Source organism: Pseudophryne corroboree, chromosome 9 (genome assembly GCF_028390025.1).
Source record: "Pseudophryne corroboree isolate aPseCor3 chromosome 9, aPseCor3.hap2, whole genome shotgun sequence".
In the NCBI taxonomy this organism is placed as follows: Eukaryota; Metazoa; Chordata; class Amphibia; order Anura; family Myobatrachidae; genus Pseudophryne; species Pseudophryne corroboree.
In genome coordinates, this window is record NC_086452.1 from 457,072,132 (window position 1) to 457,144,220 (window position 72,089).

At 47.5% G+C, this 72,089-nt stretch overlaps 1 long non-coding RNA gene across 1 annotated transcript; it reads left to right on the forward strand.

Annotated features, from left to right (window-relative positions):
• Positions 1-3,203: 3,203 nt before the first annotated feature.
• Positions 3,204-56,070, forward strand: LOC134957138 (uncharacterized). The gene is made up of 3 exons (XR_010186491.1): positions 3,204-3,282; positions 49,034-49,155; positions 53,882-56,070. It is a non-coding gene; the product is annotated as an uncharacterized LOC134957138 (long non-coding RNA).
• Positions 56,071-72,089: the final 16,019 nt, after the last annotated feature.

Genomic DNA, 72,089 nt, shown 5'->3' on the forward strand with positions numbered 1-72,089 from the left:
CTCATTCCGAGTTGATCGGTCGCAAGGCGAATTTAGCAGAGTTACACACGCTAAGCCGCCGCCTACTGGGAGTGAATCTTAGCTTCTTAAAATTGCGACCGATGTATTCGCAATATTGCGATTACTAACTACTTAGCAGTTTCAGAGTAGCTTCAGACTTACTCTGCCTGTGCGATCAGTTCAGTGCTTGTCGTTCCTGTTTGACGTCACAAACACACCCAGCGTTCGCCCAGGCACTCCCACCGTTTCTCCGGCCACTCCTGCGTTTTTTCCGGAAACGGTAGCGTTTTCAGCCACACGCCCCTGAAACGCCGTGTTTCCGCCCAGTAACACCCATTTCCTGTCAATCACATTACGATCGCCGGAGCGATGAAAAAGCCGTGAGTAAAATTACTTTCTACATAGCAAAGTTACTTGGCGCAGTCGCAGTGCGAACATTGCGCATGCGTACTAAGCGGATTTTCATTGCGATGCGATGAAAAATACCGAGCGAACAACTCGGAATGAGGGCCAATGTGATTTGCAATGTGATTTGCGTTTGCCCCTGCTGACTGCTCCATATCCCCCTGATATACCCTGACTGCTCCCTATGTCCATGATACACCCTGACTGCCCCTATTTCCCTGTTCCTTATGCCCCTGATATACCCTTAATTTCTCCCTATGACCTAGACTGCTCCCTATGCCCCTGATGCATCCCTGACTGCTCCCTATGTCCCTGATGCACCCCTGACTGCTCCCTATGTCCCTGATGCACCCCTGACTGCTCCCTATGTCCCTGATGCACCCCTGACTGCTCCCTATGTCCCTGATACACGCCGGACTGCTCCCTATTCCCCTGACTGCTCCTTATGCCCCTGATACACCACTGACTTGTCCTTATTCACCTGACTGCTCCCTATTCCCCTGACTGCTCCTTATGCCCCTGATACACCCTAACTGCTCCCTATGTCCCTGATACACCCCTAACTGCTCCCTATGTCCCTGACTGCTCCCTATGTCCCTGATGCACCCCTGACTGCTCCCTATGTCCCTGATGCACCCCTGACTGCGCACTATGTCCCTGATATACCCCTGACTGCTCCCTATGTCCCTGATATACCCCTGACTGCTCCCTATTCCCCTGACTGCTCCTTATGCCCCTGATGCACCCCTGACTGCTCCCTATGTCCCCGATGCACCCCTAACTGCTCCCTATGTCCCTGATATACCCCTGACTGCTCCCTATGTCCCTGATACACCCCTGACTGCTCCCTATGTCCCTGATACACCCTGACTGCTCCCTATGTCCCTGACACATGCCAGACTGCTCCCTATGTTCCTGATACACTCCTGACTTCTACCTATGCCCCTGGTACACCCCTGACTGCTCCTTATGTTCCTGATACACTCCTGACTTCTACCTATGCCCCTGATACACCCCTGACTGCTCCTTATATTCCTGATACACTCCTGACTTCTACCTATGCCCCTGATACACCCCTGACTGCTCCTTATGTTCCTGATACACCCCTGACTGCTACCTATGTTCCTGATACACCCCTGACTGCTCCTTATGTTCCTGATACACCCCTGACTGCTACCTATGTTCCCGATACACCCCTGACTGCTCCTTATGTTCCTGATACACCCCTGACTGCTCCCTATGTTCCCGATACACCCCTGACTGCTCCTTATGTTCCTGATACACCCCTGACTGCTCCCTATGTCCCTGATACACGCTGGGCTGCTCCCTATGTCCCTGATACACCCCTGACTGCTCCCTTGGGGATCCATTTATCCATAATCATATTTGCAATATAACCTGAGCACGATATTAGCACCCAGGATCGCATTGCAGAATGCGATCATATCAGGTGTATGTATCACTTGGCACAGGCAGGTACAGGGGCTCCAAAAGTAGCCTGTCCCTGCAAAGCACCAAGTGTGGTGCTGGGCTGCTGCACATGCGCTGACAAGGTGACCGCCATGCACAGTAGCCATTTCTGGCAGAGGGATTCTGGGAAACCCTGCCAGAACTACATCCCACAAAGTGTAGTCCATAGGCTACAACGGGCTACCGCAATGAAAAGAGTGGTAAATCTGTCAGCATCGCATCCCCCAAAGAAACCTACAGTATAGGGGATGCGTCTGCGAGTGGCAGTGGAGGGATTGCAACAGTAATATCCCTAATACCCTAATCCCATCCCCGAAACTAACCATAATACCCAAACCACTAAATTATCAGGCGGTGGCTGTGAATCTTGTAAGAGATGCCGTGTCCGAACATTTTCTCCTGAGTGGCTCCGTATTTAGCTGAGTAGTGTGTGTGTGTGGGGGGGGGGGGGGGGGGGGGGAGGGTTGCTGTTGATTTGCCTAGGGTGCTGATAAACCTTGCACCGGCCCTGCATACTTACCTACTCTCCCGCATCCTGCGGGAGGCTCCCGGATCACGGTACATTACCCCGCTGCCCCGGAAAGCTAATTTAAAACCCCGGATTCCCCTGCCCCGCCGCAATGGGGTCTCACCTTATTGCGCAGTGCACCGTGGCCTGGATCTTGGTTTAGTCTCTAGATGCAGTTACTGCCGCCGGCCACCAGGGGGAGAGCAAGTGACAGAGAGGTGTTTATTATAGAACTCCTGTAATGTGATCGGCACCCCCCAGCAGTGAGGACTGTGCTATTACCGTCCCGTCCTCCATATGTCCCTGATCTGTGTTGCTCCTCAGGGGCTGTGGCGGATGCTTTGAATTTGCATCAGGTAGAGCTGATTATTTTACTTATCAGCTTTGTGTGTACTATGTCTGGGAAACTGGGTTTGGGAGTGGGGGTTATGCTGGGCACTTATGAGTATGAGGGAGTGTATGCTGGACACTGTGGGATATGGGGGCTGTAGATACTGTATGCGTGTGGGAGGTATGCTGGACACTGTGTGGGCATTGGGGCCGAATGCTGGGCACTGTGGGTATGGGGTGATGTATGTTGGGCACTGTGTTGGTATGGAGTGGTATATGATTGGGCACTGTGGTTTTGAGGGGTGCATGCTGGGCACTGTGTGGGTATGAGGGACACTGTGTGGGTATGGAGAATGCATGCTGGGCACTGTGTGGGTATGAGGGACACTGCGTGGGTATGGGGAATGCATGCTGGGCACTGTGTGGGTATGAGGGACACTGCGTGGGTATGGGTAATGCATGCTGGGCACTGTGTGGGTATGGGGAATGCATTACCGTCCCGTCCTCCATATGTCCCTGATCTGTGTTGCTCCTCAGGGGCTGTGGCGGATGCTTTGAATTTGCATCAGGTAGAGCTGATTATTTTACTTATCAGCTTTGTGTGTACTATGTCTGGGAAACTGGGTTTGGGAGTGGGGGGTTATGCTGGGCACTTATGAGTATGAGGGAGTGTATGCTGGACACTGTGGGATATGGGGGCTGTAGATACTGTATGCGTGTGGGAGGTATGCTGGACACTGTGTGGGCATTGGGGCCGAATGCTGGGCACTGTGGGTATGGGGTGATGTATGTTGGGCACTGTGTTGGTATGGAGTGGTATATGATTGGGCACTGTGGTTTTGAGGGGTGCATGCTGGGCACTGTGTGGGTATGAGGGACACTGTGTGGGTATGGAGAATGCATGCTGGGCACTGTGTGGGTATGAGGGACACTGCGTGGGTATGGGGAATGCATGCTGGGCACTGTGTGGGTATGAGGGACACTGCGTGGGTATGGGTAATGCATGCTGGGCACTGCGTGGGTATGGGGAATGCATGCTGGGCACTGTGTGGGTATGAGGGACACTGCGTGGGTATGGAGAATGCATGCTGGGCACTGTGTGGGTATGAGGGACACTGCGTGGGTATGGGGAATGCATGCTGGGCACTGTGTGGGTATGAGGGACACTGCGTGGGTATGGGGAATGCATGCTGGGCACTGTGTGGGTATGAGGGACACTGCGTGGGTATGGGGAATGCATGCTGGGCACTGTGTGGGTATGAGGGACACTGCGTGGGTATGGGGAATGCATGCTGGGCACTGTGTGGGTACGAGGGACACTGCGTGGGTATGGGGAATGCATGCTGGGCACTGTGTGGGTACGAGGGACACTGCGTGGGTATGGGGAATGCATGCTGGGCACTGTGTGGGTATGAGGGACACTGCGTGGGTATGAGGGACACTGCGTGGGTATGGGGAATGCATGCTGGGCACTGTGTGGGTATGAGGGACACTGCGTGGGTATGGGGAATGCATGCTGGGCACTGTGTGGGTACGAGGGACACTGCGTGGGTATGGGGAATGCATGCTGGGCACTGTGTGGGTATGAGGGACACTGCGTGGGTATGAGGGACACTGCGTGGGTATGGGGAATGCATGCTGGGCACTGTGTGGGTATGAGGGACACTGCGTGGGTATGGGGAATGCATGCTGGGCACTGTGTGGGTATGAGGGACACTGCGTGGGTATGGGGAATGCATGCTGGGCACTGTGGGTATGAGGGACACTGCGTGGGTATGGGGAATGCATGCTGGGCACTGTGTGGGTACGAGGGACACTGCGTGGGTATGGGGAATGCATGCTGGGCACTGTGTGGGTATGAGGGACACTGCGTGGGTATGAGGGACACTGCGTGGGTATGGGGAATGCATGCTGGGCACTGTGTGGGTATGAGGGACACTGCGTGGGTATGGGGAAACCACGTATTAAAATATCCGATCCAATTTGTCTCTATAATTATGCGGTTGCTAATGTAATTTATTGCCAATATATCTAGCAAGTGGCAGCAGCCACGTCTACATCTTAGTACTATAGTTTTCACCTGCCACTGCAGTACAACCTCGAGTGGCAATAGATACGCCCTTGGGTGGAGTTAGACTCATCCCTTTGGGCAGAGCATGAACCCCCCCCCCCCACCTTCCTCAATGGAGCGCCGCGCAACTCTTCTAACTTCATATATTCTCCCTGAAACTAGTTTTCAAAAGTAGGCAAGTATGCCCTGCATGTAAAGTATGGGAGGGTGCAAATTTATATTTTGCAGTAGGGCGCCGAACACCCTAGCACCGGCCCTGTGTGTAGCTATCCTAAGATAGAAAAGCAAATTTATCGTATGGCATCGATGTAAAATAATGTTTTGGATCCACTCTCCAGGCATAACCAATCAATGGCTGAGGTAGAAATAGCTCCAGCTTTCCAGATTTACAGTAATTAGACAGACATCTTTATTAGCAATTGGTAATTAGAACCACTCCTTGTATCATCATTAGAACTTGCCTTAGCACTCAGCAGATGCAGGGCTGTTTACCTTCTATAAAATCCTGAATAAACAGCCCGGGAAGCACCTGGAACTGAGCTCTCCTCTCTGCTCCTGAGATAATTTATTGCCTCATATTATCACCACTTACAAACCATCTGCACTCAGCACTTCCCGCAGCTACAGAGATAATGCAGCGCTCCAATCTGTAAAGCCTGGGAAATGCTGGACGATATTAGAAAGTGATTAGCCCAAGATGATATTTATAGGCACATGGGGAACGTAGAAGGCAATACTATGGCTCCCTAGACCTTCTGACAAAAAGTAAGCAAAAAAAAAAAGCAAGTAACTTAACATCTGGAATAAACCATGCAGTAATGTAAGGGGTTTTGGCAGAATAAAGGTAAATTGCATTAGTCAGCTATGGGTTCTGTGTGGGGCAGGAGGGATCCGCCCACACAGGTAAGGAAAGGCAGGTGTGTGAACACCTAATGGCTGCAGAGTGGAGTCAGTCTGGGGAAGACTGCTGCAGTCATGTCAGGCTGTGGCCAAGTGAGTTTGGGAAAGCCAGTCAGTCTGCAGTGGGACCGAAGAAGAGCTCAGTGTGCTAGGAAGCCATTAGGGACCAGGAGGTCAGTGTCTAAAACTGTAGGAGACAGGAAAGACCACCAAACGCTAAGACCGTGGCAGCCAAGCCAAGCCAGGCTGAAGCCTGGGGATATACCTGCAAGCAGCAGATAAGACTTTGGGGGCGGGATGTACTAAAGCAAAAATGCGGTAAAACCCCCGAAAACTGTGTTTTCGGCGTCCAGGGTATCGCCATCTCTGGATGGCAATACCCTATAGAAGCCTATGGGCTTCTTTTTTTTCGCTAACCGCCGCAACCCACCGACACCGCCGCAGGTGCCGACCCCCTTCCCCCCCCCGGCTTACCTTCCTCCAGGCTGCCCTGGACCCGGAAGGTAGTCTCCTCCTCCCCCTAGCAACGCAGCCGGAGGTACTTCCGGCTGCAGGGGGGAGGAGGAGGCGCCGGGGGCAGCCTGTTGCTGCTTTCCAGGCGTCTAGCCAGTGTGGGGACCCCTGGGAGGTGACGGAGACCCCCCGCAGACCACCTAACAGGTATCGCGGGGGGCCTCCGTCACCGCATCGCGATGTTGATCGCATATGTTAGTACATATGCGATCAACATCGCTGCGGTAACCGTTAATACATCCCGCCCTGAGACTTTGTGATGCAGACTAGCTGCCCAAGTATACTGTATGAGGAGCAGTGGTGCAAGTAGAAAAAATGTCTTATAGGTACTGTGTGCGTGTGCCAAAAAATGGGTGTGGCCAAATGCAATATGGGGCGTGGCCAATGGAAATGGGGGCGTGATGCCCCACAGTGCCAGATACACATTGCCCCACAGTGCCAGATACACATTGCCCCACAATGCCAGATACACAAATGCCCCAGAGTGCCAGATATACATTGCCCCACAGTGCCAGATACACAAATGCCCCAGAGTGCCAGATATACATTGCCCCACAGTGCCAGATACACATTGTCCCACAGTGCCAGATACACAAATGCCCCAGAGTGCCAGATATACATTGCCCCACAGTGCCAGATATACATTGCCCCACAATGCCAGATACACAAATGCCCCGAGTGCCAAATACACAAATGCCCCCACAGTGCCAGATATGCATTGCCCCTTAATGCCAGATACAGAAATGCCCCCACAGTGCCAGATATGCCCCTAGTGCCAGATATGCCGCCAGTGCCAGATACAGAAATGCCCCCAGTGCCAGATACACATGTCCCCACAGTGCCAGATGTGCCGCCAGTGCCAGATACAGAAATGCCCCCAGTGCCAGATACACATGTCCCCACAGTGCCAGATATGCCCCCAGTGCCAGATATGCTCCCAGTGCCAGATACAGAGATGCCCCAGTGCCAGATATGCCCCCAGTGCCAGATACAGAAATGCCCCCAGTGCCAGATACACATGACCCCGCAGTGCCAGATATGCCCCCAGTGCCAGGTACACATGTCCTCCTGCCCCTCAGTCTCCGGCGGCGTGTGTGGGCATCTACCTTCAATTAGGCGCTGATCCGTGAGCCAATCAAAGCTCGCTGTCCGGCAGCCAATCAGGAGCCTTGGCTGCCGGTCCGCAAGCTCTGATTGGCTCACGGCCGGCGCCGAATTGAAGGTAGACACTGAGGGGTAGGAGAGGCGCACGCTGCGCTCTCCTCCCCTCACCGCAGCAGCGCGGTGAGCAGCAGCGGAGGGAGGGAGCTGCGGCACTGCGGCTAAATTCTTAAGGGTACGCCGTACCCGTGCGTACCCGCCAACTTGCACCGCTGATGAGGAGCAAACAAGTCAGTTAGTGCCCTTAATGGGGGCTAGGCTGTTTGTTTTTTTCATTTCATTTATTCTGCCAGTAATGTATTACTTTCATTTGTTTACCTGAAAAGCTGTGTTTGGATCCTGATTAAGCACCTACACGCAATTTAGACACTCATCCTCACACCCTATACAATTACTGGACCAATTTGCCAATAATTGGGTGATTAGCCTGATTTATCGTACAGTGTGTATGAACAATCGTTTAGGCGTTTCACCAATAAAGCAGAAAAATCATGGTCACAAGCACGCACCTTCAATTATCCAATTGGTGATCCAAGATGAAAAAATCTCCCGAAATTGTGCAATGTGAGGGCATTCTCGATAAACTGACCAAATTTTACATGTTTTTCCAAGACTGCGTCACCCTACTTGTTGGCGGACTTATGCAAATTCTGTGTGGCGTGGCAGGAAATGGGTGACTTTTAAAAGCAAATCACAGTGTGTAGCTCAGATGTTGGTGCCTTCAATTTGCCGAAAAATCGGTCCGATTGTTGGGATGAGCAAATATATCAGACAGTAATGTACATCTCTCTGCACATGTTACATCTATCCCACCTGCAGTGCAACCTGGTTTTGCAGTGTAAGGAGTTAGAGGGACATGTACTAAGCAGTGATAAAAGTAAAGAAGTGAGCCAGTGGGGAAGTTGCCCATGGCAACCAATCAGCATTGACGTAACATTTCTAATTTGCATACTGTAAAAGTATACAGAGCAGCTGATTGGTTGCCATGGGCAACTTCTCCACTGGCTCACTTCTCCACTTTTATCACTGCTTAGTACATCTCCCCCTTAGTGTCTGCTGATCACACTGATCATGTGGAAACGTTCCTCCCTCTAGCAAGTGTCCCGCCATGTTTCTAGGTGCCAGGCCCGGCCCAATACAATTTATTTTTTCATCCACACCCATGAGGTCACAGAGCGGGCCCCCGATGATGAACAGGCCCCATAGAGAGCTGGCTAACAAGCAGTACATCAGTGTTAGCCTATCCGGTGACACTTCATAGCGCTGTATCAGTGACAATAAATGTGACACTGTGTGCTTGTCACCTGCTGGCGGAGGAACACCTGCGTCCGAGGTGTACGGGTGTCGTATGGAAGATCTACAGTGTCCAGTTAGACTGTCAATAGGTCAGCATGCATTAGGTCGGCAAATACAAAAGGTCAACACGGTCTAAAGTCAGACAGGCGAAAGATAGTTGGTAATGTCGACCGGTATAAAAGGGTGACGATAATGGTAGACACACAAATGGTCAACACAAATGGTCAACAATTTTTGGGGGGTGAAATCCAGAATGTTACATGACATCATATGTGACCACCAGCAGTGGAATTGTGTAGCCTCGCGGGCACGCTTTGCTGGCAACGCTTCGGCCAAGGCGGCTCGCTCCGACCTAGATAACGTTGCCCTGTTCCTTGGAACCCAGTTGCTGATAACTTTGAATACAGGCATACAATTCTGAATCAGCCCCTAAGTATTCTTAATTCGGCCCTGTGGGTCAGTCAGCTTGTTTAATGAGACCATGGGCCGTTTGTGCTCCACCCCTGCGTCAGAGAATGTATCGTCTCCCTGGTTACAGGTAAGTAATTCCATTCGGCACATATAAGTCACCCTGTCATGTAATATAAGTAGCTCGCAGTCCTAGTACAGCAGCGAGCGGAGACGTGTTGTCAGGGAGTTATGGATAGAAGCTCCCTACTCCCGTATTCATCCAAATTAGGGAGACACGAGGTCAAGCCGGTCAAATGTGGCAGAGAGAGCACTGTCTATTGCAACTCAGAAATAGGCTGAAGGGGCTTCGGGGAGCACTCTGTTTCACTTATTGGGGTCCAGAACCAGTAATGTATCATCCTAATGGTTTCTTCAGTTAGCTGGGTATTGTTAGTGACATAGCTGTCGCTTGACAATCTCCCTGGGCGCCAATTCTCCCAGATAATACAGCAATGTAAGCGGCCAACGCTGGATGTGCTACGCCTATTATTTTAACCATGCTACTTAACTATACAAAGGCACTGTTCCCTCTAAGCTGTGCATTCTGGAAATGTGTGTCCTACTGCACTAGTGAGGAGATATCTGCTGTGCATGGTTACACTGAACTGCCGATTCTCACTGCAGCATATGAAAGTGGAGGTGCCGTTAGAATAATGTTTTTCTAAGGAGCGCAGCTTAGAGAGAACATAGGCTATGGTCATACCTCCCAACACTGGGGAGGACGGACTCAGTACTTTCGTGCACATGTGACCTCATGACACAGTCCAAGTCCTGATGGGGGGCGGTGACAGGGCGTCAACGCCGTGCTTTGTGGGCGCCAACGCACCATTTGGGGGGCACAGTCTGGACAACGCAGGTGTGTCCAGACCGTTTGCAGGGCGGGCCACAACGGCTGCGTGACATCATACGCGGCAGATGCAACACAAAAGATGGCGGCCCTCCGTCAGGTAGGGGGCTACCCTTATCATGTGAGCACTCTGCTGCTTAGCGAAGCGCCCGCATGTTAATGGGGGGGACGACCCTGCATGCCAGGCAGACTTGCGTAGTGCTGGGCGTCCCCCCGCATGTCAGTGTAATCGCACAACTACAACGGATGCTGAATTAGGCCCAATGTGCGCATCACCCATTCACAGAGTGTCCCCCTCCGACCTTTCACCACCTGCGGAACACTGCGGCCCGCATATGGGACCGTGCCTGAAAGGTGGGACTGTCCCGCTGAAATCAGGACGGTTGGGAGATATTCTACAACTGCTCTGTAAAATGAGTGACTCTCATCGCTGGAGTACAATCTGCGGATGGTTTGTCCAGGTGCAAAGCTGATTTCTTTAGTTTGCTCCGTTCTGTACTCAGAACCAGCCCCACATTGCGTAAATACTAACCTCAACCAAAATAATGAAGATATTCCTTATCTAAATCTCCTGATTTCTTATTAAAATAGTGAGCTTTCTTTTTAATACAAGTTTGATTATAATAAGAAAATGTACAGATACAAATGCATTTTAATAGCGGGCTGAAGATGTGTGATGCACACGAAAATAACAAGGGACGGAGGACTGCGCTAATATGCCTCACCTGATAGGTTTAAGCTGCTATGGAGGAGAAATGAGGATTTCCACTATCCTCACAGTTGTGCAAAAGAAAAGAATGTCTCCCAGCGCTAACGTTGTCAGGTGTATGCGCTATAATTTATAGTAGTGTTTACTCATAGAGATATACATATAACTCTAGCAACAATATATTTTCAAATTAAGAATAATATTTTATTTCCCTAGCACAAAACAAAAATATTAAAAGATGGACCATATAAGAGGGACCCTCACTGGTTCCAATAAAATCAGGTGTTCAGAATAAAACAGTTACTAGTGAATCCTAATACCGGTATACTACATACAGACAAAACAATCACATACAACAATAAACATAAAAGACCAGTGATACACTAAATAGCGATTTATTCACTGGATGAGTATTTGTAATCCTCAGGTAAGTATAGGTCGGTGTAAAGGGGATCCGGTCTGAAGATCGACAGTGTCTAGGTCGACAATGTCTAGGTCGACCACTATAGGTCGACAGTCACTAGGTCGACATGGATAGAAGGTCGACAGGGTTTCTAGGTCGACATGTGCTAGGTCGACAGGTCTAAAGGTCGACATGAGTTTTTCACATTTTTTTGGGGGGGGGGGGGGATTTTTTCATACTTAACGATCCACGTGGACTACGATTGGAACGGTAAAGTGTGCCGAGCGAAGGGGTAGCGTAGCGAAGGCACCATGCCCGAAGCATGGCGAGTGAAGCGAGCCATGCGAGGGGACGCGGTGCACTAATTTGGGATCCCGGTCACTCTATGAAGAAAACGACACAAAAAAAAATGTTTATCCTCATGTCGACCTTTAGACCTGTCGACCTAGCACATGTCGACCTAGAAACCCTGTCGACCTTCCATCCATGTCGACCTAGTGACTGTCGACCTATAGTGGTCGACCTAAACATTGTCGACCTAGATACTGTCGATAAAACGAACCACACCCGGTGTAAAGGTGTGGAAATAGGTACTGCAGAGTAGTCACCTATTAAACAGGGAATTTGCCCATCAGATGTCCTGGTTAATACGAGCCAAAGCGTAGTCCTTCCGGTGTATGCAGGGGCGTCGGAATGGGGGGGGGGGGCAAGGGGGCAGCTCGCTCCCCCCAAACATAAGAGAGGCGCCGATTCTGGGGGGTCATTCCGAGTTGTTCGCTCGTTATTTTTTTCTCGCAACGGAGCGATTAGTCGCTAATGCGCATGCGCAATGTCCGCAGTGCGACTGCGCCAAGTAAATTTGCTATGCAGTTAGGTATTTTACTCACGGCATTACGAGGTTTTTTCTTCGTTCTGGTGATCGGAGTGTGATTGACAGGAAGTGGGTGTTTCTGGGCGGAAACTGGCCGTTTTATGGGTGTGTGCGAAAAAACGCTACCGTTTCTGGGAAAAACGCGGGAGTGGCTGGAGAAACGGAGGAGTGTCTGGGCGAACGCTGGGTGTGTTTGTGACGTCAAACCAGGAACGACAAGCACTGAACTGATCGCACTGGCAGAGTAAGTCTCGAGCTACTCAGAAACTGCACAGAGAAGTCTTTTCGCAATATTGCGAATCTTTCGTTCGCAATTTTGATAAGCTAAGATTCACTCCCAGTAGGCGGCGGCTTAGCGTGTGCAATGCTGCTAAAAGCAGCTTGCGAGCGAACAACTCGGAATGACCCCCCTGGTGCAGAAGAGCGGCTAGGTGAAGTACCGCTGCCGCACTCAGTCAGTGCGTGCCCGACCATAACATTAACCTACGGGAACACTGCTTCCTCTGCTAGACTCGTCGGTGCAGGTATGCGGCTGCCATGGCCCCGTACTGCCTTCTGTCAAAGTCGGAAAAATATCATGCTACACGTTGCCATATATTCACCTCATGCGCGTGCCTGCTGCACGTGCACATTCTCTCCCGTGCGTGCGGATACTCGCAGCTGCGTGATGGCGCCTCCTCGGCCATGCGCTCGAGCGCGTGGTATGTGCATTTACGGTAGAGTTTGTGTGCGTCTAGCGGGCGACTCAATCGTTAAATAATAAAACCAAATAGTATGTTTTATAGATAATGTTCCCCTTAATAATGACTGTAAGTTTGTTTAATGTAAAGGGTCGCTGGACAGAGGAATTCCTCTTTGCATGGTACGAAGGGTCAGACAGGGTTTGAGCAGCTGTGTCTGGTACCTAACTAAAGAACATTTTATTAGAAACAATCCGGTGCTGGTTAGGTAAAGATTAATCGCTCCTGCGTATAGTTATGGCCATTAGTATTTTCTGGACATTTACTATATTTGCGATTCATTATCCATGCGGCGGGAATCTTCAGATTCCCTCCCACCTGAGCAGTTTGATATAGTCACATCCCACCTGTTCAAACTAACCTATGACCTTTTGTTATGATGCGAGGAGACATTCCTGTGTCCAATGAACAATGCGATTGTAGGTCCCTTTGTAGTGTACTGTACGCAGTGTATATAAGATCAGCCAGCCTGGGCAGCTCACTCACTCTCCACAAACGGTTTTCATCTTGACTAACTTGGAGCTGGTACCAGAAGCTGCGCAGCGATCGTTCCCAGTGTGTGTAAGTTATTCTCTGTAACCATTCTAAATCTCTGTTTGTATTTGCTATATTCTCTCTCTCTCTGTTATTGTATAAGATTGTGACGATATTGTATATTTATGTGTAGTTAGCCTGCTTAGATATTGATGTTAGCCTGTAGTGTATGAACTGTTAACTGTTTTAACTTTTACATAGCTAGATATTGTTAGTAAAGGTGTTGGAACCTTAGCAAGGTATTGTGTGTTTATTCCATTGCTGAGAGTATTCAGAGTGTCTCGATCGCTCAAGAGGCTTTCATACAATAGAGGTTAATTAGCATTGCATTGTGCTCACATTACAAAACCAAGGTTTACAGTACAATCTCAGTCTTTCACTGTGTTGCATACAAGGTTTACTGAGTGTCATCCCGTGAGCGTCTGCGCCGCTCGTGTTCTCCTCGTGGTCACGAGCGTACGCTACGCTAGTAGCGTAGCAAGTTGTGAGCGAGCGTGTCGCATGTGCGTCTCGATCACGGCCGAGCGTATGCTACGCTAAGTGAGTACCCTTACGGTACCCCATACGCCAATCGCGTACTGAGTCTCTTACCCATTTATAGTGAATGTTATAAGATAAATATTTAGCTTTGTCAATTGGGGGCAAGTCCGGTCCATCTCATATCCGCAGTCAGGCAAAAATGCGCAGACTTTATCTATCAGCAAAGGGAGGTAAGGTAGTATCTTGTAGTGCTGATCAGATGAGAGTCTGCGTCTGATTCTGTTGGCTTGTAGGGATGCTGGTGGAATCCGAGGAAGGTAGGAACATTAAGCTATTGTCTTTGTAAATCTGGTTTTCATTTCTATTTGGTGCCAACTGCACATGCAGATTGGATGGCTTGTCTGTTTAAATAGGTTTAAAAGTATTTTCTCTATCGTCCTTGTGGATGCTGGGGTTCCTGAAAGGACCATGGGGAATAGCGGCTCCGCAGGAGACAGGGCACAAAAAGTAAAGCTTTCCGATCAGGTGGTGTGCACTGGCTCCTCCCCCCATGACCCTCCTCCAGACTCCAGTTAGATTTTTGTGCCCGGCCGAGAAGGGTGCAATCTAGGTGGCTCTCCTAAAGAGCTGCTTAGAGAAAGTTTAGCTTAGGTTTTTTATTTTACAGTGAGTCCTGCTGGCAACAGGATCACTGCAACGAGGGACTTAGGGGAGAAGGAGTGAACTCACCTGCGTGCAGGATGGATTGGCTTCTTGGCTACTGGACATCAGCTCCAGAGGGACGATCACAGGTACAGCCTGGATGGTCACCGGAGCCGCGCCGCCGGCCCCCTTGCAGATGCTGAAGTAAGAAGAGGTCCAGAATCGGCGGCTGAAGACTCCTGCAGTCTTCTAAAGGTAGCGCACAGCACTGCAGCTGTGCGCCATTTTCCTCTCAGCACACTTCACACGGCAGTCACTGAGGGTGCAGGGCGCTGGGAGGGGGGCGCCCTGGGAGGCAAATGAAAACCTTTTTTGGCGAAAAATACCTCACATATAGCCCCCAGAGGCTATATGGAGATATTTAACCCCTGCCAAGATTCACTAAATAGCGGGAGACGAGCCCGCCGAAAAAGGGGCGGGGCCTATCTCCTCAGCACACAGCGCCATTTTCTCTCACAGAAAGCCTGGAGAGAAGGCTCCCAGGCTCTCCCCTGCACTGCACTACAGAAACAGGGTTAAAACAGAGAGGGGGGGCACTGATTTTGGCGATATTGAGATATATATAAAGATGCTATAAGGGAAAACACTTATATAAGGTTGTCCCTATATAATTATAGCGTTTTTGGTGTGTGCTGGCAAACTCTCCCTCTGTCTCCCCAAAGGGCTAGTGTGGGTCCTGTCCTCTGTCAGAGCATTCCCGGTGTGTGTGCTGTGTGTCGGTACGTGTGTGTCGACATGTATGAGGACGATGTTGGTGAGGAGGCGGAAAAATTGCCTGTAATGGTGATGTCACTCTCTAGGGAGTCGACACCGGAATGGATGGCTTATTTAGGGAATTACGTGAGAATGTCAACACGCTGCAAGGTCGGTTGACGACGTGAGACGGCCGACAAACTATTAGTACCGGTCCAGGCGTCTCAGAAACACCGTCAGGGGCGTTAAAAACGCCCATTTACCTCAGTCGGTCGACACAGACACAGACACGGACACTGAATCCAGTGTCGACGGTGAATAAACAAACGTATTTCTCATTAGGGCCACACGTTAAGGGCAATGAAGGAGGTGTTGCATATTTCTGATACTACAAGTACCACAAAAAAGGGTATTATGTGGGAGTGAAAAAACTACCTGTAGTTTTTCCTGAATCAGATAAAATAAAATGAAGTGTGTGATGATGCGTGGGGTTACCCCGATAGCAAATATTGGCGTTATACCCTTTCCCGCCAGAAATTAGGGCGCGTTGGGAAACACCCCTTAGGGTGATAAGGCGCTCACACGCTTATCAAGTGGCGTTACCGTCTCCAGATACGGCCGCCCTCAAGGAGCCAGCTGATAGGAAGCTGGAAAGATATCCTAAAAAGTATATACACACATACGGTGGTTATACTGCGACCAGCGATCGCCATCAGCCTGGAGATGCAGTGCTGGGTTGGCTTGGTCGGATTCCCTGACTGAAAATATTTTATTCATATAGAGCATTTAATAGGATGCATTCTATATATATGTACGTGAGATGCACAGAGGGATATTTGCTCTCTGGCATCAAGATAAGTACGTTGTCCATATCACCCAGAAGATGTCATGGACACGACAGTGGTCAGGTGATACAGATCCCATACGGCACATGGAAGTATTGCCGTATAAAGGGAAGGAGTTAGTTGGGGTCGGTCCATCGGACCTGGGGACCACGGCAACAGCTGGGAAATCCAACCTTTTTACCCCAAGTTACATCTCAGCTGAAAAAGACACCGTCTTTTCAGCCTCAATCCTTCCTTTCCCATGAGGGCATGCAGGCAAAAGGCCAGTCATATCTGCCCAGACATAGAGGTAAGGGAAGTAGACTGCAGCAGGCAGCCCCTTCCCAGGAAAAGAAGCCCTCCACCGCGTCTGCCAAGTCCTCAGCATGACGCTGGGGCCATGCAAGCGGACTCAAGGTGGGGGGGTAGTCTCAAGAGTCTCAGCGCGCAGTGGGATCACTCGCAGGTTGACCCCTAGATAGTACAAGTATTATCCCAGGGGTACAGATTGGAGAGTCGAGACATCTTCTCCTCGCAGGTTTCTGAAGTCTGCTTTACCAACGGCTCCCTCCGACAGGGAGGCAGCATTGGAAACAATTCACAAGCTGTATATCCAGCAGGTGATAATCAAAGTACCCCTCCTACAACAAGGAAAAGGGTATTATTTTTCCACACTATATTGTGGTACTGAAGCCAGACGGCTTGGTGAGACATAGTCTAAACTGAAATCTTTGAACACTTACATAAAAGGTTCAAATCGAGATGGAGTCACTCAGAGCAGTGATAGCGAACCGGAAAAAAGGGGACTATATGGTGTCCCTGGACATCAAGGATTACCTCCATGTCCAAATTTGCCCTTCTCAACAAGGGTACCTCTGGTTCGTGGTACAGAACTGTCAATATCAGTTTCAGACGATGCCGTTTGAATTATCCACGGCACCCCGGGCCTTTTACCAAGGTAATGGCCGAAAAGATGTTTCTTCAAAGAAAAAAGGCATCTAAATTATCCCTTACTTGGACGATATCCTGAAAAGGGCAAGTTCCAGAGAACAGTTGGAGGTCGGAAGAGCACTATCTAAAGTAGTTCTACGACAGCACGACTGGATTCTAAATATTCCAAGAATCGCAGCTGTTTTCCGACGATACGTCTGCTGTTCCTAGGAATGATTCTGGGCATAGTCCAGAAAAAGGTGTTCCTCCGGGAGGAAAAAGCCAAGGAGTTATTCGACCTAGTCAGAAACCTCCTAAAACCAGGCCAAGTATCAGTGCATCAATGCACAGGAGTCCTGGGAAAAATTGTGGCTTCTTACGAAGCGATTCCATTCGGCAGATCTCAGGGGATTTGCTGGACGAATGGTCCGGATCGCATTTTCAGATGCATCAGCGGATAATCCTGTCTCCAAGGACAAGGGTGTCTCTTCTGTGGGGGCTGCAGAGTGCTCATCTTTTAGAGGGCAGCACACTCAGCATTCAGGACTGTGTTCTGGGGACCACGGATACCAGCCTGAGAGGCTGGGGAGTAGTCACACAGGGAAAAAATTTCCAAGGAAGTGTGGTCAAGTCTGGAGACTTCTCTCCACATGAATATACTGGAGCTAAGGGCAATTTACAATGCTCTGAGCCTAGGAAGACTCCTGCTTCAAAGTCAACCGGTGCTGATCCAGTAGGACATCATCATGGCGGTCGCCCACGTTATCAGACGGGGCGACACAAGAAGCAGGAGGGCAATGACAGCAAGGATTCTTCGCTGGGCGGAAAATCATGTGATAACACTGTCAGCAGTGTTCATTCCGGGAGTGGGCAACTGGGAAGATTTCCTCAGCATAAATGAATTCCACCCGGAAAAGTGGAAACTTAATCTGGAAGTTTCCACATGATTGTAAACCGTTGGGAAAGACCAAAGGTGGTTATGATGGCGTCCCACCTGAAGCGCCAGGTCAAGAGACACTCAGGCAATAGCTGGGACGCTCTGGTAACACCGTCGGTGTACCAGTCGGTGTATGTGTTCCATCCTCTGCTTTTCATACCCAATGTATTGAAAATGATAGGAAGGAGAGGAGTAAGAACTATACTCGTGGCTCCGGTTTGGCCAAGAAGGACTTGGTTCCCGGAACTTCAAGAGATACTAAGAAGGGTCTTGATTCGGCAAGAACCGTGTCTGTTCCGGGACTTACCGCAGCTGCGTTGACGCCAAGGCGGGTGAACGCCGGATCCTAAGGGAAAGAGGCATTCCGGAAGAGGTCATCCCTACCCTGGTCAGAGCCAGGAAGGAGGTGACCGCACAACATTATCACCATTTAGGTGAAAATATGTGCCAGGGTGTGAGTCCAAGAAGGCTCCACGGAAGAATTTCAACTAGGTTAATTTCTACATTTCCTGCAAACAGGAGTGTCTATGGGTCTCAAATTGGGTTCATTAAGGTTCAAATTTCGGCCTGTTGATTTTCTTCCAGAAAGAAATTGGCTTCAGTTCCTGAAGTCCAGAAGTTGTTAAGGGAGTACTGCATATACAGCCCCTTTGATGTCTCCAGTGGCACTGGGCGATCTCAACGTAGTTTTGGGATTCCTAAAAAATCACATTGGTTTAAACAACTCAAATCTGTGGATTTGATATATCTCACATGGAAAATGACCATGCTGTTGGTCCTGGCCTCGGCCAGGCGAGTGTCAGAATTGGCGGCTTTATCTCACAAAGCCATATCTGATTGTCCATTCGGACAGAGCAAAGCTGCGGACTCGTCCCCAGTTTCTCCTTAAGGTGGTGTCAGCGTTTCACCTGAACCAGCTTATTGTGGTACCTGCGGCTACTAGGGACTTGGAGGACTCCAAGTTGCTGGATGTTATCAGGGCCCTGAAAATATAGTTTCCAGGTTGGCTGGAGTCAGGAAATCTGACTTGCTGTTTATCCTGTATGCACCCAACAATGCTGGGTGCTTCTGCTTCTAAGCAGTCGATTGCTCGTGGGATTGGTAGCACAATTCAACTTGCACATTCTGTGGCAGGCCTGCCACAGTCTAAATCTGTTAAGGCCCATTCCACAAGGAAGGTGGGCTCATCTTGGGCGGCTGCCCGAGGGGTCTCGGCATTACAACTTTGCCGAGCAGCTACGTGGTCGGGGGAGAACACGTTTGTAAAATTCTACAAATTTGATACCCTGACAAAAGAGGACCTGGAGTTCTCTCATTCGGTGCTGCAGAGTCATCCGCACTCTCCCGCCCGTTTGGGAGCTTTGGTATAATCCCCATGGTCCTTTCAGGAACCCCAGCATCCACAAGGACGATAGAGAAAATAAGAATTTACTTACCGATAATTCTATTTCTCGGAGTCCGTAGTGGATGCTGGGCGCCCATCCCAAGTGCGGATTATCTGCAATACTTGTACATAGTTATTGCTAACTAAATCGGGTTATTGTTGTTGTGAGCCATCTTTTCAGAGGCTCCGCTGTTATCATACTGTTAACTGGGTTCAGATCACAGGTTGTACAGTGTGATTGGTGTGGCTGGTATGAGTCTTACCCGGGATTCAAAATTCCTCCCTTATTGTGTACGCTCGTCCGGGCACAGTACCTAACTGGAGTCTGGAGGAGGGTCATGGGGGGAGGAGCCAGTGCACACCACCTGATCGGAAAGCTTTACTTTTTGTGCCCTGTCTCCTGCGGAGCCGCTATTCCCCATGGTCCTTTCAGGAACCCCAGCATCCACTACGGACTCCGAGAAATAGAATTATCGGTAAGTAAATTCTTATTTTTAATCGCTCTGCATAGCGTGATAGTTTTTACCCAGGCTTAAAAATAACTTCAGGGGCTGGCATGATGATTTTCTTTGTGACAAAAGGAGCCGCATGGTCTGTCCCCCATTTTGTGTAACCCTCATGGAGGTGGAAGGGGGAGGAGCAGCGGCCATTTTGGGAAGGTCAAATTTTTTTTTATTCATAAGCGGCTGATTTTCAGTTGACTCAGGAAATAATCAGCCATCCATTGTCAAAAAAAAAAGAAATCATCATTTAATGAGTTTTTTTTAATGCATTTGTTTAATCCATATCATAGTCAATCATAAGTGGTTCAGATAGAGTTTAATATAAGTTAATAGTAAAAGGAATATTTGATTTAGGAAATACACAAATAAAACAAAGTTGTGGGTTTATTTATTTTTTTTTCTCTCTTTCTCTCTTCAAGAGCTTTAACTCTGCTACTTGTAAGATGGGCCATTGAAGTGCAAATTAGCCTGTATAACTGGGTTTTGGGTTTTTTTTTCTCTCCCAGCAGTGAAAGAAATCGCCTTTACAGAGTTAGTTAAAAAGCACATTCATATGCAAATTAGAAGCACTGAATAAAGTCTCACATAAGTAATAGTGATTAGTACATATATGTAATATCTATATGCGTGTGCTTACATCAATGTATGTTATTAGATTAATTTAGAATTGCATGTTCATTTGTGTAAGTTTCACATCTCACTTTCCTGTTTGCCATTTCATAATTGATAACGTGCTAAGAAAGATTTGTTGCTATTGATAGTTAAAAAGTAAAAATAATACGTTAAGGAAGTAATTTGTAAAACACGCACACGGCTTGCCTAAGATACAAGGAACTTCTGTGTGGTGTTCAGTAGATGATTACAGTTAAAGGTCATTTACATTGATAAACGTGTTAGTTGTGTTACTGTGGACATACCTGGCTTACGTACACGTGTCTCTAACAAGGGGCAGAACGAGTGTACGCGACGCAAGGGCCGACGCACGGAGCGTAATTATGCAACGGAGCTCTGGGTACGCCCACATAATACAAATCACACGATAGTATTGTTTTAAGTAGGCAATAAGGAGGAAACGCGATAATAGCGCAAATCAGTCTCAGTGTCCAAAATTTTAAGCTAATAGATCCTTCTCTAGTTGCAACTCCTCTGGATTAGCCTGCGATACTGAATGAAAGGGATTTCTGCGCAGAAACGAAAGTAAAGAGTATATGAGGTGAAAGAGTGTGTGTATATATATATATATAAGTTTCTAATTTTTGGGGTTGAACCACAGGAAATCATCGAGTTCTCGTGAGGTACATACGTGTAAGTGACTGCACGGTGGCTTGGGAGGCATCCCTTGTTAAACATTTAAAAAAAAATAGCATTAGAGTATAGCAGACCAGGAGGTCTACTGTAGCACAGACCAGGAGGTCCAGAAACAGACCAGGAGGTCTAGGTACAGCAGACTAGGAAGTCCGCTATAGATAAAGAGTAAAGGAGCACAACACCAGGAAGGGTTGGTGCGGTACCCATATAGGCCATTAAGCTCTGGCTGAAGGAATTTGCAGCCACAATTTTCGATTCCACTGGTCGCTCCGCACATAAGATTAGTTGCTTATGTGCAGAACGATTGTACCGCACGTAATTGTGTGCATTAGTTAGTAACTTGACCCAGTACCATTTGCGTACGCTAGAGGGGTCATAAACGCTATTTGTACATTCTAACGTGATTTGTGTAATTTTTATTTTATTTTAAGGGAGGTTCGCTGGTCACTTGGGAACTATCCAACAACCAATAGTTACTGGAAAGGGTTAAGTGCTCTTCGGATCACACCCACATGTTCCAGTAAATAGAGGTTCAGGTCGCAGGGGCCCTAGGTCGAGTACGCCAGCGCTAGGGCAGTGTGTGGGCGTATTGGTCGACGTGGGCGAGTGAGTGGAGTACTCGGTAAACTTCCGCCGCCGGTCTACCCTGGACATCTTGGTTTTTGTAAGGGTTCGCTGAAGACCCTGATTTGAAGGTCAGAGGTAGTGAAAGCAACACCTGCAAAGATGGGGGCCAGTTGTTCAGGTAGGGGGCGATCAACCTCGGTTCGGGTTGACTTAGTAAACCGACCAATCGGGTCGGCAAGGTATGTAATGTGTGAGAAATACGGTTCACACACAGAAGTTTTGTGCGATGAATGGGAAAGAATGACTGTGCACGATGGGGAAAAGTTCCCACGGGTAGGCAGTTTTAGTCCCGAGGTGTTACAAAATCTAAGGAGAAGGATATGTCTCATTAAATCTGCAAAGAGACGGATCAAACATTATGATTATTTACAGTTATGGCAACGGGAAGGTGAGAGACAAGGAGAATTAGCTTACACAGCTGACTCTCACTGTGGTAAGAAAAATATGGCAACAAGAGAGAAGGTGGTTACAGAGAGTGGCACACTGGTGTATGATAAAAATGCACTTAGCAACTGTATTATAGATGATAAGGATAAGTGTAACAAATGTAACAATGATAAAAGTAAAACTGTTAAATGTACAACTGTTAACCCGTGCAAGTTGCACTCCATGTTAAACTTCCCTCAGGATTACCAGCAAGAAAGCGAGCCCAGCACGATGTCGGCACCTTCTCCAGCAGTCATCATACAAGACATCCAGGTGGACGCGACCAAATTGGTAAAGGCAGTAATCAAACCCCCTAACGGAGGGTCAGGTGAGGTCGTGTCCACAGGTACGTACGGTGTTATATATCACGCACAAACAAATGTACCTCATATTGTAGAACCAACACAAGATGATGTAATTGAGTTTAATCCTGTCAGGGTGATCACAGTCCCCAATGGGAAGACTGACGCTCAGGGAACCATTCCCGTCAGGGACAGTGCAATGAGCCGTCCCTGGTCCCGGATGGAATTGAGGTCAATTATGTCTGAATTTCCTGATCCTAGGAAAGATATAGTTGCATGTCAAAGGTTCATTAAAGAACTAGGAAACTCCACAGAACCCACCAACAAAGATTGGCGGACAGTGCTGAGGGCATGTTTGCCCTCCAGTGTCGACCCTGCGAAATTCATTACTGATTGTAAATTAGACACAGAAGTACCTCAAACGGAGGAACACAATCAGGAATGTATTAAGCAGATCAATCGACAGTTAGGAGTATATTTCCCAGCCGTTGTCGAGTGGAACAAAATCTTCTCCATGAGACAAAACGAAGGGGAAAGTACTTCTAATTATTTCCATCGGGCATTGCAGGACATGACTAGGTATACAGGTATAGAAAACATCGAAACAAGTGCACCGCACAGAGAAGTAGCAGTATTTGTGTTAATAAATGGTTTAAAGGAAGTATTGAGAACAAGGGTACAGACCACCAACCCAAACTGGAGAAATATCTCGGTGGCTGCATTAAGAAAGTCCGCTGTTGGGCATGAGCAAAACATCAGCAAGCATAGGGAAAAACAGAGAAGTAAGAAGCCTCAGATCCCTGTGGGTAAGTCAAAGGTGATATAGGAAGAAGTTTGGGCCGCACCTGTAATATGTAGTCGGGAAAGGTGATCATTAGGACTGATAGTAAGCCTGAGGTTACAGTTAATGAAATTGGGAGGTCAGTTCCTTGTAGACACAGGAACGGCAGGGTAAACGTTGTAATTTATCTGTAAATGTTTCTTTTCCCCATCTCTGACGTTCATCGGCAGAACTCAAACATCACATAGCTACTTGGTCTTTGCAGAAGTCTACCTAACCCCAGTGTGACCTACCGACATCGGTGTGTCCTGGCCAGGCATAAAAGGGTGAGGTGTGGAAATACTGGTGGGGAGGGGACTGCGCAAAGATACCAATGGATGTGTTGGTGTGACAGCCTGATGGTGAACAGAAGATCTGACAATGTTTTTTTTGTTTGTTGTTTAATGTAAAATGTGATGAATTGTTCTCTCTCTCGTTTGTTTTTTTTTCCTCTTCTCTCTCTCGTGTTCTCATGCTTTAAAGATGGTATGTCACACATCAGTTAGACAAATGGTAATGCAAGATTTTTGCTCCTTACAGAGAGATCGCTGATTTGGAAGGAATATTGTATCTCCGGAGTGTTCGTTTGGAAGACTGAGAGACAGCACCTTTGAGATGACAGCAGAGCAAGAAGAACAACCAGACTAGAGGACAAAAGACATCGTAACATTTTTCTTTCCCCTCAAAGTATTTTTTTGTACCCCCATTACAAATTTCTCTTTCTCCTCCTGTAAGATGGACTCGCCCCAAGAGACTGCAGTCCGTGTTTTCCTGTTGACCATGATGTTGACCAGAGCAGTCTGTTTCGGTGAGAGTACCATGGAGGTCGAGAAAGGATCGGGAATGGGTTCTGATGACCAGGATGCAGGCGTAGATTTCCAAGAACAACATAATCACCGAGTAAAGGCGAGTATCAGAAAACGATCTGGTAGCATTGACAATAGAAGGAATTGTGAAGGATTGTTAGCTGAAGAGAACTGCATCTGTAGGCATTGTGACAATATAGTTGAGGATGGGTGCATCAAGAAATGTCAGTCCAGTTTTAATGTCCACATGGACCGGCATCCATTGAGTGACTATCACTCCTTAGTGGGTAAAGTGTTAAATCAGACAGACTGTTGGGTATGCTCTCAAGTACCTCAAGGTCATAGCAAATCAGGACTAGTACCATTCCCTTTAACTGTAGGAGAGGTACTTGGGCTAAGTGGTGGGAGGCCGGTGGACAAGAGGTTTATTACCTCTAGTCCTCCTAGTTTGAAGCTCCACCAATATCATGTGGATAGGTCCTTAGTGTGCTTTAACATTTCCAATCCCCGAAAGCCGGGAAATTGGGAAGTGTCATGGAGTAATCAAACCATGACCTTTTCATACAGACCCGATAGAATGCCCATAGACACAGAACTTATACGCCAGATAGCCGACCATGGAAAATATTTCCGGTATAGGTATACTCTAGGAAGTAGGACCATGCGAGTTGGAGAAGTATCACCAGGATACTGTGCACATATCATACAACCTGATACGTGTACTAGACAGATGGGAGAGTTAGGGTTAGGAGAGTTCACATGGAAAGTTTGTAACATGGTTATGTCATACTCAGTCCCATATGTTCTCCTCGATGATGCATATTTCATATGCGGGAGGAAGGCGTATAAGTGGCTTGCCCCAAACTCAGAGGGATTGTGTTACATTGGAAAAGTACTGCCTGAAGTAATGACTGTAACCCATAACAAAATGAAAGATATTCACCGCAGTGCCCAAGCTCCTTATACTCATACTCATTACGAGCACGTCGTTAAACGGCACCTGATAGAGAGGACAGAGCATTCAGCCTCTGATCTGATCCATGAATCCACCGGGATTCAATTCCTACTCGCGTTAGATATCACTCGTACCGCCAGAGGAGTGATAAATTATAAATATATATCTGCGCTTGCAAATTTATTAGACAATATCACCGAAATGTATGACGACACATTCAGGTACACGGGGAAAGAGTTACAAGCCTACAAAACAGAACTGGTTCAGCATAGGATGATTCTCAATTACCTCACAGCTGTGACAGGCGGGTATTGTGTTACCCTAGCAACTCAATATGGAATAAAGTGCTGCACGTACATTACAAACAGCACGGAGGACCCAGCCGAGGTCATAGACCAAAAGATGGATGACATTTTACAATTAAAGTGGGAGTTTCGAAGGAAACACAATCTCACACTCGCTGCTGTGGGTAATGAGCTGACCAGTTGGGTGTCATGGTTGAACCCACGAAATTGGTTCTCGGGCTTAGGAGAATGGGCCCAAGGTATTATTATGGATGTAGAGAAATTTTTTGTGTGTATTCTGGGAGTCGTCATATTGGTCGGACTGATATTTAGATGCGTTCGAGGCTTTAACGAAGTGTAAAGGTAGTACTAGAGTGATGAGCCTGAGGAGTGAGGACACTGTACTAACAACAACTAATCCGATTTATGACCCAACGATAGAGACAATGTTGTGATGAAAATGTGATTCCACGGTCCGTTTCTTTCACCCGTTTCTCCTTTGTTTTCCTCCAAGGTACAAAGACATCCGCTTGGAAGAAGAATTTGACAAACCTCTTTTATACAGACCATTGATGAACTATGCTACAAGCCCCAATTTCCCTAGTGACTTTAAATTTTACGATAGCCCAAACATTTGAGTGACTAACTTTCTGGACAATGGAAAAACTTTTGCCGTCATTTATAGCAAAAGCATCAGGAGACTACAGTCAACATGTACATCGAGACAAGACTTCAGACAAGACCTCAATCGGTAAATGTATATTAAACTCACATAGTTTATGACTGCATTTACCATAATTGCTTCTTATCTTCATTTCTACAACCTTCAGGTAATGACACACATAGTCAATAGGGAATATAGGCACAGATATCAGCACTCACATATCCCCCCATTCATGTATCATCAACTAAAATGTGCTCCCCCATTTTGTTACAACCAAAAGCCGAAAAGAGCTCGGTAAAGTTTGACAGCCCATCCACAGACCCGTAATACGGGATAAGAAGGAATTCAAATGTATACTTCGCAATACCTTGAAGCTTGATTTAAAACACGTACGGCACGATGATACATGACCCCTCAAACATGGATTCATACACACATGCTTCTACTATCTCACTAGGTCATACCTTTTTCCCACCTGCTCCTCTCCTCCCTCTACCCAATCATAAAATGGTATTTACATTATGACATATATTTTTCTTTTTTGAACTGTTTTAGGAAGTGGCAGTTATTGATGACTGCCAAAGGGTGGACTGTCAAAGTCGGAAAAATATCATGCTACACGTTGCCATATATTCACCTCATGCGCGTGCCTGCTGCACGTGCACATTCTCTCCCGTGCGTGCGGATACTCGCAGCTGCGTGATGGCGCCTCCTCGGCCATGCGCTCGAGCGCGTGGTATGTGCATTTACGGTAGAGTTTGTGTGCGTCTAGCGGGCAACTCAATCGTTAAATAATAAAACCAAATAGTATGTTTTATAGATAATGTTCCCCTTAATAATGACTGTAAGTTTGTTTAATGTAAAGGGTCGCTGGACAGAGGAATTCCTCTTTGCATGGTACGAAGGGTCAGACAGGGTTTGAGCAGCTGTGTCTGGTACCTAACTAAAGAACATTTTATTAGAAACAATCCGGTGCTGGTTAGGTAAAGATTAATCGCTCCTGCGTATAGTTATGGCCATTAGTATTTTCTGGACATTTACTATATTTGCGATTCATTACCCATGCGGCGGGAATCTTCAGATTCCCTCCCACCTGAGCAGTTTGATATAGTCACATCCCACCTGTTCAAACTAACCTATGACCTTTTGTTATGATGCGAGGAGACATTCCTGTGTCCAATGAACAATGCGATTGTAGGTCCCTTTGTAGTGTACTGTACGCAGTGTATATAAGATCAGCCAGCCTGGGCAGCTCACTCACTCTCCACAAACGGTTTTCATCTTGACTAACTTGGAGCTGGTACCAGAAGCTGCGCAGCGATCGTTCCCAGTGTGTGTAAGTAATTCTCTGTAACCATTCTAAATCTCTGTTTGTATTTGCCATATTCTCTCTCTCTGTTATTGTATAAGATTGTGACGATATTGTATATTTATGTGTAGTTAGACTGCTTAGATATTGATGTTAGCCTGTAGTGTATGAACTGTTAACTGTTTTAACTTTTACATAGCTAGATATTGTTAGTAAAGGTGTTGGAACCTTAGCAAGGTATTGTGTGTTTATTCCATTGCTGAGAGTATTCAGAGTGTCTCGATCGCTCAAGAGGCTTTCATACAATAGAGGTTAATTAGCATTGTATTGTGCTCACATTACAAAACCAAGGTTTACAGTACAATCTCAGTCTTTCACTGTGTTGCATACAAGGTTTACTGAGTGTCATCCCGTGAGCGTCTGCGCCGCTCGTGTTCTCCTCGTGGTCACGAGCGTACGCTACGCTAGTAGCGTAGCAAGTTGTGAGCGAGCGTGTCGCATGTGCGTCTCAATCACGGCCGAGCGTATGCTACGCTAAGTGAGTACCCTTACGGTACCCCATACGCCAATCGCGTACTGAGTCTCTTACCCATTTATAGTGAATGTTATAAGATAAATATTTAGCTTTGTCACTTCAGGGGCCGCCGCTCCACCTGCACCCGGTCACACTACGCTGCATCTCCCCCTCCCCTGCGCCGGAGATCTGAGCAGCCCGACTTCTCAAGCGGCCCCAGCACCCTCTCTCCTCCATTAGCGCCGCTCCGCACTCCATGGGGGGTGAAGTAGAGGTCTGCTTCTGCATCTCATTACCGGGCACATGTTCCTGGAGTGCCCTCCTCGAGTTACCTCCAGCCTCACAATACCGGCCAAGCAGCCGCGGCGCCATGGTGCTGCTTGTGAGCTGGCTTACTGATCCTTCGCTGACCTCCTCTTTGGCCTGTGCCTAGGTCTGCGGTCCTCCCTCCCTGACACCCCGAGCTTGAGGTGAGTGACCATGTCCTCCCACCCCCCTGTGTGTGGACCCCTGTACCATGCCTTATGTGTGTGTGTGTCATCCTCTACCTGCCCCCTCACCCTGGTGTGTGGCCTCCTGTGTGACACCTTGTGCCCTCCTGCCCTGCACCCCCCTGTGTGTGGACCCCTGTACCTCCTGCCTTATGTGTGTGTGTGTGTCATCCTCTACCCCCCTCACCCTAGAGTGTGGCCCCGTGTGTGTGTGTGTGTGTGTGTGACACCTTGTGCCCTGCTGCCCTGCACCCCCCTGTGTGTGGACCCCTGTACCATGCCTTATGTGTGTGTGCCACTCTGTCCCCCCTCACCCTGGTGTGTGGCCTCCTGTGTGTGACACCTTGCACCTCCTGCCCCACACCCCCCTTTGTGTGTGTGTGTGTGTGTGTGTGTGTGTGTGTGTGTGTGTGTGTGTGTGTGTGTGAGAGAGACGCCTTGTGCCCTAGTGGTCCCCTGTACCCTCCACCTTGTGTATGTGGCACCCTCTAACCCCCTCACCCTAGTGTCTGACCCCCTATGCCTGCTGACTTTGTGTGTTACCCTGTGCCCCCCTACCCGTGTGTATAACATTTTGTGCCCCCCTGTGTGTGGTGCACTGTGCGTCCCCTGCTCCTGTGTTTGTGACACCCTGCACCCCATCCCCCCTATGATTAATGCATTTTGAAACCCCTGCACCTCTGCGTGTGTGGAACCCATTGATTTTTACTATTTACTACTTTTTGTTTCTTTTTTATCGGCTCTGATGTATAATTAATATAATTTTAATTATCAAAATTTTGTATATTTTTATCCATTCTTTTTGTGCTTTCTCCTTTTTTCATTTTTTTTTTCTTTTTCTGTTGTTGGGGTTGGTTATCCCTTGTGCACGAGAGACCAGCATTGAAATTGTGTAAAAGGCCATTAACAATGTGTGGCATATGTGTAAGGGCCATTACTGTGTGGCAAAATGTGTATAAGGGCATTACTAATGTGTGGCATTATGTGTATAATGTGCACTACTGTGTTATGTAACGTGCAGAAAATAAGAATTTACTCACCGGTAATTCTATTTCTCGTAGTCCGTAGTGGATGCTGGGGACTCCGTAAGGACCATGGGGAATAGACGGGCTCCGCAGGAGACTGGGCACTCTAAAGAAAGATTCAGTACTATCTGGTGTGCAATGGCTCCTCCCTCTATGCCCCTCCTCCAGACCTCAGTTAAGGAAACTGTGCCCGGAAGAGCTGACATTACAAGGAAAGGATTTTTGGAATCCAGGGTAAGACTCATACCAGCCACACCAATCACACTGTACAACTTGTGATAAACTTACCCAGTTAACAGTATGAACAACAACTGAACATCACTCAACCGATGCTACATAACCATAACCCTTTGTTAAGCAATAACTATATACACGTATTGCAGAAAGTCCGCATTTGGGACGGGCGCCCAGCATCCACTACGGACTACGAGAAATAGAATTACCGGTGAGTAAATTCTTATTTTCTCTAACGTCCTAGTGGATGCTGGGGACTCCATAAGGACCATGGGGATTATACCAAAGCTCCCAAACGGGCGGGAGAGTGCGGATGACTCTGCAGCACCGAATGGGCAAACACAAGGTCCTCCTCAGCCAGGGTATCAAACCTGTAGAATTTTGCAAAAGTGTTTGAACCCGACCAAGTAGCAGCTCGGCAAAGCTGTAATGCCGAGACCCCTCGGGCAGCCGCCCAAGAAGAGCCCACTTTCCTTGTGGAATGGGCTTTCACTGATTTCGGCTGCGGCAATCCCGCCGCAGAATGAGCCTGCTGAATCGTGTTACAGATCCAGCGAGCAATAGTTTGCTTTGAAGCAGGAGCACCCAGCTTGTTGGATGCATACAGGATAAACAGCGAGTCAGTCTTCCTGACTCCAGCCGTTCTGGTTACATAAATCTTCAAAGCCCGGACTACGTCCAGCAACTTGGAGTCCTCCAATTCACGAATAGCCGCAGGCACCACAATAGGTTGGTTCAAATTAAAAGATGACACCACCTTTGGCAGAAACTGCGGACGAGTCCGCAATTCTGCCCTGTCCATATTGAAAACCAGATAGGGGCTTTTACATGACAAAGCCGCCAATTCTGACACACGCCTTGCTGAAGCTAAAGCCAACAGCATGACCACTTTCCACGTGAGATACTTTAGTTCCATGGTCTTAAGTGGCTCAAACCAGTGGGATTTCAGGAAATCCAACACCACGTTAAGATCCCAAGGTGCCACTGGTGGCACAAAAGGGGGCTGAATATGCAGCACTCCCTTAACAAACGTCTGAACCTCAGGCAGTGAAGCCAGTTCTTTTTGAAAGAAGATGGATAGGGACGAAATCTGGACCTTTATGGACCCTAATTTTAGGCCCATAGTCACACCTGACTGTAGGAAGTGCAGGAATCGACCCAACTGGAATTCCTCTGTAGGGGCCTTCCTGGCCTCACACCAAGCAACATATTTTCACCATTTACGGTGATAATGCTTTGCTGTCACGTCCTTCCTAGCCTTTATCAGCGTAGGAATAACTTCATCCGGAATGCCCTTTTCTGCTAGGATTCGGCGTTCAACCGCCATGCCGTCAAACGCAGCCGCGGTAAGTCTTGGAACAGACAGGGCCCCTGTTGCAACAGGTCCTGTCTGAGAGGCAGAGGCCACTGCTTCCCAGTTGTCCACTCCCGGAATGAACACTGCTGACAGTGCTTGCACGTGATTCTCCGCCCAACGAAGAATCCTGGTGGCTTCCGCCATCGCCACTCTGCTTCTTGTGCCGCCCTGGCGGTTTACATGAGCCACTGCGGTGATGTTGTCTGACTGAATCAGCACCGGTTGGTTGCGAAGCAGAGGCTCCGCTTGACTCTGGGTGTTGTATATGGCCCTTAGTTCCAGGATATTTATGTGCAGACAAGCCTCCTGACTTGACCACAACCCTTGGAAGTTTCTTCCCTGAGTGACTGCCCCCCATCCTCGGAGGCTCGCATCCGTGGTCACCAGGACCCAGTCCTGTATGCCGAACCTGCGGCCCTCGAGAAGGTGAGCACTCTGCAGCCACCACAGAAGAGACACCCTGGCCCTGGGGGACAGGGTGATCAGCCGATGCATCTGAAGATGCGATCCGGACCACTTGTCCAACAGATCCCACTGAAAGATCCTCGCATGGAACCTGCCGAAGGGAATGGCTTCGTATGATGCCACCATCTTTCCCAGGACTCTCGTGCAGTGATGCACCGACACCTGTTTCGGTTTTAAGAGGTCTCTGACTAGAGTCACGAGCTCCTGAGCCTTCTCCGCCGGGAGAAACACCTTCTTCTGGTCTGTGTCCAGAATCATGCCCAGAAAGGGCAGACGCGTCTTAGGAATCAGCTGCGATTTTGGGATATTCAGAATCCAGCCGTGCTGTTGCAACACTTCCTGAGAGTGTGCTACGCTGATCAGCAACTGCTCTCTGGACCTCGCCTTTATGAGGAGATCGTCCAAGTATGGGATAATTGTGACTCCTTGCTTTCTCAGGAGCACCATCATTTCCGCCATTACCTTGGTAAATATTCTCGGTGCCGTGGAGAGCCCAAACGGCAACGTCTGGAATTGGTAATGACAGTCCTGTACCACAAATATGAGGTACTCCTAATGAGGTGGATAAATGGGGACATGCAAGTAAGCATCCTTGATGTCCAGAGACACCATAAAATCCCCCTCTTCCAGGCTTGCAATGACCGCTCTGAGCGATTCCATTTTGAACTTGAATTTCTTCAGATAAATGTTCAGGGATTTTAAATTCAAGATGGGTCTGACCGAACCGTCCGGTTTCGGTACTACAAACATAGTGGAATAGTAACCCCTTCCCTGTTGAAGGAGAGGAACCTTTACAACCACCTGCTGGAGGTATAACTTGTGAATTGCTGCCAGCACTACCTCCCTTTCCATGGGGGAAACTGGCAAGGCCGATTTCAGGTAACGGTGAGGGGGCGTCACCTCGAATTCCAGTTTGTATCCCTGAGAAAACAACTTGTATAGCCCAAGGATCCACCCGTGAGCGAACCCACTGGTGGCTGAAATGTCAGAGACGCGCCCCCACGGCTCCTGGCTCCGCCTGTGGAGCCCCAGCGTCATGCGGTGGATTTAGTGGAAGCCGGGGAGGACTTTTGTTCCTGGGAACTAGCTGCGTGGTGCAGCCTCTTTCCTCTACCCCTGCCTCTGGCAAGAAAGGATGCACCTCTGACTTTCTTGCTCTTTTGCGAACGAAAGGACTGCATTTGGTAATACGGTGCTTTCTTAGGCTGTGGCGGGACATAAGGCAAGAAATTTGACTTCCCAGCCGTAGCTGTGGAAACTAGGTCTGAGAGACCGTCCCCAAACAATTCCTCACCCTTATAAGGTAAAACCTCCATGTGTTTTTCTCCTTCATCCACTAGGGGCCACTGGAGTGTAGTTACAATGGGGAAATAGTAGGCAGTATTGGGAGCTGGCACTTTAAAATTCTCACACTGTGGCTAGCTCCTCCCCTACTATCTCACCTCCAAGCCAGTCTTAGTTAGTGCCCGATGTGAGCTGGTTCACTTGGGTTTAGCTGAAGAAATTTTTCTTTTTTCTTTATTATTTTATTTTTCTTACTTACACTCACAGACTGGCAGCTCTGCCACTGCCAGTCTGCACCGTGGGAGCTGCCGGCGGGGTCCCATCGCAGCTGCGTGCGGCTCGGGATGGGCCCCGGCTGAGGGAGACACTGAGCTCTCCTGAGTTGGCCGGACACCGCTGCGTGCAGCGCGTGTCGGTGCCGCTCCACCAGCAGAGTATAAGGGGCCGGACACCGCTGCGTGCGGCGCGTGTCGGGGCCGCTCAGTCGAGCAGTGTAACACCGCTACGTGCGGCGTGTATCGGGAAGGACAGCGGTGAGTACAATCTCTCCCCTCCCCTCTCCCCCCCCCCCCCCTCCTTCCATGATTTATTATTTTACACTGTCTGTTTAAATGTTTGCATATGTGGCCCCCTATACCGGAGCGTATAAAGAGCGCATTTGGGGTTTTAGATGGGAGCTTCAGCCCGCTCTGTAAGCGGGCTCAGCGATCTCCACTCCCCGGCCGCAGAGCTTATTTTTACACACAAAGTTTGAATTGGGCGCCAATAGTGGAGGGGGCGGAGCTAACTCCCGCTCCGTTCGGCGCTAAGCACTCTCCGCTCCCCGGCCGCAGCATACAGGCGGCCGGGGAGATACAGGCACTTCCCGCTTCATGTGCAGCGGGTTTCATTTTTTAAATTGGCGCCGGAGCGGGGGGGCGGAGCTAACTCCCGCGCTGTAGGCTCAGCGCTCTCCGCCCCCCGGCCGCTGCAGCAGCGCGTACAAGTCCCCGGCCGCTCCAGCAGCGCGTACAAGTCCCCGGCCGCTCCAGCAGCGCGTACTCCGGCTTCTCCAGCACCTCCGCTCCACGGTCGCTCCAGTACCTCCGCTCCCCGGCCGCTCCGGCACATTTTAAAGGTGAGGCTGATATTCCCGCTTTGCTCAGCGGGCTCCCGGGGGCGGCTCCCAGCGCTCATTGTCACAAAGGGGGATTTTAGTTTTCTGTGCAGGGAGATAAGATATTGGGTTTATCTCACTTTGGCAGCCATTCCTTCCTGCAGGAGAGTCCTCTGCCCGGCATTCCATACAGGCTGTAGATCAGGGAGCCTGCTATATAACAGGAGCTGGGGATCAGCTCATTAAGGATTTAAATCTAGTGTGCAATAACAGTTTTTCACACAGTATTTATGTACCCTGTTGGGTGTTTGTTTGTTTGTGTATATAGATATTTGTATGTGTGCGGGTGTATGTATATATGTGTATATATATTTATATATATATATATATATGCATACAATACCATATATAGGGGGTAAAACAAACCACTTCCGCAATGTTTTATAACGACAAAATGCCCCGCCTTGCCACATAACACTTCCCCCATCTCTTCTCGGAGGCTGGCCACCATTTTGAAAAGCCAGCGGAACCTCCGAAAACATCTGGTGCACCTAAATTAGTGGTACGCTACATACAGGGCGGGGTGTTGCCTTCCCTTTATTATTCCTTGGTGTCACTGGGTACTAATGCTATTGGCAATTTGGGGAATGTGTATATATAAAACAGTGTGGCTCAGCACACTAATCCCCTAAACACCCAACCACAGAGGCCTGGGTTCAAGTACCACAACAGATACTTTAAGGCACAAATAGCGCTGCGGCTCAGTACGCTAGTAGCGGGTATCTCAACAGGGGGACCGGGGTTTTGAATCCCAACCAAAAAAACAAAAAAAAACTTTAAGGGGAGCTCCTATGGCCTAGTGGCTAAGACTCCTGTCCCACAGCGCAGCGCTACGGGTTCACTAGAAAGCTTATATGGAATTGTGTAGGTCTCTACACATTATAGCGCAGACCTTACATAGCGCTGTGTTTATTTAACCCACCTTTTCTCCTTTCGTTTGTCTCACCTGGGATAGTCAAAGAATTCCCTCTTAGGTGTGAAGTATGCGATGGAGCCATCTGCAGAGCCCTCCATGCACCTGCAGGACGCTCCTGTTTGAACAGCTCAGATTATGCAGGTAATGTCACTATTAACCAGAGACCTTGTACGTCATTTCACCTCTCCAGGTTTCTAAAAGAAGCTTGCTAGCCTCCCAGATTACACGACTCGGCAGTGGAAAGGCCCCTCTGGGAGGAGGCGAGAGATGCCCAGGATACAGAGGATGTCTGTTTTCGGTGCAGTCTCAACCAGTGTCTCAGAATATCCAGGTGCATTATACAGCAGTTCGTCTGATATTGCAGGTAAAGAAGGCGGACACGTCAGGTCCATCAGGGTTCGACGCCGATGACGAAATGGTCCAGTTTCGGATGAGCTGGACAGGCTCCGGTAGGCGGCTTGCAGACACCCGCATACACAATTTCAGGTATAAAACAATGTTTGTTTTCCTATCCTTTCCCCGCAGACGGAGGGAAATGGTATCAGAACCTCTCCAGGGTTTACCCCTCGATGTATCACCGGTCCAACAAGCTGCCGTTTTCCTAAGGCAACATTGCTCAGGTATCCATCGAAGACACATATACGGCAGCCGGGTTCTACCTTGTCCGGAGCAGGTAGGTTGTGGACCAATTGTCCTCTAGGTTACAGGATATTTCGCATCAGGATCAACTGATATTTTTGGTACAGGTCAGAATCACGATTCTGCTTTATCTTCTTTGGAGGTCTCCACGTCTGCAGACTCGGAACCTGCATTTTCGCTTGGGCTGTCTTAACCCGATGACCTCTGGGGCTGCGACAGTGACAGGTGAACATGAAATCCTACGGGGCAGATGGTTCAGGGGAAGGAACCTTCTGCAGGATTTCTTGAACCATTGGAGGTAAGTCCACTTTTCTTTCTCCTACTGCTGCCCCAGCTTCAGGACAGACCTTTACCGGTTTTTCCTCTAGATCTTTCCGTGCCTTTCAAGCTTTCGACTCCACACACGATATCTCTGTCGCCAGCGGATCTCAGGGTGACAGGCTGAAGCAGCGGTTCAACATCCTCGGTCCAGTCTGAGTTTAGGTCATACTATACACCCACTACAGGTCAAACCTTCCTACCACCTGGAGGGTCCCAGGGTAGGCACATGTCGGTGGTCCTACGGGGAGTACTGAGAAGGATTGGGCGGTTACAGACTAGATTTTGCAGTACAACCGTTTCAGGAGTCAAGAGAGTCATACTGCAGGCGGCACTCCATATGCTTCTAACCGCAAAGGATGTTGATCCCTGTTTCTCAGATATCCTTTGAATCGGGACAGTTCTCAGGCCTTTGTTTTCTGTTCACGTTCCGAAGCCAGTTGGCTAGGCCAGGCCTATTCTGGCCTTACAATCCTTTCAGTCTGTGATTGCTAGTTTTGAACAAGAAAGGGTGTTTTACGTGTCCCTTGTCTTCAGCGATGCCTGTTTACTGATTTCCGTTGGACGGGCTTTTCTCAGATTCGCATTACAGGATTCTCATTTTCACTGTCAGTCCTTTCCTTTCGGTCTCTCTTCCGCTCCCACAGGGTTCAGGAAGATCACACAATAACTCTTTTTCAAGGACAGTAGGTGACGTTGGTTCCCTAATGGGACAATCTACTGCTACTATCCCACTCTGTACATTAGGTGGCTTCTGAATATCCGGAGGATCCAGGAGCTTCTGGTTCGACACAGATCCAATCTATGCTCCTCGTAGACGTTTTTCAACACGGTTCGTCAGAGGATTTTTCCTTCCTCGGGACCAGGTACTCTATTCCTTCAGTCAAGTTGCGACGCAATGAGTGGTCGCCTACATTCCTCTCTGAGCGGGGGAGAACAATCTTCTTTCCAGGTCAAGCAACCAGGTCAGACTCCCGGGTGAGGGAACATTCCCTGGAGTTTTGTCAGCCGGTCCGCTGTGGGCGGAGATTTCGGATCGACCTCAGGGCGTTCTGACTGACTCTTTAACCCTTTACTACTCTCGGACGTGAGCTCTGGCGGCAGTAGCCGAGGAGGCCCTCAGGGCTCCGGGGAGTTTTCTGGTTACTCTATCCTGCCTCCTTTTCTATTTCTACCTCATGTTCGGTAACACAGGAGGGAATTATGTGTGCTAGTCCTCTCGGTGGCGCTGGTTGGGCCACGCATGACTTGAAGATACAGATACACCTGTTGTCAGTAGAGGAGCCTGGGCTCCTACCTCGACTGGACTGTCTACTTCAACAGGGTCCTTTTCTTTGTTCAATCTTACACTTGTTTCGTTTAACCGGGTGACTGTTCACGAGACCTCAGAAGGGAGGAGTTCCCTAGTTCGGTTAGGCCTACTGGGCACCGATTTCAGAAGTCTGTTACCTCTTCTCGCTTTTGCCACTTTTGGAAAACTTTATGGGACATAATAAGGATAAAAGGGGTTTTCCCCTTCTTTCAGTTACCATTCATCTTTGGTTTCTCTGGGAGGTTTGGCTCCGCTGCGCTTCAGACCACAATGACCGGAATTTTAGCTCTCTGCCTTTTTCGGTTTTCTTCCAAAAGAGATTAGCCTAGCGGCCGTAAATTCGGCCTCTTTTTCAGGGAGTACTCTATTGGCAACTCCCCCGGCTGAGCTTCGGCCTCAGCAGTCGTTTCTTCCAGAGGGGATATCCATTTTTCATATAAATCTGACACTAGTGTTTTTCGGTCCTCTTTGAATGCTTGTCAGGGCTCGCCGACTCTCTCTCTACAGAGGTCTTCGGCTATTCGACGAAGTGTTTTTCTTCTTTGTCTCTGTACGATGCTCCCGTGCTAAATAGCCGGGGTCCCAGCATACGCTGGGCCGTTGGATACATCTGACCATCAGACAGTCTTCTTGGCAGTTGCTAGGGAGCCTCCGTTTTCCATTTCAGCGCACTTTACGCGCGTTGTAAGACCTTCGTGGGCGGCTGCCCGTTGGGTCTCCATGAATACTTTGTCGGGCGGCTACTTGGTCGGACCGACATTCGTTTTGTCAAATTCTACAAGTTTGACACTTTTGCGGCCTCTGCATCACAGTTTGGCCGAGCAGTTTTTACAGGACTCTCAGCGCTCTCCCACCCGTTTTTGGGAGCTCTGGGACGTCCCCATTGTAACTACACTCCAGTGGCCCCTAGTGGATGAAGGAGAAATCAGGATTTTGGTACTTACCGATAAATCCCTTTCTCCGATTCCACAGGGGCCACTGGACGCCCGCCCAGCGCTGTTCCTCCTTGTTTTTTGCTTAAAGGTTTGCAGATCACCATATGACTGCTTGTTGAGTTCAGGCTAGCCTGGTTTTTGTCAGGTTCTGTTCCAGGGTTAGTTTGGGTTATCCTGGTTTACAGGGCGTCATTAACCTCCTCTACCTTAAGGTTTGTTTATTCCATCTCTCATCGGGCACAGTTTTACGTAGACTGGCTTGGAGGGGAGATAGTAGGGGAGGAGCTAGCCACAGTGTGAGAATTTTAAAGTGCCAGCTCCCAATTACTGCCTACTATTTCCCCATTGTAACTACACTCCAGTGGCCCCTGTGGAATCGGAGAAAGGGATTTATCGGTAACTACCAAAATCCTGATTTTAGAGTCGGTATCCCCTGTCCATTGCCGAGTCCATTAGACCCTTCTGGCAGAAATGGACATTGCGTTTACTCTAGAGCCCAGCAGGCAAATGTCCCTCTGGGCATCCCGCATATATCTCTGCGCCTAAATTTATGTGCCCCCCCTCTCTTTTTTACCCTCTATTGCACCTGTATACTGCAGGCGAGAGCTTGGGGAGCGTCCTTCCAGCGGAGCTGTGAAGAGAAAATGGCGCTGGTGTGCTGAGGAAGAAGGCCCCGCCCCCTCAGCGGCGGGCTTCTGTCCTGCTTCTCATGTGTAAAAATGGCGGGGCTCGCACATATATACAGTGCCTGACTGTATATATGTATACTTTTGCCATCAGGTATCTTAATTGCTGCCCAGGGCGCCCCCCCCCTGCGCCCTGCACCCTACAGTGACCGGAGTGTGTGGGTGTGCTGCGGGAGCAATGGCGCACAGCTGCAGTGCTGTGCGCTACCTTAAGTGAAGACAGGAGTCTTCTGCCGCCGATTTCGATGTCTTCTTGCTTCTGCTGCTTCTGTACTTCTGGCTCTGCGAGGGGGACGGCGGCGCGGCTTCGGGAACGGACGATCAAGGTTAGGTACCTGTGTTCGATCCCTCTGGAGCTAATGGTGTCCAGTAGCCTAAGAAGCGCAACTTAGCTGCAGTGAGTAGGTTTGCTTCTCTCCCCTCAGTCCCACGTAGCAGAGAGTCTGAAAATAAAAAACCTGACAAAATACTTTCTTTTCTAGCAAGCTCAGGAGAGCCCACTAGGAGCACCCAGCTCTGGCCGGGCACAGATTCTAACTGAGGTCTGGAGGAGGGGCATAGAGGGAGGAGCCAGTGCACACCAGATAGTACTGAATCTTTCTTTAGAGTGCCCAGTCTCCTGCGGAGCCCGTCTATTCCCCATGGTCCTTACGGAGTCCCCAGCATCCACTAGGACGTTAGAGAAAGGGCACTACTGTGTGGTGTATTGTGAATAAGGAGTAATACGATATGGTGTAATGTTAATAAGAGGCACTACTGTGAGGAGTAACGTGCATATTGTAAAGGGTACTACTATGTGATGTAACCTGCAAACGCTTGGACACGCCTGCATTTTTCCAAACACTCCCAGAAAATGGTCAGTTGACACCCATAAACGCCTTCTTCCTGTCAATCTCCTTGTGATCGGCTGTGCGAATGGATTCTTCATTAAATCTATCGCCCAGCACCGATCCTCTTTGTACCCGTACGACGCGCCTGCGCAATGCGGTGCATAGGCATGCGCAGTTTTGTCGAGGATTAACCTGATCGCAGCGCAGCAAAAAGTTGCTAGCGAGTGATCAACTCGGAATGACCCCTATTCTCAGGTTTAAAAAAAAAACATGACCACTAGAAGGATTGAAAAATAGGGACATTTCCACAGTACAAAATTCCAATATTAGTGCATTTTCGATGCAATTTCCGCCATATAGTCTTAGTGTGCTCAATTATTTGTATTTCAACTACACTTTTATCACATTCTGTAAATTTGCCGTTCTGAGCATTGTAGTGCTACACGGTCTATATTGCGCATAAATTGCGTGGATGCATCAGCCCAGCAGCTAAGAGACCCCGGAAACGCTATTTAAATGTTGGCAATTATGTCACCGTACCCAGCGCATAGAAGCGTCATGCCAAGTGCTACACTGTACCCAAGATAAATACACCAAGCCTATTTTCTTCCAGCAATCACCGATTCATTGCATTTACATACATATTACCAGCATAGTGTAACACACACTATAATGGATACACAAACTTAACATATTCTCCTGTCTCCATATCGTCATTCTATGGAAATTTTCCTTCCGGACATCAATCACGCAGGTTTTTATTTGATTATATTGTTATTGTTTGAAGGTGATCACATTATGCAAAGAATTTACATCGAATCAGAGCGGCAAACAGAACTCCCCTGGGGAGTCACACATTTATTTGGCAGTAAATATTCCTGTATTGTAAATGTTACACCAACGCCGTCTGTCTCACTTTCTGCATCACTGAGATATTAGTGAAATTAGCAGGTATTGATGTACAGTAGAAGGTGACGGTGGAAGCTGCTGCCACGTGAGCTGACACGCTAATTTTTCCAAAATTTCTCTGACGCCACAAGAGATGTTATTTTACCCGAAGCCATTTCTTCTGTGCCGCAAAATAACTCACTGGCTCCGCCAATGCAGCATATTGTCCTTTCTGCACCAAACACACCAAAAACTTGCCCTAGTATCCTGTGAGGATGCCGCGGGATGTATAACGGGGCCACATTTCACTGTTAGGCCCTGCCCCCAAGGCAAAATGCCATGGGTCGGTGGGGAGGGGCGGAGCAATATGACCCACGTCACGCAGCCGCCATGGCCTGCCTCACAAACGGTCCGGACACACCTTTGTTGTGCGGACCACACACCCCAAACGGTGCGTCGACACCCACAAAAGGCGTTGTTGATCTCCCGTCACCGCCCCCCGCCAGGACTTAGACTGCATTCTGAAAAGAACGCAGTTTAAGACCTTGCACATGCGCGCACCCACATGCGCATATACCCACATGTGCTAAAATCGCCTAATAGCGATCTCAGCACATTTACGAGGAATTGGGGCCGAAGTGCAATATGCAATATATCCAGGCACTTGTGTGGAGCGCTGAGGACCAGGCCATAACAGAACAATATACTCTCAGTAACTATGAGACGTGTACGCTGTGTTCTAATATTTAAACAGTAACAAGATAAAGAGATGAAAGATGCTTCAATATTCAGCAGTAAACGTCTTCGGGCAATGTATCATCGCATATGAAAAAATGCATAAATGGGAGAACAGCCGTAATATAAAAAGGGAATTGTTATCATGAGAAACAGGAGTTATAAAATCCAGAGGAGATGATGGCATATAATAGATCAGACATTTATGTATTCTGGTTGTCATTACAGGAGGGAAAAAAAAGCTTGGAGTGCCGTGTCTTCATTTCCCCTGTAGTGTATGGATCAGAACTGTATAGGTACATAGGGAGAGCTCAGATATGCATAATACAGACATTACTCACCTGCCAGGGTGTCTGCATCGCATGCACAGCAGGTGTAAGCTTTGCCTACCTGAGTAAAATTGTAAACAGAAAAGGGGGTGCTCCCCCCCCCCCCCCCCAGTAATGCCCCTGCACACTAAAATAGTACTTGCAACAATACTTGAAAACTATATGGTAATAGAAATTCTAGATATTTGTTGCATGTGTTTGCAAATACATGGTAAGCTGCCGAGCCCCTTCACGGCTTCTCTGATTACCGGCAGTCCCTACACTGCATGATAACAGTGCCCACTTAGGGCTAAGTAATTGTCTATTGTAAGGCCTCATGATAAAGGCCCATACAGCAATACTTCCAAATTGAGAGCTAGCTTACCTAGGAGCCACGGATCTCCAAGTAGCACTACAGGAACCAGCATGCTTTCCAAATGCTGATCCCATACAATGCCTCTCACAACTGCAAACACAGTGGTAGCTGCTCAATTAGTCTGGTAGCACTTATCAGGTGCATGAAAGGGAGGGGTCACAGAAAACAGAAAGGGAGGTGCTTTTTCACCCCTTGTATCCCCCTGCACACTAAATAGTACTTGCAACAATACTTGAAAACTATGGGAGGCATTCCAAGATGATCGCTCGCTGCCATTTTTTGCAGCGCAGCGAACAGGTTACTACTGCGTATGCACCGCAATGCGCACGCGCGTCGTACGGTTACAAAGCGGATCGTTGCTGGACGATGGATTTAACGAAGAATCCATTTGCACAGCCAATCGCAAGGAGATTGACAGGAAGAGGGCGTTTGTGGGTGGCAACTGACCATTTTCTGGGAGTGGTTGGAAAAACGCAGGCGCATCCAGGCGTTTGCAGGGCGGGTGTCTGACATCAATTCCCGGGACCGGAAAGGCTGAAGTGATCGCAAGGGCTGAGAAAGTCCAGAGCTACTCAGAGACTGCGCAAAACTTTATCGTCCCGCTCGGCTGCACACACGTTCGTACACTTGCAAAGCGAAAATACACTCCCCCGTGAGCGGCGACTATGGGTTTGCACGGCTGCTAAAAGTAGCTAGCGAGCGATCAACTCGTAATTACTCCCTTTATGGTAATAGAAATTCAGAGATATTTGTTGAACATATTTGTAAATATATGGTAAACTGACGAAAATATGCAAATTACATTACACCTATAATCGGTTGGTATATTGAGCAATAAAAAATAAGATTTTACTTACCGATAAATCTATTTCTCGTAGTCCGTAGTGGATGCTGGGACTCCGTCAGGACCATGGGGATTAGCGGCTCCGCAGGAGACAGGGCACAAAAATAAAAGCTTTAGGACTAGGTGGTGTGCACTGGCTCCTCCCCCTATGACCCTCCTCCAAGCCTCAGTTAGGATACTGTGCCCGGACGAGCGTACACAATAAGGAAGGATTTTGAATCCCGGGTAAGACTCATACCAGCCACACCAATCACACCGTACAACTTGTGATCTGAACCCAGTTAACAGTATGACAAACGTAGGAGCCTCTGAACAGACGGCTCACAACAATAACAACCCGATTTTTTTGTAACAATAACTATGGCCCTCATTCCGAGTTGATCGGTCGCAAGGCGATTTTAGCAGAGTTACACACGCTAAGCCGCCGCCTACTGGGAGTGAATCTTAGCTTCTTAAAATTGCGACCGATGTATTCGCAATATTGCGATTACTAACTACTTAGCAGTTTCAGAGTAGCTCCAGACTTACTCTGCCTGTGCGATCATTTCAGTGCTTGTCGTTCCTGGTTGACGTCACAAACACACCCAGCGTTCGCCCAGGCACTCCCACCGTTTCCCCGGCCACTCCTGCGTTTTTTCCGGAAACGGTAGCGTTTTCAGCCACACGCCCCTGAAACGCCGTGTTTCCGCCCAGTAACACCCATTTCCTGTCAATCACATTACGATCGCCGGAGCGAAGAAAAAGCCATGAGTAAAAATACTTTCATCATAGTAAAGTTACTTGGCGCAGTCGCAGTGCGAACATTGCGCATGCGTACTAAGCGGATTTTCACTGCGATGCGATGAAAAATACCGAGCGAACAACTCGGAATGAGGGCCTATGTACAAGTATTGCAGACAATCCGCACTTGGGATGGGCGCCCAGCATCCACTACGGACTACGAGAAATAGATTTATCGGTAAGTAAAATCTTATTTTCTCTGACGTCCTAGTGGATGCTGGGACTCCGTCAGGACCATGGGGATTATACCAAAGCTCCCAAACGGGCGGGAGAGTGCGGATGACTCTGCAGCACCGAATGAGAGAACTCCAGGTCCTCTTTAGCCAGGGTATCAAATTTGTAGAATTTTACAAACGTGTTCTCCCCCGACCACGTAGCTGCTCGGCAGAGTTGTAATGCCGAGACCCCTCGGGCAGCCGCCCAAGATGAGCCCACCTTCCTTGTGGAATGGGCCTTGATAGATTTAGGCTGTGGCAGGCCTGCCACAGAATGTGCAAGTTGAATTGTGCTACAAATCCAACGAGCAATCGTCTGCTTAGAAGCAGGAGCACCCAGCTTGTTGGGTGCATACAGTATAAACAGCGAGTCAGATTTTCTGACTCCAGCCGTCCTTGAAATATATATTTTCAATGCCCTGACAACGTCCAGCAACTTGGAATCCTCCAAATCGCTAGTAGCCGCAGGCACCACAATAGGCTGGTTCAGGTGAAACGCTGAAACCACCTTAGGCAGAAACTGAGGACGCGTCCGCAGTTCTGCCCTGTCCGAATGGAAAATCAGATATGGGCTTTTATACGATAAAGCCGCCAATTCTGACACTCTCCTGGCTGAAGCCAGGGCCAGTAGCATGGTTACTTTCCATGTAAGATATTTCAAATCCACCGATTTGAGTGGCTCAAACCAATGGGATTTGAGAAATCCAAAACTACATTAAGATCCCACGGAGCCACTGGGGGCACAACCGGGGGCTGTATATGTAGTACTCCTTTTACAAAAGTCTGGACTTCAGGAACTGAAGCCAATTCTTTCTGGAAGAAAATCGACAGGGCCGAAATTTGAACCTTAATGGACCCTAATTTGAGGCCCATAGACAATCCTGTTTGCAGGAAATGTAGGAATCGACCCAGTTGAAATTCCTCCGTCGGGGCCTTCCTGGCCTCACACCACGCAACATATTTTCTCCAAATGCGGTGATAATGTTGTGCAGTCACCTCCTTCCTGGCTTTTACCAGGGTAGGGATGACCTCTTCCGGAATGCCTTTTTCCCTTAGAATTCGGCGTTCAACCTCCATGCCGTCAAACGCAGCCGCGGTAAGTCTTGGAATAGACACGGTCCCTGCTGAAGCAGGTCCCGTCTTAGAGGTAGAGGCCACGGATCTTCCGTGAGCATCTCCTGAAGTTCCGGGTACCAAGTTCTTCTTGGCCAATCCGGAGCCACGAGTATCGTTCTTACTCCCCTTTGCCGTATAATTCTCAGTACTTTTGGTATGAGAGGCAGAGGAGGAAACACATACACTGACTGGAACACCCACGGTGTTACCAGAGCGTCCACAGCTATTGCCTGAGGGTCTCTTGACCTGGCGCAATACCTGTCCAGTTTTTTGTTGAGGCGGGACGCCATCATATCCACCTTTGGTTTTTCCCAACGGTTCACAATCATGTGGAAGACTTCTGGATGAAGTCCCCACTCTCCCGGGTGTAGATCGTGTCTGCTGAGGAAGTCCGCTTCCCAGTTGTCCACTCCCGGAATGAACACTGCTGACAGTGCTATCACATGATCTTCCGCCCAGCGAAGAATCCTTGCAGCTTCTGCCATTGCCCTCCTGCTTCTTGTGCCGCCCTGTCTGTTTACGTGGGCGACTGCCGTGATGTTGTCCGACTGGATCAACACCGGCTGACCCTGAAGCAGGGGTTTTTCCAGGCTTAGAGCATTGTAAATCGCTCTTAGCTCCAGTATATTTATGTGAAGAGACATCTCCAGGCTTGACCACACTCCCTGGAAGTTTCTTCCCTGTGTGACCGCTCCCCAGCCTCTCAGACTGGCATCCGTGGTCACCAGGACCCAGTCCTGTATGCCGAATCTGCGGCCCTCTAACAGATGAGCACTCTGCAACCACCACAGAAGAGACACCCTTGTCCGTGGAGACAAAGTTATCCGCTGATGCATCTGCAGATGCGATCCGGACCATTTGTCCAGCAGATCCCACTGAAAAGTTCGTGCGTGGAATCTGCCGAATGGAATCGCTTCGTAAGAAGCCACCATTTTTCCCAGGACTCTTGTGCATTGATGCACAGACACTTTTCCTGGTTTTAGGAGGTTCCTGACAAGTTCGGATAACTCCCTGGCTTTCTCCTCCGGAAGAAACACCTTTTTCTGAACCGTGTCCAGAATCATTCCCAGGAACAGCAGACGTGTCGTCGGGGTCAATTGAGATTTTGGAAAATTCAGAATCCACCCGTGCTGTTGCAGCACTACTTGGGTTAGTGCTACTACGTCCCCCAGCTGTTCTCTGGACCTTGCCCTTATCAGGAGATCGTCCAAGTAAGGGATAATTAATACGCCTTTTCTTCGCAGAAGAAACATCATTTCGGCCATTACCTTGGTAAAGACCCGAGGTGCCGTGGACAATCCAAACGGCAGCGTCTGAAACTGATAATGACAGTTTTGCACCACGAACCTGAGGTACCCTTGATGTGAAGGGCAAATTGGGACATGCAGGTAAGCATCCTTGATGTCCAGGGACACCATAAAGTCCCCTTCTTCCAGATTCGCTATCACTGCTCTGAGTGACTCCATCTTGAACTTGAATTTTTGTATGTACAGGTTCAAAGATTTCAGATTTAGAATAGGTCTTACCGAGCCGTCCGGCTTCGGTACCACAAATAGTGTGGAATAATACCCCTTTCCCTGTTGTAGGAGGGGTACCTTGACTATCACCTGCTGAGAATACAGCTTGTGAATGGCTTCCAATACCGTCGCCCTGTCTGAGGGAGACGTTGGCAGAGCAGACTTTAGGAACCGGCGAGGGGGAGACTTCTCGAATTCCAACCTGTAACCCTGAGATACTACCTGCAGGATCCAGGGGTCCACCTGTGAGTGAGCCCACTGTGCGCTGAAATTCTTGAGTCGACCCCCCACCGCCCCTGAGTCCGCTTGTAAAGCCCCAACGTCATGCTGAGGGCTTTGCAGAAGCCGGGGAGGGCTTCTGCTCCTGGGAGGGAGCTGCTTGGTGCACTCTCTTACCCTTTCCTTTGCCTCGGGGCAGATATGACTGTCCTTTTGCCCGCTTGTTCTTATAGGAACGAAAGGACTGCGGCTGAAAAGACGGTGTCTTTTTCTGTTGGGAGGGGACCTGAGGTAAAAAGGTGGATTTCCCGGCTGTTGCCGTGGCCACCAAATCCGATAGACCGACCCCAAATAATTCCTCCCCTTTATACGGCAATACTTCCATATGCCGTTTGGAATCCGCATCACCTGACCACTGTCGCGTCCATAAACTTCTTCTGGCAGATATGGACATCGCACTTACTCTCGATGCCAGAGTGCAAATATCCCTCTGAGCATCTCGCATATAAAGAAAAGCATCCTTTAATTGCTCTATAGTCAATAAAATACTGTCCCTATCCAGGGTATCAATATTTTCAGTCAGGGAATCCGACCAAACCACCCCAGCACTGCACATCCATGCAGAGGCGATGGCTGGTCGCAGTATAACACGAGTATGAGTGTATATACTTTTCAGGGTAGTTTCCAGCCTCCTATCAGCTGGATCCTTGAGGGCGGCCGTTTCAGGAGACGGTAACGCCACTTGTTTTGATAAGCGTGTGAGTGCCTTATCCACCCTAGGGGGTGTTTCCCAGCGCGCCCTAACCTCTGGCGGGAAAGGATATAATGCCAATAACTTCTTTGAAATTAGCAGTTTTCTATCGGGGTTAACCCATGCTTCATCACACACTTCATTCAATTCCTCTGATTCAGGAAAAACTACAGGAAGTTTTTTCAGACCCCACATAATACCCCTTTTTGTGGTACTTGCAGTATCAGAGATATGCAAAGCCTCCTTCATTGCCGTGATCATATAACGTGTGGCCCTACTGGAAAATACGTTTGTTTCTTCACCGTCGACACTAGATTCGGTGTCCGTGTCTGGGTCTGTGTCGACCGACTGAGGTAAAGGGCGTTTTACAGCCCCTGACGGTGTCTGAGACGCCTGGACAGGTACTAACTGGTTTGCCGGCCGTCTCATGTCGTCAACTGATTTTTGAAACGTGCTGACATTATCACGTAATTCCATAAACAAAGCCATCCATTCCGGTGTCGACTCCCTAGGGGGTGACATCACCATTACCGGCAATTGCTCCGCCTCCACACCAACATCGTCCTCATACATGTCGACACACACGTACCGACACACAGCAGACACACAGGGAATGCTCTTATCGAAGACAGGACCCCACTAGCCCTTTGGGGAGACAGAGGGAGAGTTTGCCAGCACACACCCAAGCGCTATAAATATATAGGAACAACCCTACAGAAGTGTTGTTTCCTTTATAGCAGCTTAATATATCAATATCGCCAAAAAAGTGCCCCCCCTCTCTGTTTTTTTACCCTGTTTCTGTAGTGCAGTGCAGGGGAGAGTCCTGGGAGCCTTCCTCGCAGCGGAGCTGTGCAGGAAAATGGCGCTGTGTGCTGAGGAGATAGGCCCCGCCCCCTATTTCGGCGGGCTCTTCTCCCGGTGTTTGTGAGACCTGGCAGGGGTTAAATACATCCATATAGCCCCAGGGGCTATATGTGATGTATTTTTAGCCAGAACAAGGTATTATCATTGCTGCCCAGGGCGCCCCCCCCAGCGCCCTGCACCCTCAGTGACCGCTGGTGTGAAGTGTGCTGACAACAATGGCGCACAGCTGCAGTGCTGTGCGCTACCTCATGAAGACTGAAAAGTCTTCTGCCGCCGGTTTCTGGACCTCTTCACTTTTCGGCATCTGCAAGGGGGTCGGCGGCGCGGCTCCGGGACCGGACTCCATGGCTGGGCCTGTGTTCGATCCCTCTGGAGCTAATGGTGTCCAGTAGCCTAAGAAGCCAATCCATCCTGCACGCAGGTGAGTTCACTTCTTCTCCCCTAAGTCCCTCGTTGCAGTGAGCCTGTTGCCAGCAGGACTCACTGAAAATAAAAAACCTAATAACTTTTTCTAAGCAGCTCTTTAGGAGAGCCACCTAGATTGCACCCTGCTCGGACGGGCACAAAAACCTAACTGAGGCTTGGAGGAGGGTCATAGGGGGAGGAGCCAGTGCACACCACCTAGTCCTAAAGCTTTTATTTTTGTGCCCTGTCTCCTGCGGAGCCGCTAATCCCCATGGTCCTGACGGAGTCCCAGCATCCACTAGGACGTCAGAGAAATACACATTTGCTGGCGCAAGGAGGTGATTCATCATACTTTAACCCCTTGTAATACAGGGATGGGTTATGGACAATCTTCTATTGACTCCTATCTTTTTTGAGTGATGATGGCTCCCAAAGTGCCACTAATTCTGTATCAATGTTCTCTGCGGTTACGGATGGTGACGATGGCTCATTATAATCCCGACTTTAAGAACACAGGCAATATAGGTGAAATCTCAGTATAGTGGTTCCTTTTTCTCACCCTTCAGCGGATGCTTGGAATATTATGTATACTGTACCATACAGTGACATTAGATTTATCCAGCCGGTATCTGTTTTTCCTAAAACCCCGGTATGCACCAATAAATCTCTGAATTCCCTGTGTTTCTCCTAGTGATGGGATTTCACCATTGATGGCGTTGCTTTCGGAGTTCTGCTGTTTCGAGTAGAAGCCTATTTATCAAGTACTCGTCCCGCTGCAATTACTGTTCTGCGATCGGCATTTCATCTATTATGGTAATAACAGATTCAAATAATTATAAATAAATGCTTTAGTCTGGGAATGTAGCAGTTCTAATGAATAAAGGTTTTATTTAACACCTATAGGGGCTGATTCAGACGCAAGTGGCAATACGGACGGTTCCTGTGGATTTTTAGCTTACTTCGAATGTGCTATAGAAAACAAATCAATGATTGCGCATGCGCCAACTCAGACATAAGCCCACGGACAGAGGGGCAGATGTATTAGGCCTGGAGAAGTGATAAAGCAGTGATAACTGGAAAGTGATAACGCACCAGCCAATCAGCTCCTAACTGTCAATTTACATATTGGAGCTGATTGGCTGGTGCGTTATTATCACCTTGCACTTATCACTTCTTTATCACTTCTCCAGGATTAATACATCTGCCCCAGAGTTCACTAGTGCAGCGATCTGTTCTTTGCTGAAGCACACTATGAAATGGGGGTTTCTGGGTAGTAACTGGGCGGCGCGCCAGTCAGCTTCAGTGCCCGTTCACAGCGTGCGGACTGCGGACGGATATCACTATCACGACAGTTCTTTTGCACCCAGCATGGGGCTGGTATATGTCCTAATAATACTGAAGATGATGACAACTACGTATGTATGCACAGCGGCCATGATAGGCTTCCACATGCAGACGCACGGATGTTTAGTATTCATGGGCAGATTCTCGCATTACCGTTATTTGCTCCAAGAGGAAGATGTCGTAGCAGACATGACACGGGCAGATTTAACAGTGACCACAGATGAGTCGGACTCGTAGGCATTTTTATAACGGGTGCAGGGCGTGCACGCAGGTCCGTGGTGACCCCGCACCGCACAGCTTGCACCCAGGGCACACTTTCCTTGTGCCGGTAAGCAAGTCCCTCCTCCTCTGCTGGCCATCTGCCATGAGACATCTCCGTGAAGAAGGCACCGCACAGGGAAAGCAAAGACTGCGCCGGAGCCCTTGCTCTCTTGTGCTCATGAGCCAGAAGGTGCCCCCCTCCCCAGATGAGGGGGGACTGGCTTGCTGGCAAAAGATAAGATGTGGGACTCAGGAATGGGGCATGGCTAAGAGGAGAGGACCAGCTGCATACGGGCCCCCTCGGGCACAGTGCCAGACTCTACTAGGAGGATGCACCTGTGTCTGTGAAAAGGGGGTGCACACAGACACTGCACACGGGCCCCCTCCGCTCCTAAACCGCCCCTGGTCCAACTCAGAATGTATTTATTGATTTTTAATTAAATCCGCCCATACATGAGCACATCTGCAATCCTAATTTCTATTTATTTAGCTAAATTGCGGTGATAAGATTTTTTTTATCACAGCGGGACAAAAACAGCCTCATTGCCAACATCGATAAAAGTATCTGAAGTATTGATAAAACCTGTGCAATCCGGTCTTAGTAAAAAGCTGATTTCCAGTCCATACTACAACACCCAGCACCTGACGTTACATGGCATGATACGATGATCTGTCATATAAGATACACACAGGGGTTAAAGGGGGGGGGGGGGGGGGAACAAGGTGGAACTGAGTTCCACCACCTGTAATGGTAGGGGGAACTACAGATGGGTCCACGGTTATCTTGACTAGTTTTCTGTGCCTAGGCACAACATGACTTATTAGCATAAACCCTTCATCTATTGTTCTCAGCTGCAATACAATACAGAGAACAATACAGCAGGGGATTAAGTCCGACTGGCCAATCTCAGTTAATCCTATTAAAGGTCAAGATAAACGTGGACCCATCTGTAGTCCCACCATCTCCATTGCCCTGCACAGTAATTCCAACAGAAAAGCCCGCCCCATCATCTGCGTCAATCGATGATACAGGCGGCACTAGTGTTACTGGTGAGCTGCAGCCACCTACTCCTTCCTCAGCTCCTGGTGCCTCCATGGTCCTCCCCCATGAGTTCCACCACCTCACCAGGACCACTTTAAGCCCTGGATAGACAGTAGGTTTATTGCCCGCCAGGAATCAGTGACCGGAAGGCCTCAGCCAGCAGATGATACGTTTCCCCAGCACACGATCCAGAGACGCAGCTGTAACCGAGACCCAGTACTCTGCGTCAGGCGCAGCTCAGTCTGTGGATGGGCTGGGAACGAGGGACCTCTATCAGCTCTTTATTCCAGAGCCGGAGAAAGCACAAAGCTCAACAGAATGAATGGATATTAATATTTATAGGCCCGATGCTCTGCAAAATTACCGTGCTTTGTAATGATACTTGTAAGCAATTAAGAGGAATCTGTCTTAATTATCGCAGCATGGAGGCATCAGAGACTCTCCTTAATTACATTTTATTAATTTCAGATATTGCTCTTGCCAAGTCCTTTTGCCAAATGTATTGTGCACTAATGCAGATAAGTATAGATCTAGCAAAAATTCAGATTTGTGGAGCGGAGACGGTGGAGTCATTGTATGAGCTGGTCACTGCGTATTTAGGGGTTCACGTGCCAAACCGCCACTGCATGAGATGGGTTACCAGTCCGCTGGGATCTGGAGTATAGGTAACTGCTGTGCCTTTAATAAGCCGGGATTCTGCTAAATATCACATCCTTAATGACACAACGATGATTTAGGCCAATTACGTAAAACAAAACTATTGAGATTGGCTACAGTTTCAGCAGTATCCTACTGGGAGATCCCCGTTATACTGCTATATAACTATATGTGTCACTACTGTATAATATGGCAATGTCTGGTTTTATTGTTGCGGCAATCTCTGTAAGTTACAATTGTTATTTAAATTATGGATTTAAGTGAATTTGGAACATAATGAATCTTATCAGAAGTATTAAGTGCCAGCCTGGGACACTAAACAAGTCATATCATGAAGAGCGCTCATTGAGAGGAATAAAACTTGTATTAATGATACACTTAGCGTTATGAAATGATATTTAGGGCTTTTGTAGCCACAGCAGTTGCTGAATGTTGCTGTAGTTTGAATTAACACTTTAACCACAGTAGATGTGACAGCTTAAGAGGAAGAAATCGCCGGCAATGAGCAGCGTATTCAAATCAGCCGAAAATCCAGGCTCCTTCCTTGATACATTTCCCCCTTAGTGTTAATTGTAACAATGTTACAACTTAAAGTCACCTGTAAAGACGTGCTGCAGAGAGAGGACTGTCATACATTGCTTACTGTACTGTATATTACAGCGATAATTGTTTAATGAATACCAGAATAACAATTACACTTCTTATACTGGACCCACATAACAGCGTGAAAGAGGGGGGGAATCTGCATAAACTCCACCCATGCACATCTAAACCACACCCACATTATTACGGGTTCTATTTATGAGTGGTGATAATAGCTTTCTTGGCGTAGATTTCTCCTGTGGTCTCTCTAATTAGGGTCAGATCACCGTTGGGGCAAATGGAACTACAGCTCCAGGCCTACACATAAAATAGGCCCATTGCCAGGACAGCATAATGATTACCAGCCAATAAAATTGAACTTCTATTTTCCTCGCACACACCCACACACCATTTGCCACACCCACATGCCACTGGCCACACCCACACAGTACTGGTCACACCCACATGGCACTAGCCACACCCACACACTACTGGTCATACCTAACCACCACTGGCCACACTCACACAGCACTGGTCACACCTGCACACCACTGGCCACACCCACACACTACTGGTCATTCCTAACCACCACTGGCCACACCCACACTGTATTGGTCACACCCACACACCACAGGTCATAATCACACAGCATCGGTCACTCACATACACCACTGGCTACACCTACCACCACTGGCCACACTCACACTGTACTGGCCCTACCCACACACCACTGGCCACACCCACACACCACTGGCCACACCCACATGGTACTGATTCCACCCACACACCACTGGCCACACCCACACAGAACTGGTCTCAAATCCTCTGCTTCTTATAATACACTCTTGATCATTTTCAGGCTCATGTGACCCTTAATCTTTTCACCTGCTATGGGGTCTGCAAAGTGACTCAATAAACAAGCAACACCAAGCTATTTTTTGTTGTTGCTAGATGGTGTTACCTCAGGGTTCAATTGCCAATTCGCTTGCGCTTTTGGTGCCTGCGTGTTTGCACACTGCTGGAACTCCTTGCGGGTAACGTTACGTTGCCGGTGAGGGGAATAAAACCTCTGCATAGCAGAAGAGTATTTGCCAGGCCTACAAGGGAGCCCCAGCCTGATATATTGTAGCGAATATATGTTCTGTATATATGCAGCAATTCAGAATGAACGACTTATCAATTATAAATACAATCATCTGCAGACTGCAATCATGGAGATTATACGCACATCACATCACGTATGGCTGAGGGGGGATGGGCGTCATGGATTTAGCCTAATGCTCATTTTCTTCCACTGTGGGTCTGTTTCCCTGGTCTGATCATTGCCTGCTGACCATTTATGCTACCGGGACCATGGCGTTCTCTGTGACATAGGGCAGACATACTACAGTGTACAAATCCCATTGCTCTGGCCAGAACATCTCCCATCCATTGAGCAGGTTTCCGATCCGCCTTCCCCTCGCTGAGGTAGTCTGTAAGATTCTGCCCAGGAACATGGTTTATGAGTGTTAATTTGTCTGTCGAGTGGGACCCTCCTGCAGGATTTATGGCCCACTTTAAGTCATGTTTGTCTGCATATTAAGCGATTCATTTCAGTGATGAAAGAGGCCATTGGTATGGTATCATTTATTTCATTTAATTACTTGTTTACAGGAGACATATACAAGCCAAAGGACAGGCTGACAGAGCACCCTGACAAGGGGGAGAACATGAGGCGGAAATGCTATCACCGTGACAAGGACACAGTGATTACACCGGTGACACCGTGGGCAGGACCAAAGGCTCTGGCGCCCAAACCCCTTCATCAGTTATAATAAGATCAGGGCAAAGGTCATGTCCCCCCCCCCCTTCCCCCCGTACCCACTTTTTTTATTGTTCTCTCTGTTTTGTTAGAGAGATTTTGTTTATAAATGATAACACCCCTATATAAGTGTTCAACACTCCAGCAGGAGAAGTAAAGACAGAATAATGAAGAGAGGGGTTGTTGGAAAGAAGGGAGAGATTGGACACAGGGGGCCTTATTCAATTCAGCTTCGTACGTGGCCGCGTCTAGCAATTTGTCATTTGCAGCGCATGCGTGGCGGGCTACATAGGCAACAATGCACTCAAGAGAACCGTCTCATGTCTGTTTCATGGGTCTGCGGCCAGAGTTACTCTCCATTCGTGCGTCCGCATTCCAGACTTCTCCTGCACCTGGTGTGGGGTAGGTGTAATTAGGACAGCACAGATGGTGTAATGGTTAGCATTACTGGCTCATAGTCCCTAGCTGTGTGGAGTTTGTATAGTCTCCCCGTACTTGCGTGGGTTTCCCCCGGATACACCGGTTTCCCCCCACAATCCAAAAATATGCTGGTAGGTTAATTGGCTTCCAACAAAATTAACCATAGTGCAGAGGTTCTTAAACTGTGTGCCGTGGCACCCTGGGGTGCCACGAGGCTCTTGCAGGGGTGCTCTGGGTTGGTGGTCCAGGACCAATTCAAATTATTTGTGGTCATTGTAATAGGCAAAACCAGTGCTGGTGGCTGCAAATCATAAAATATGTGGACACACAGAAGCCAATCCTGTCCCTCACCACACAACTGACCGTAAGGATGACGTATAAACACAATCTACTTAATTTAATATTTCTCTCGAAATTCAGAATGCAACTTCTGAGCGCCTGTGAACAGCTCAGAATCGGGCCGTTCTAGTAAGGCCAGGGCCGGTTAAGATACCGGATGTATAAGGTATAGTGCAACATCTCAGCTGGGTAACGCTATGTGAATCTTAATGCCATGGGCAGGGCTGGCTCTACCATTAGCCAGCTTTAGGCAGCTGCCTAGGGCGCTGTGATCTGGAGGAGGGGAAGGGGGGCATCTCTGAGTCTGCCCATCACAAATAAGGAATGTCTCTGTCTAGGTTGACAGTAAGTAGGTTGACATAGACTCTAGGTCAACGTTTTTCATTTTTTTTTGTTTACTTTTTCATATTTTACGATCCATGTGGACTACAATTGGGAATGATAACCTGTGCACAGTACAATAATTGGGGTTCCCGGTCACCATTGGGAGAAAACAACACCCAAAAAGGTGAAAAAAACTCACGTCGACCTTATGTCACTTCAACCTACAACATGTCGACCTAGAAACCATTTCGACCTACTTACTGTTGACCAATAGTGGTCGACATAGACACTGTCAACCTAAGTGTGGTCAACCCTACATACCACACCCCTCTGAAAGAAACATCCATGTTGTACTTAATGCAGGTGGTGGGTGTGGAACTTATATATGTCACACTATCATCTGAAGGGCTGGGAAGTGGGTATTGGTGGTGGTTTGGGACAGTAGGGTGAAGTTTTGCCTAGGGTTCCGAGAAACCGTGCACCGGCCCTGCGCCTAGGGAGATCCATGTGTGCTGGTTGATTATATCGATGGCCAATTGGCAAAACGTGTAACAATGGCCCAGATTTATCAAGCCTTGCAGAGTGATAAACACGGTAATAAAGTAGCAGCCAATCAGCTCCTAACTGCCATGTTACAGGCTGCGTTTGAAAAATGACAGTTAGGAGCTGATTGGTTGGTGCTTTATCGCCGTGTAATTTATCACTCTCCAAGGCTTGATAAATCTGGGCCCAAATCTAGAAGATCCAGATATTCGGTACTAGGAGAGACAGTTACTGCTATGGTACACACACTCAGCTCTCGTGGCCTTTGGCGTAAGGAGGTCCATATCAGTATCTTGCCTAGGTCCCCATGGGGTCTGTTTTGTTGCAGCGACACAACATTCTGCATCGATAACCAATGTTAAGCACTGTTGCAAAAAAAATGCGCTCTATGGTAAATAAGGGGAACATTTACTAAGCAGTGATAAGAGCGGAGAAGTGAGCCAGTGGAGAAATTTCCCCATCAACCAATCAGCAGCGCTGTATCATTTTATAGTATGCAAATTATAGATGTTACTTCTGTGCTCATTGGTTGCCATGGGCAACTTCTCCACTGGCTCACTTCTCCACTCTTATCACTGCTTTAGTAAATGTACCCCTAAACTTCATAAAAATTTGGACACTTCAGGTCATTCTCACAATTGACCCTTTTAGCGCCCATATCTGCCCGGATTCCCTCCTCCAGCTTCATCCCCACATTGCACAGCCCTGTTCATCTTGCGAGGCTCCGGTACTCTCCATCCATTATTGGTTTTACCCTCGCTTTCATTTAAATTATTATTTGCATATTTACTATAGGTAGTGGGTATTTTACTAATGTACGTATTCATCTTATTTATTAAGTTATTTTAAAATAACTTACTTTTGACAAAAATAAAAATAAAATCCATCCAAACAAAAGTATGTGATAAAGTAAAAGAGAAATGGAAACTTTTGAGCACAAAGGTGTGAGCCAGATAGAGAAGAAGAGGAGGACGCTGCACAAGCCCCCAGACGCTCACTGTATTAGTCTTTATTATTATTATTATTGGTATTCTGTAATCGTATGGCGGGGCTGCGCTACTAGATTTCAGCAAGAGATAAATCTGCTTTTTATATGATTACAAGTTAAACGGCAGCAGCTTCTCGGAGACAAAGGCAGTTAGTCGTGCAGCAGAGGTTGCCTGGGGGCAGTGGGTCTCACGAAGGGAGCTTGTCTCCCCTAACCTGTGTTTATATCCCACGGATGAGGCTCCAGTGTGAGTTATTAGCCTGTGGGGCCCAGGCTGGCATGTCTCACACTGCCCGCGTGATGCTGGGCACACAGATTGTGCCAGTGACGCCCCATTAAGCATGGACGCAGAGGTCCAGGGACCGCTGTGCATGCCGTTCAGCCACAATTAGAAGGAAAGACTTTACAACCTGGCCAGCTCCTTGGGGAAAGATCACAGCTCTGTTCTAATTTGCTGCTATTTTCTCCTCGTTCTATATTTTCTTTGTACCCTAAGCAACAATAGTGCAGGGAGGATTTTGATCAGCCTGTTGTCAAGAGTTACGGTATATGCTGGCGCTATATAAGGAAATGTTACTAAATATAGGGGGGTATCCAATTAACCGTGATATCACAGTTTCACGATAAGTTATCACAAATGCCATAATTCGGTATCCTATTAGTGGTGATAAGTTATCGGCGATAAGTCTCCATAGGGTTTATTCTGGATTTCTCTTCACAAATCTCTGAGCTGGTGATAAGTAGTGCAAAATCCCTATTTTAAGCTAATAATGTCGGGATTTGGTTCAGAACCCCTGGGACACCCCCCTGGAGGACTAATTGGGCACTTGGAAGTTTTTTATTATTTTTAATTAGCCAATAATGACGTGTCATTTTTGGGGTCCAAGTGATGGAATTTGGGATACAAGGTATGAGGCAGGTATATGAGGGTGCTTTATGACTGGGACAAGTGTTTTTAGGCTTGCAGGTGGGCGTAATCAGTACGTTTCCACTTTTTTTTAAAGCCCCCTAAAATGACCCAAATATATACTAATACCCATTTTTATGTAACCCAAATTTAATGAGAGCACTTCTTTCGCTGAAAAAAAAATAGCTTTCTATCATTTTTCCACATTTTTATTTTCATTCATATAACAACCATTTGATCCAATTTAATGACACCAAATAGTTTTATTATGGCCACTTAATAGACTCCCATAATGTTTTCCTATATTAATTTGGCATTTTTTGAAGTACAGGCAGATTTCCCCACTTTCTCCTATAGTTATCTAAGCTTTTGCCGGCTAGAATTATCGCGCGATTCCCATTATCGCCATTTTGGAATAGTATAGGTGCAATCAATTTTTTGGAGGAGATAGGTGCTATAACATTATCCACAATTGCGGATCGCGTTATTCTAGCTTATTGGATACCCCCATAAAATCCATAATGTAAATCTACACACAGTACAATGGCCATTTCATTGGGCCCAATGGACCAATCCATATCTGTGGGCAACATATTTCAGGCGTAGTAGGAAATCTGCGGCTCACCAGCTGTCATGGAACAACAAATACCAGCATTTCCTAACAGCCTGGCTAAATATTATTATTATTATTATTATTATTATTAATAATTTTAGTTGTTTTTTTTATTGAATGCCATTGTATGATTAGGTCAAATATCCTGCATGCAGGACTGGAAATATCTGACAATATTTTTACTCACATTTTTATACAAATTTACTGACACTTTCTTATGGGTTTTACCTACTGCTGTCAAAATACATGTTTTGTAATTCGGCATGGCACCCTCTTGCCACTTAGTCTGCCCGTTAGTCTTATTTAAAACCTGCATTTTTCCCCAATTGCAAATACAGGTTGAGTATCCCATATCCAAATATTCCGAAATACGGAATATTCCGAAATACGGACTTTTTTGAGTGAGAGTGACATAGTGAAATCTTTGTTTTCTGTGGCTCAATGTACTCAAACTTTGTTTAAAACACAGAGTTATTAAAAAATATTGTATTAAATGACCTTCAGGCTGTATGTATAAGGTGTATATGAAACATAAATGAATTGTGTGAATGTAGATACAGTTTGTTTAATGCACAAAGTTATTAAAAATATTGGCTACAATGACCTTCAGGCTGTGTGTATAAGGTGTATATGTAACATAAATGTATTCTGTGCTTAGACTTGGGTCCCATCACCATGATATCTCATTATGGTATGCAATTATTCCAAAATACGGAAAAATCCCATATCCAAAATACCTCTGGTCCCAAGCATTTTGGATAAGGGATACTCAACCTGTAATTATAAATTAGATTAATTAAAAATTGTCAGGAGATTACGGGATTTTACTAGAAATAGTCTATCTATCTATCTATCTATCTATCTATCTATACACACACAATTTTTGCATTTATTTATTTATTTTAATTTTACTTTAACTGTTGTACAGTGATGGACAAAAAAAAACCAACCCAAATCTAGATTTTAATTTTCTCCTAATATCCTGAAACCATCTCTAATGACGTTGTAGCCTGCGGCTGCTGGAGGTGCTGCCTGCATAGTTTTTTTGATGCATACGTAGCCTGGCTACGCGGGAACATCCAGCCTTGATATATGTTGCATCGTGATCAACCTTCCAATGTAAAACCACTTGTAGACTGTCCCTACTTAGAATTCATGGTACAATGTTTCTCTCCTCTATGGAACATTCTATTAAACCCAGCCAGCTAGGAAAATGTCACCGGTCCTTTCTCTCTAAATGGCAGATAAAGGTCTCTGTGAGATTTGATAAGAGGGTAACAAAGCGCCTGAACGGAGATGAGCGCGCGGGAAGACGATATTAGGATTCAGGTACATTAACTCCTTTGTCCCTCGCATCTGGCGCTGTTTTTCTCCTCTACATTGTGCTACAAACAGCTTTAATCACACTGGAAATGATCATAGTTAGAGCAGATGAGTGGAAATAGGACTCCATCCCCCTTAAGATGATTTCAAAGGGTTGTTTTTCTTTTACTTCTTAAGTCACAACCACAGATTACCACCATTGATATTGCGGCCTTTCCAAGAGCTACCCATTTAGCAAATGTCACGGTGGTGCAGGTGCATGCCCTGGTGTTGCCGCCTGAGGATAAGGGCTATAAGTGGCCTGGGCTAAGGCTTCCTACACATCGAGCAAGGCTAGAGCCACCGCCTGGTCAGGATGGTTTTTGCCAGGGGCTCCACCCGCAGTTGCCCCACAACGAGGGAAGGCAAATGCCCTCAGCCTTGCCTTTTGGCGTGAGCTCTAGGCTCTAGATTCCATCACAGATGCAATTGTGACCAAGGCCAATACATCATTCTGTTTTTGTTTATGGGCATGACCGCGGCTACAGTACATCAAGCTCAGTAACATCTCATTGAGGAGCTCAGTTGATGCCCCAGAGTGGGTCTGCTGTGTGTCCTACAGGGGGGCTGCGAGAGAGGACCAGGTGTAGACAGGAGGACATCCTGTACCCAATGAGAGGGTGTGGCCAAGGACCGTGTGTGCTCTAGAGATGTGCTCAGACCACCGGGTTTTGGTTTTTAGGCTAATTAATCACCATGTTATAGTTTTGGAAAAACCACCCTCAAGTATTTTGGTTTGGATTCGGATTACCGCTAGGTTTAAAATCGATTGAAAAAAGTCGATACTTATTGATAAAAACAGCTAAAGTCATGTCCTTTTTTTACAATTTAAATCCAGAAATTTGGATTTAAAATCTGAATTGCAGGAAGATTCCAACCGGGACTCAGTTCAGATTGGATCTCTTCAGAGGATCCAGACCAGGTTTGGTTCGGTTCAGATACACAAAATTTGTGTGGATTTGGATTTCTGTAGTGCCGGACCGCACATCTCTAGTGTGTTCAGATACTAAGGACAAAAGTGGGATGTGTCCCAGCTGCCCCCCCCCCCTTTTTTTAATAAATATGTGCTGAGACAATTAAGAATAAAATACAGGATTGATCTTTTTGTTGTTGTCGAATGATACAGATTCTTGTGCCTCGTGTGCCCTGAAGCAGCGGTCACTTATGTCCGTTTATCTCTCATTAGTACCCGCACTCGTGCCAAGGCTAATGTGGTGCAGCCGCGTCACGAGAGTAAGCGGGAAAGGGGCCTATTCACCGTACAGGAATCTCAGCTATTACATAGAATCCTGGAGAACTGGAGGATAATAAACGTCTCATTTTCTCATGAACTCCTATCTCGGGAGTGGTCTCCACCCAGCATGCCTCCCCAGATGATAAGAAGCTGCTTTACTCATCATTAGCCGATAGTCTGCTTCACCGATTTAATTTCCTGCACCTTGTGGGACTGTGGCTGATTGCAGACAGATAGGAAACACGCTGACACCTCACTTGTTCCCTTACTTAGAAAGCAAAGTCTCAGCCCAACTCCTATTTTAATAACCTAGCAGTGACGTAGCGCAGACGGCTAATAACGGCAGGGGATGGAGGGAGATTAATCTCATTGTCACTGTGTAAATACCCTGCAACAATGTAGACTTCTGCAAAGATGGTGTAATGGTTAGCATTACTGCCTCACAGCACTGAGGTCATGGGTTCGATTCCCACCATGTGTGGAGTTTGTATATTCTCCCCGTACCTGCGTGGGTTTCCTCCCACAATCCCAAAAATATACTGGCAGGTTAATTGGCTCCCAACAAAATTAACCCTAGTGTGAATGTGTGTACATGTGATAGGGAATATAGAGTCTAAGCTCCACTGGGGCAGGGACTGATGTGAATGGGCAAAATATTCTCTGTACAGCGCTGCGGAATATGTGTGCGCTATATAAATAACTAATAATAAATAAATATGTTTGTTCTGTACACAGGCGCTCTCTTTTATTTAGCCTGAAAATGCTGCCAGTCCCCCCTAAAAAACATCCCTTTTGTTTTCTGCATACTTACACATTTTTCAGCATCAGGGCCATTTAACAAGGGAATTCCGGAACAGATATCTCTTTATGCTCACAAAAGGGGGAGATGAATCAAACCTTGGAATGAGATCCAGTGGAGAGAGATAAAGTACCAACCAATCGCCTCCTGTCATTTGAAAGGCTGTGTTTGAAAAATGAAAGAATATAATACCACTAGCTCAAAAAAAACGGGTTTTTACACGGGGGCGCGCATTTACCGGGAATCCTACCCGGGTAGCTACCTAGGTTGGACCCGGGAATGACCCGTGTAAGGGTGTAGTGTAAACGGTTTACCCGGGTCATCTGACCCGGGACCCGTTTACAGCATGTTAAGAGCCCATACCTCCTTGAGCGCAGTGTCCCGCGGGCGGTCGGGAGGTTGGGGGGGGGGACAGCGCAAGCTGTCAGCGCTGCTGTCTCTCCTGCTATGCAGACAGCAGCGCTGGCCGGGACAGTGTGTGCCGGAGGCTGGGGCAGCCCAGCAGCTTCCAAAGTGCTGGGCTTGCCCCCCCAGCGTGACAGTGGGCAGCATCGCATTGGGGGCGTGGCCTAACGGGACCGAGGCCATGCCCCGAGGGTCCCGATCTGCCAGTTTTCCCGGCTCTTGGAGATGACGTCATCTACAAGCGCTGGCCAGAAGACACTGCACCTGGGACAGCGCCGTTGTGGAAAAGGGGTCCGTCTCAGGTCTGACCTGGCTTGGAACCGTGTTCCAAATCCTTGGTCAGACCCAAGACTGGGTGTCGTTTTCTAGGTAGAGTGATCGGGAACCCCAATTAGTGCACCGTGTTCGCTCGCCATGTCTCGGGCAAGGTTACCGTTCCCAATTGTAGTCCACGTGGATCGTAAAGTATGAAAAAGTAAAAAAAATGAAAAGAAAACAAAAATAGTGAAAAACTCATGTCGACCTAGAAACCCTGTCAACCTACTTACTGTCAACCAATAGTGGTCCATCTAGACATTGTCGTCCTTAGTGTGGTCGACCTAGAGACCGGATACCCCTGTTTTTTTCAGGGGATTTTTTCCTGCTGTTTTACAGATCAGTACTATTTACCCTATTCCAGGACAACTTGTACAGGGCAGGTGTGCCTTCATATGCCACAGGAAAGAGGAGATTTAAGTGGAGGGTAGGGGTGCTGGGCTTGCCCCCTGAGGTGATATGGCATGCTCCAATGTGACTGCACCCACCCCAGTGTGACCACACACTCCTCTTGTATCCCGATTTGGGACAACCAAAAGTTGGGCGGGGTGTAGACCGGAGGGGTGTAGACTGTCTGTACTAGCTGTTTGTACTATAGGTGACATCATAAGAAGCTTTTCTCGCCTGCCGGTTACTACCCACTGGTCATAGTTTTATATTTTTATCGATCACATTTTATCCATGTATCACCTGGGGAGACAGTATTAAAGATTTGTTTGTCCTCTATAAAAGACATATCCTGTGTTTTTTCCTTGACAATTTAATGTAGAACCGAACCATGAATGTTTTTTGTTTTGTTTTGTTTTTAATGTAACGCTACATATTTCCTTGGGTAATAATGAAAGGTTTATATATTAAATAGATAAATCTCTTAGCAAAAGTTGCGTCTCCACTGTGAAAATGGGCTGCAGACTGATGTGAAGGTGACACTGACAAGGTCTTTGTGCTGTTACTAGAAGCCTTTACCTTTTCTGGGAGATAATGTGTAAGATAGTGAGATCAATAAGAGTGACTGCCAGGTCCGCAGCTGTGATGTCATCAGCAACTTTCATTCAGTATGAGTGACCGCCAGGTCTGCAGCTGTGATGTCATCAGCAACTTTCATTCAGTATGAGTGTCTGCCAGGTCCTCAGCTGTGATATCATCGGTACCTTTCATTCAGTACGAGTGACCGCCAGGTCCGCAGCTGTGATGTCATCGGCACCTTTCATTCAGTATGAGTGACCGCCAGGTCCGCAGCTGTGATGTCATCGGCACCTTTCATTCAGTATGAGTGACCGCCAGATCCGCAGCTGTGATGTCATCAGCACCTTTCATTCACGAACCAGTGTCTTACAATTAGGATCTGAAACTCGTGTGTGTGTGTGTGTGTGTGTGTGTGTGTGTGTGTGTGTGTTAAATGTATTCTTATACTGGTGAATCACTAATGTGTTTTTTATGATGTGGTGATTTAGAAAATTAAAATGAGAAATATGTGAATATTAAATGGGTCAAACAGAATAGGATACAAAAAATAATAATTTACCAAATATTTATGACTTATGAACAAATGTTAATTGTCCCTATCCCACACGCCCTGTAGACATAATTTGCAGAAGCTTTACATTCCATACACAACTCGAGCTGTGTCGTTTTAACTGCTATTGGGAGCCTCAGCAAATAGCTGAAATTAAACGTCTAAAAGGGATCACTGATCCCTACAAATATTGCAGTACTTTATTTTCTGTCTGTGCTGCGTCAAGCAATCACGTCTATTGGCAGAAGATAGATAGCAAGACAACCCAGAGCCGTCCTAACAGCATTGCAGGCCCTGGGCAAAAGAATGCACTGGGGCCCCTACACACCCATTTACAGCAACAAATAATAATAAAAATCAATACATGACGCTCCTGCGGTCCCGTCTTTCCACATGCTTCTATATGGTGTATGGCTGTCAGCACTCTGATTGGTGGATAGCTCCAGCCACCCACCAATCAGCATGCTGTCACTCACTGTCTGGCTGCAGGCTGGGAGGAGGTAGAGAATGCTGCCTCGTCGCACTGACTTTGTGACGACCACCTGCCCCTAAAATTGTGTGGCCCTGGGCAGCTGCCCAGGGAGCCTATATGTCAAGATGGCGCTGAGATAACCATGAAAGTAGCAGTCTACCAACCTATGTACTATAACCATGGTTCCACGCTCTTAGAAAGGATGTAGTCATGTGACCGACCATCACAATGTCAAATGTCATATATTCGACATAGATTATAAGTCAACACCTGGAAAATGACGACCCAGGAAATGTCGACAGAGTTAAAATTATGGTTAGATGTAGGTCACATTATGTACCAGTCGACAGTTTGAACATGTCAACATATTGTCACTGTCGACATTCTGAACATGTCGACGTATCTGTTGACATAATGTACACATCGACATTATGTTATCTAAATGTTGACTGTTGATATTGTGTTTGTCGGCAAAATGTATAAAGGCCTCTCCTAGATTTGTTCACATTTGGTTATTAATGTACCATGTAAGTTTACATTGTATTGTAGCGCATAATAGGAGTGGCGGCGAATGAGAACCTAACAGTCCTGGACATGGGAGGGGGAGGTAACATGTTTTGGACATTACGAATAATGGGGGGTCATTCCGAGTTGATTGCTCGCTAGCAGTTTTTATCAGCCGCGTAAACACATTGCCGCCGCCCACTGGGGAGTGTATTTTTGCTTTGCAGAAGTGCGAACGCTTCGGCAGAAGAGCACCGGCAAAATATTTTTGTGCAAAACAAGACCAGCCCTGTAGTTACTCTTCATGTGCGTTGATTCTAACGACGGAGGGACGGCTTTTGACGTCACACACCTGCCCAGCGAACGCCCAGCCACGCCTGCGTTTTTTCTGCCACGCCTGCGTTTTTTCTGCCACGCCTGCGTTTTTCTAAGCACTCCCTGAAAATGGTCAGTTCACACCCAGAAACGCCCACTTCCTGTCAATCTTCCTGCATTCGGCCGTGTGACTGGAATGTTCGTTAGACTCTGTGCAAACCCACAATGCTCATTGTACCTGTACGACGCGCCTGCGCATTGCGGTGCATACGCATGCGCAGAAATGCCGATTTTTAGCCTGATCGCTGCGCTGTGAACAACGGCAGCTAGCGATCAACTCGGAATGACCCCCAATATGCTGGACTTTTAATGGTTTAACGTGCTGTTGGAAGGGGCTTATAATGTATCGGATATCGATATGTAATGAGGGGACAATACTCCTAAAAAAAGTAGGTCCTCTGAAACCTGAATTACATTTTTCAAAAAGCACCTGTACAGGTACATACTAACCACTCACCACACCCTGCCATATATACTCATATGCAAAAAAAAATCATATATGCCCCCTGTTGTGTTTATGGCATGGAGTATCTGCGACCTCTATACTGCTGAACGTCTGAGTGTTTATAGACTTCATTTGTTTCCCCAAATGAGTTGCTAAAATGTAAGCTTTGACCTAGTCAGCAAAGTCAGTGTTCAGTCAATAGAACATCCAGCTGAAGATGGACAGGAAACGTCCCCGTTCCCTCCTAACTTCTCCTCCTCCTTTGAAGATAAATAGTTGCTGTAACGAGTCGGCGATTAATTGGTCCGTTTCCAAATGAAATAACCCAAGTTAGAATTAATCTTGTTTTCATTATGTTTTTAATGTCGCTACAATTATTAGAGTGGCTTTCAAATTTATGTTCTGGCATTAGACTAATTGGCCCGTGGTCTTAATTTTGGTAATGAAATAAGCCCCATCTCTCTGGGCCGTTTGTCTCGCAGACAGGAGGGAGACATTCATTAGCCTAAGAAGCAGGCCGTTTGGGTTCCGCTGCCAGAAAAGTTCTAAGGCGGCCAGTGAAGTATTTTTGTTAAACCCCAGGGTTGCGGAAGAAAACGAAAAAACAAAAAAAAAAACAAACCCACACGTACAGTACCAGGAATAGCCATGCTGTGGCTGTAAATATATTAGAGGACTACAACTCCCAGCATGCATTCATAACTCTTGTCTAGTAAAGCGTGCTGGGGATTTGCTGAGAGTTGTATACCCGAGTTCAGTACAGGTGGGTTGTAACACAGCAAGGTCCACCTACAGTACAAATTCTACAGCTGTTGTGGAACTACAACTCCCAGCATGCTGTCGCTTTGAGTTCCGTAACAAAGGGAGCCACTCGGCTCAGATCTTCCTCATTCTCTGATGCTTTCTGAGGACTGTCACCAGGGTGTGATTGCTTTGTGTGTGGCCTGTCTCCCTGATCCACTAATGCTGGCATCTCATCCCTCACAGTCTCCCACACACATTTATCTGGGAGACACAAGGACCCTGCCTTAGGCACGTCTCATCCGTTATCAGTGACAGAGCGAAGGGTGGGCAGATCCAGTGAAAGGAGAGGTCTCGCTGCAGACAGGGACATCAATAGGGGGTCTTAGATAAATGAGCTACCATTGTGTGGCTGAGGTTATCACAAAGGACATCGATAGAACCTGTTACTGTATTGGAGATTTGCTATTTAATGAGACCATCTCTCTACAAAAAAAACACACACACACACACACACACACACACACACACACACACACACACACACAGCGTAAATGGTGTGGTTACACATTCCATCATGGAACATGGGGGCCTATTTGTCAGGACGCGGGGATAATAACAAAGTAATCATTTATAGCCACAGTTTACCCCAAAAATATGGTCAATGGCAGCTGAGTGATGCTGTCAGGTAGAGGTTAGAGCTAACGCCGCTGGGCCGGACCCTGTGATAGAACCGCCGACTCCCGCATGGCACAAACAGATTGTAAGTCCAGATTTGGTCTCTCACACATATACAGGGTGGTCAATAAATTTGGAAACACCCTTAGAAAATGGAAATGAGTAAGGAGTAATGAAATGAGTAAGGAAATTAGTAAAACTCAAGAACGATTAAAGATATGTTAACACAAAATTTCTTATGAAATTCTGCATCTGTTTGATATGTCACATGACTACCTTCCCATTAGTTGCATCCAAGATGGCCAACTTCAAGATGGCCACCATACTGGTGACATACCCTAAAAAGTTTTCCCCACTCCCATATCATATGTGTAGACACTGTTCCTTACTCATTTCCTTTTTATATGGGTGTTTCCACACTTATGGACCACCCTGTATAGTAAAGCATTTTTTAAAATGGTTTTCATGTTTTATAACCATCCCGCGATGGCGATAACGTAAGCATTGTTAAGTAGACTTCCCCATGCATCATTAGAAAAGGAGCGTAACGTATATACTAATCTATTTGCGTGGGGCCCCTTCAACGTAAATAATAAATACAAGTAGCGTAAATTTACGTTACTAAAACTGGCGCAAGGGCAATTCACCATAAGGCCCAAAGTCTTTTCTACCCTGGGATGCAAATATAGACGTCTTAGGCTAAAAAATAAAAATGATTCCTGTCAGAAACTGTTGCTACACAAAAAACCCCCACAAAAACTGATCTGGTTAATAAAGGGTATAAAAAACCTTCTAGGGGCAGATTAATTACGCAAATTTTGTGGGAACTGCCCCAAATGTAAATCCCTCCTAAATACACGAATATTTTGGAGTTGCACGGTCGATATGGGATTCCTCCGAGGCAGTTCCCCTGTTTCCGATCGCAATAGCTGCACTATTGTGAGATTTACCAAGCATCGATAAGAAATTCTAATTATCAGGTTTAAAACCTGAAATGAATAAATGGACTCCCTAGTCTTGAAAAATTGAATATTATCACGTAGGCCTGTGCCCATCCCCCCCCCCCCCCCATTACACCTGTATCCTGGGGATCACCATATGTCTCAGTTCCCATCAGCAGACTGCTTAAATCAGAGACATTACACTATCTTACAGCTTTTAAAAGGTTAATCCCCCCCTCCCCATTGCGCTTCCCACTTCACCTCTGGAAACTCTGCAGAAGGTGAAGCTCAGAATAAACCGCTGGGTTTATTTCCTCTCTTCTCGGTCCCCAGGCTCAGCCGGATGGTTATTGCAGCTGCAGCGTGAGATGCTGGCGAGAGTCTTATACGTCGTAAAACTTCCATTAGATGAAGCCGTAGGAGGCGGGGGACAATATTTCTCCTTTGTGTGTCTGTTATTCATTTAAGGCCGTTAAATGAATGAGAGATAATGCCCCCTTTACTGGGCGGCCAGCACAGGAACACAGCGTTTCAATTATATCACTCGTTTCCTTGCGCTAATGCAATGTTGGCACCGGTTGTGATCTGGGGATCCGGTCTGAAGATCGACAGTCACTCGGTCGACAGGGTTTGAAGGTCGACAGGGTTTCCAGGTCGCCATGTTCTAGGTCGACAGGTCAAAAGGTCGACATGAGGTTATTTTTAAAAAAAATCTTTTTTTGAACTTTTTCATTCTTACCGGTCCACGTAGACTACGATTGGAATGGTAATCTGTGCCGAGCGAAGCGAGGCACCTTGCCCGAAGCATGGCAAGCGAAGCGAGCCATGTGAGGGGACACGGTGCACTAATTGGGCTTCCCGGTCACTGTACGGAGAAAACGACACCAAAAAAAACATGAAAAATTCATGTCGACATTTTGACTTGTCAACCTAGAACATGTCGACCTAGAAACCCTGTTGACCTTCAAACCCTATCGCCCTAAAGTGGTCGACCTACACACTGTCGATCTAATGATCCACACCTGTGATAAGAACCATCACCATTGTGTTGGAAGGTAAGTGACCAGAAAGATTCTAGCACTATTCTAAGCAAAATTTTAAATAACATATTAGCTATCTCCAGCGTTAATGGCAGAACAGGAGCACACCACCGTCGCCATACCATGTACCGGTATGAGGTGATTGTGCTATTTATCAAGCTTGGAAAACCTTTAGTTCTTGGCATTAGCACGCAGTGCCAGAGTAGTGACCCCAACGCATGTCATCTTGGGAGGGGGCGAGGCGGTCAGCTGGAGATTATATAGAGCAGTGCACTGCAGGTAAGTACCTGTAGCATCCTCCAAACAGCACTGAAACTGCACAACTGGCCGCAAGCTTGGGGCATAAAGTCACAAAAGGGCAAGCAGGCCCTAAAAAAAGAGGTGGCTTATGTGCAGGCTTTGAACAGGCCCCCCACTCTTTTGCATGTGCGGATCTCCGGTAAAATGGCAGCCGCATTATGTTCCAGGTGTGGCAAACCTGGACAAATGATGCTTGCAACGGTCTTGTAGAACCAGTGCACTGATACTTATTGAGATGTCAGGATGTTACAGCCGGCATGAGCCTCTGATTCCAGCTATCACACCAACAAAAAGTAATCCCCTGACCATGACACTGACTAGACACTGATCACCTCTCTACTCACCGGCCAACAAACTCAGCATCAGCCGGCCAGCCCCCAACACAAGACCAACTACTTAAGCCTCTCCCAAGCACTGACTAGCTGAACAATCACACCCATGTGGTCCACCTGTGAAGCTGTGTTCTGTGTGCAGAAGATGTGGAGGATTAACACTGACTGCTGCAGACTCTCAGAGGAAGCCTTAGGCTGGGTACAAACCTGGCCGACCTCTCTAACGATAATCTGCCCAATGTGACGTGCCTGACATTTAAATGGAGAGGATATGTATGCCCATCTCCGGATGAGACCGCATATACCCTCCCCAAAATAGCATTGATGATTGTGACTATTACGCCACCTGAGGAAATCTGTTGAGAGGAGCGACTGGAAGGTTTGCCAAGAACCATTGACCTAGTAGAAGAGAAGTATTATTCCTTTCGTTCGCCGTTGTGTTCACTACTTTAGGCCCCTAGCGCACATGCAGTACCTGGTCTATTTGGTAAATGGTCTTAAATTAGTTTTCTAAGGTAGCATTATTAAGCTGATCCCTAACAAATTCCTGCAAAGAAACCAGTCTTGGAATTGGGGACCAGTCCACAGTGTTCTCTAGTGGCACCAAAGTTTCCACAACTATGTCCCTGCCCAATGTTTGCTTCTCCTGTCTTATTGGGCAAGACTTGGGATGAGTAGCAGTCATGGACCTGTATCTAGAATCCATAAACGATGGTTCTGGTCTCTCTCTTTACGAATCCAGTGAGAGTTGGACAGGTTCGATGCTGACATGTCCAGCTGGATACGATCAGCAATAACCTTGTGGAATAGGGGAAAGTCTGACCTCAGGATAAGCAGTATGGTAACTTAAACGACAGAACTGTAGACTAATGTTAACTTCCTCCCAGAATCCACTAGGGCTAACGCAGCCTGTTTGTTTATTAAAAGAGTCACCCGAAACAGCAACAGATCCCCTGTAGAGGGGAACATGGCACAGCAACTAGGAAAGACAGAACCCAGCCGAGCAACTGTACAGTCCATGGGTTCCTAATGGCTTAGACATTCAGCGTGGCGTTGCCCGATTTTGCCACCTTCAAAGGACTTAGGCGAAGAAACCTTACTTACTGGCTCTGCTGTCGGCTGTGTCAACTTTTGTCTAGGCTACAGTTTTGGATTCCCGTTTGTAGTGAATTGCAGTGCAGAATATCAGTCTATTGCTGTAGGCAGGTCTCCATAAATCTATGGATCTGCTTGCAGTACCCACCTCTCTAAGCTCTGGTCAAGCAGTGTGTTCAGTGGTCAATGGCTAGAAACTCCATCGTATGGCTAGGTGAGTTTGTTTCTGGCTGCAACCAGCTCTCTAACAATTTGGAGAGTTCTGCCAGCTGTGAACGACTTGCATTACCGTTGCTGAAACGCCAGTCATGAAGCAATGAGCTTTCCCTGGTCCCGTCACTCCTATCTGAGCCAAAATCTCAGTTTTTACTTGCTGATAATTTGAAGCTTGTTCATCAGACAAAGCTGCATAGGCCCACTGAGCTTTGCTGCTCAGATACAGTGCCAGTTTTTCAGCCCAGACTTCTGGCAGCCACCACAGCCTTGCTTAAGCCAGCTCCTCACGTAAGAGCAGCCTGCTGCACAGCTGCCAAATTCACCATAGCCCCCAGCATATCCTTTATACCTGTACCTGGGTGTGTAGGAAAGCAAAACATTGCTTCCCTAAGCATAAATGAACAGCTTATTTATTTGTACCGCCTTTTGTTTTCAAGGCTGTTCTTAACACATCAATAACATCAACACACTTTTTTGACGTGGTCCTACAACAACCCACACTAATCAAGAACTGTCTCTTTAAGTGCATTCAGGAGCCAGAAAAACAGACTTGGGCTTCTAGAAGGAAAACACACTTTTTCCTTAACCCTTTCTCTGCTGCACCAATTTTCATAAACACTTCCTTTGGTTTAAGGAACACTTGGGAAAATTTTACACCAACTTATTTCTCTCCAAGGACAGTGTACACACAAGACTTGTATTTGCACAAACCCTGAATCACCTGTTTTCACATATGCTGCAAAATTTCTTTTTTAAACAGCACTTCACAGAAAGCTTTGTGATAAAGGTTTGCAACACTCACCACCGTGGAGGGCAGATGTACAAAGCCTTAAAGAGTGAAAAGGTGAAGATAAATAAGCTACCAACCAATCAGCTCCTAACTGTCATGTTTCAAACACAGTCTGTAACACGGCAGCTAGGAACTGATTGGCTGGCACTTTATCCCTCTCCACTTTATCACTCTCCAAGGCAGGGTACATCTCCCCCTGGATCTGTAGGCTGGGTGGAAAGCAGGATCTGGCTGTCCTTTAGGATCCCACAATGACACCACTTGGGGCAAACCTAATAATAAATTATGCCCACACAGGTCCTGCAGATCCAGTACACTGCAGTTTATTAAGATGTCAGGATGTTATAGTTCGCATGAGACTCTGGA